The sequence below is a fragment of the Zingiber officinale genome, chromosome 3A (assembly GCF_018446385.1).
Source record: "Zingiber officinale cultivar Zhangliang chromosome 3A, Zo_v1.1, whole genome shotgun sequence".
Classification (NCBI taxonomy): Eukaryota; Viridiplantae; Streptophyta; class Magnoliopsida; order Zingiberales; family Zingiberaceae; genus Zingiber; species Zingiber officinale.
In genome coordinates this window covers 135845082-135917170 of record NC_055990.1, presented here as the reverse complement: position 1 = coordinate 135917170, position 72089 = coordinate 135845082, and the positions used below count along the sequence as shown (strand labels likewise).

At 37.7% G+C, this 72089-nt stretch overlaps 3 protein-coding genes across 5 annotated transcripts; 1 reads left to right on the top strand and 2 right to left on the bottom strand.

The window, feature by feature from the left end:
- The first annotated feature begins 25089 nt into the window (after nt 1–25089).
- Nucleotides 25090–30278, top strand: LOC122052512 (39S ribosomal protein L46, mitochondrial-like). Its single transcript, XM_042614059.1, has 7 exons — nt 25090–25185; nt 25300–25519; nt 25612–25677; nt 26442–26516; nt 29239–29368; nt 29467–29592; nt 29901–30278. The coding sequence occupies exons 2-7, from the start codon at nt 25344–25346 to the stop codon at nt 30042–30044; spliced, it is 717 nt and encodes a 238-aa protein (XP_042469993.1). The 5' UTR covers nt 25090–25185; nt 25300–25343; the 3' UTR covers nt 30045–30278.
- Nucleotides 30279–36572: 6294 nt separating this feature from the next.
- LOC122054056 (F-box/FBD/LRR-repeat protein At1g13570-like) lies at nt 36573–40385 on the bottom strand. 2 transcript variants are annotated; one of them, XM_042615898.1, is made up of 4 exons: nt 40251–40385; nt 37528–38477; nt 37286–37438; nt 36573–37150 (listed from the first exon to the last, which is right to left on the bottom strand). In XM_042615898.1, exons 2-4 carry the CDS (start codon nt 38353–38355, stop codon nt 36854–36856), a joined length of 1278 nt encoding a protein of 425 aa, XP_042471832.1. In that variant the 5' UTR covers nt 38356–38477; nt 40251–40385; the 3' UTR covers nt 36573–36853. The 2 variants fall into 2 exon arrangements, with proteins under 2 accessions (XP_042471832.1, XP_042471834.1); XM_042615900.1 differs by having other exon boundaries at nt 38133–38477.
- Nucleotides 40386–41558: 1173 nt separating this feature from the next.
- LOC122052511 (F-box/FBD/LRR-repeat protein At1g13570-like) lies at nt 41559–45015 on the bottom strand. 2 transcript variants are annotated; one of them, XR_006132041.1, is made up of 4 exons: nt 44852–45015; nt 42533–43483; nt 42293–42450; nt 41559–42116 (listed from the first exon to the last, which is right to left on the bottom strand). XR_006132041.1 is itself a non-coding variant. In XM_042614058.1 (4 exons), the coding sequence occupies exons 2-4, from the start codon at nt 43358–43360 to the stop codon at nt 41799–41801; spliced, it is 1299 nt and encodes a 432-aa protein (XP_042469992.1). In that variant the 5' UTR covers nt 43361–43483; nt 44852–45015; the 3' UTR covers nt 41559–41798. The 2 variants fall into 2 exon arrangements, 1 of the variants encoding a protein (XP_042469992.1); XM_042614058.1 differs by having other exon boundaries at nt 42293–42445.
- Nucleotides 45016–72089: the final 27074 nt, after the last annotated feature.

Below are 72089 nucleotides of genomic sequence, written 5' to 3'. Positions count from 1 at the left end.
GTCGGCCCCTACTTCAGAGCGAAGAGACAATGATATGTCTTCTGATACTTCTTGCTGCTAGCAAATCGACGCAGAAAAGCCGTTTTGAAGTCCAGAAAATAGGTAATGGACCCTTGAGGTAGCCCATCGAACCACTTTAAGGCTGAGCCAGCTAAAGTGTTCAAGAAAACTCTGCATTTGACAGCATCGCTATATTGGTGCAGCAGGGCTGCATTTTTGAATTTTCGCAAGTGCTCTTCCGGGTCCTTGCTCCCGTCATACTCTCCGATCGACGGGGCTCTGTAACCCTTAGGCAGTCTTTCATTTAGAATCCTGGCAGAGAAAGATATTTTCTTGTCCGGATCTTCGGGAAACACCTCAGATACAATAAGGGTCTTTCCCTTCTTCGAGTCTCGTGGCAAGGAACTTTCAGCCATGGAGGCTTGAGGTTGTTCCTTCTTGAGGCTTTGCCCTTGAGGCTCTGGCTGATAATATCCCACGCCAGGCTCACGATCTGAAACAGGGAGGGGCTTCTTGGAAGCGTCAGCAGGAGCTTGTCGTGGTCATGAAACGGTCGCCTCCTTTTCGGAGGCTGCTCGCCTCTTAGCCTCCTTGAAGAGCTCGTACTCTCCGGCAGACATAGTGACATTTATACGGCCAGACTCCTCCATCGTCACGCTCCGGAACAGGCTATTGTGTTCCCACAGACGGCGCCAAATTTGATCCCGTCCGAAAGTTGAGTCGGATGAAGGCAGGCCTTGTTGTGCGAAAGGTTGACGGAGAGTCGTTGAAGTGTTGAATCCGCCGGGTACCCCCCTGGAAAGGTTCACACGAGCGGCCTATGGATAGAGATGATCAGGACGATGATGCTAATGTTCTGCACACACTCAGACGAGTCCACCGGTCGTCAGAGACCAAGAACCAGGGGAAAAGTCCCCGGGTCAGGCCCTCCGACGCTCAAGTCAGGTACTTTTTCCCCAGAAATTACAGAGAAAGGACGAAAAGTAAATGACTAGTGAGAAATGATGAGTGAGCGTACCTGCATAAGGGACAAGGTATCCCTTTTTATACTGCAACGAAGATTCCTAGGTCTGACGGGTGTCAGGGAATGTCGGCTGTTAGGCTTTGTCTGGCGGTGGTTGACACGTGGCTCTTCCTAATAGGCTGGCGGCAAAACCAAAGGGGTATTAAGCCCCGACTATTGGCATATTCCCTGACACCTTGATTATTCCCTCTGACAGGCGGTTATGATTCCTTGGCTGATTTGTCCTGTAGCCCCTGACCGATCCGGGATCTGGACTTGCCCTATTTATATATATATACTGTTGTCTTCGACTTGTATGTCCCGATCTGTGTTAAACTCGTGTCCGAATCTGCCTTTGTCGGCTGCTATCTCGATCTGCCTTCCGGGTCTGTGTCCAGACCGGTGATCTTTGGCTTGGGTGTCCCGACCTGCACCCTGGGTCTGGTTCCCGACCCTCATCTATCTGATTATCCAAGGTATATACGTCCTGACCTGCACGCTAGGTCGGCTTCCCGACCCTCATCTGTCTGACTATCCAAGACATGTACATCCCGACCTGCACGCTGGGTCAGCTTCCCAACCCTCATCTGTCTGACTATCCAAGGCGTGAACATCCCGATCTGCACGCTGGGTCGGCTTCCCGACCCTCATCTGTCTAACTATCCCAGGCATGTACGTCCCGACCTGCACGCTGAGTTGGCTTCCCGACCCTCATCTGTCTGACTATCCAAGGCGTGTACGTCCCGACCTGCACGCTGGGTCGGCTTCCCGACCCTCATCTATCTGACTATCCAAAGCATGTACGTCCCGACCTGCACGCTGGGTCGACTTCCCGACCCTCATCTATATGACTATCCAAGGCGTGTACGTCTCGACCTACACATTGGGTCTGTAAGCAGACCTGCTAGTAGTTTCCATCTTTAGCTATACTTGGCCCATGAGCTCATTTACTACTTACTATCAGGGTTGGGTCTTATAATTCTCTCTTTTGACTTTGACCACGTAAGCTGAACTTTTGACCTCCCTGACCTCCCCGTCAGCTGGACTGTTGACCGACCACGTTGGCCTGACTTCTGACCTTCCTGACCTCCTCGTCAGCTGGAATGTTGACTGGCCATGGAGGCTTGACTTCTGACCTTCCTATCCTATAGGTCAGCTTGACTTATGACCCTCTTGCCGCCTTGACTCCGAGCCACATCATCCTATTAACCCCACAAAACACGCACCGTATCATATACGATGTAAGAAGAATGATCCAATGGCTCTCACTGATTGTTCATCCTTAAAATATGATATATTTGATATATGGTATTAGATATATGTATGCATATTATTTTATAACATAGTTGCTTGATTTTGACAAACGTACATAAAACATATTGATCCTGTCCGAGAGTCGGGTCGACAGAAGCTGGGGAGATGGCGCTCACGTTGACTGGATGTGGACCGAAGGTGACGTGCGCCTCCGACGAGCTAAGCCTGCAACCAAGGTTGTTAGTGCCGAGCTAGGGAGGGGTTCCTCGGCAATGGCCCTCCGACGCTCAAGTCAGTCACTAGCGGCAAGTGGATGAAGTAGAGAAGAGAAAAGAGCAGCAACGTAACTGTAGCTACAGTATCGAAGAATATACCTCCGTCGAAATCTGGGGGTCCTTATATAGGGCTCCCGAGATGTGCGTGCATGCTTCCCAAGGCATGCATGCTTCTCAGGGCATACTTGGAAAGGATGTGTCAGAAAAACGTGTTTGACATCATACCTCAACAACCCGAGCATATCCCTGACGTGACAGTGGAAGCTTTCACTGTACGCTTCTTTGTTTGACCATACCGCCGACCACGCCGTTTGCCAGTAGCACGAGTTCCCAGAAGGATATCACCAACTACTCCTTTTGTCTGTCACTGGACCGAGCGAGGGAGCCGCTCGACCAGCCTATCATCTGGTTGACATCGCAACTGGCCCGAGCGGGATGTCCACTCGGCCAATGGTATGTCATCTTGACTCCGTCCTGCTGAGTAAGGGAGCCATGCCTGCTTGGTCGAGGATGCGTCCACTGTTCGGTAGAGCGGGGCGGCCACTCGGCCCCGGTTCCTCCACTTGAGCGTCGGAAGCTTGGTATCTGGCCGAGCTGTCGTATTGTCGGGTCGGGTAATCCCCACGCTGATCTGCCAGATGGGTCATTCGATCAGATGGACTGCTGGGGCACTGACCACCTTGACCGTCTACTGAGCGGGCCCCACCTTACCACCGGATCACATATTAAATCTTTCGAGTGATGATATAAATATTTAAATTAAAATCCCTCATTTTGAATATGATTCAAAATTTAGATCAAGTCATAAAGGGAAAAATAGAATAATATATTTTTCATTGTCTCCCATCAACGGTGGTTGCATGATGAAAGATATCCACGGTCAATGTCTGCCTAATATCATTGTGTTATCTAGAGCCCTAGAGTCAATCATTTGATGATTGTATTTTGGACTTGTTGTATCATATTCTATATAAATAAAGGCATTTAGTTTTTGGTTATTATACTTACTTGTATTGGTGCCAATAAACTAAGTATAATAACGTCCATGAGTAGACGGTTCTCACCTATATCAATCGGTTAGTTGAATCGATAGTGAGATGATATAGGGAACACTACTCTTAATCATTCCTAGTAAAGTATTAACATTCAGGGATAATGTTAATGCAATAAGACTAGCATGTAGGTCAACTCGATGACTTGATCTCACAAGTCATGGATATAGAGATATCAAGTTGACACATGGGTATGCATTGGAGAATGTATACTGAATGACCCGCCATGAGAAAGTATCATGGATCGTTATATGAGTGTCATATACTTTCTCATGTGGCTATTAGTATGACTACTAGTCCTTAGACCTGAAGTCACCATGGTTCCCTACATAAGGAGTTATGTACTTTGGTTTCGTCAAACGTCACCCGTAACTGGGTGGACTATAAAGGCGATTACTGGGTATATAACGAATTATGCAGAGGGATGTGAGTGATGTAGATGGGATCTATCCCTCCCATATGACGGGAGTGACATCGGTATTCTTGATAGAGTTAGACCACGAAGTGCATGGTCATGCCCAAATGAGTCAACATGAGATGTTGAGCTCATTTGATCGAGTGAGTCTACTTGGAGTTCAAGATTTAGATTGATTAGAGGATGACACTGTCTATGCCTCACATTGATCAATCTAGATGTCTAGGATAGAAGGACACATGTCATATCTTGTGAGGAGTCACAATTAATAGTCACAAGGTGATGTTGGATCTCAACATTCTTGTAACTTGGGTAGTAATGATGTATTGCTAGATACCGCTCATTACTTATGGCCCTAAATGGGTTTAGGGGCATTGCCAACGTTACAAGAACCTATTGGGTCACACACAAAGAACAAGTGGATGGAGATTAGGTTCATAGGATGAACCAATTGGATTAGGTTCATATGATGCACCAAAGATTGGATTCGGATTAATTCAAATTAGACTTATTGAGTTAGACTCAATTGATTCAATTGTAGGGGATATAGTTGTCTTCCTCATATTATATGTGGATGACAGACTACTCATTGGGAAGGACATCCCTATGCTTCAGTCTGTTAAGACTTGGCTAGAGAGTTGCTTCTCAATGAAGGACTTAGGTGAGGCATCCCGCATTCTAGGGATTCAGATCTATAGAGATAGATCTAAGAGATTACTTGACCTAAGTCAGAGTACATACATTGACAAGGTACTCCTTCGGTTTGCCATGCAGAACTCCAAGAAGGGATTTCTGCCGAAGTCACATGGCGTGAGTCTTTCAAAGACTCAAGGTCCCTCTTCTAGAGAGGAGAGAGACTGCATGGATCAGATCCCTTATGCTTCAGCCATAGGATCTATCATGTACGTCATGCTATGTACTCGACCTGATGTCTCGTATGCTTTGAGCATGACGAGCAGATACCAGTAAGATCTAGGTGAAAGTCATTGGATAGCGGTCAAGAATATTCTTAAGTACTTGAGAAGGACTAAAGAATATTTCTTGATATATGGAGGCAATGATGAGCTAGCTGTAAAGGGTTACAGTGATGCTAGCTTCCAGACCGACCAGGATGACTATAGATCGCAGTCGGGGTTCATGTTTTGCATTAATGGTGGTGCTGTGAGCTGGAAGAGTTCGAAGCAGGACACAGTAGCTGATTCTGTAGGACCGTTAGATTCGATAGAGGGGGGGTGAATATCGATTCGAAAACTTAGAGTATAAACGCAGCGGAAAAGTAAAATAGACACAAATGTTTTTTACTTCGTTCGGAGCCTGTGACGACTCCTACTCGAAGGCCCGTGGTCCTTGACCACTTTCGTTGGGCAATCACTAACAAATCGAAATATGATTACAGAATGAATACAGGAAATGCTAGTGAAAATAAAGCAATACCGACAAGGAAATTAAATAAAAACTGAAGAAGCACTTTGTCGGAGTGTTTTTGGCGTTGCACTGAACGTCGAGCAGCAAGACCAGCAGTAGAAGAGTTCTCAGATGAATTGTTGATGAAGCTCCTGCCTAGGGCTTCTTTTATATGTTGTTCCGGGCGCCTGGAATGCGACGTAGCTGCATAAACCGTGATGCTCCACGTGGCGACGACTCGGCTGGATATAATTTGCCTTCCGGGCGCCTGGATCCCTTCCGGGCGCCCGGACCACCTTGTTCCAGAAATCTCCTTTTTCCTGCAAAACAAAGTTAGTCCGAGGCAATATATATCCTGCAAAACAGATTATTAGCACATTTATAATAGTATGAATTAGCATAAGTTAGTATGACTTAGATTCCATCTTTCCGAGACCGGAATCTAGTCACGATCTCGACTTAGACATCCGAAATGGATCTAAGCCGGATCGACGTCTAATGTTCCCTTCCCGGGAACGCGTCCTCTCAGTCACTCCCCTCCAGTGACTTACCTCACTTACCTGCCAGACGACCCGTCTGGACTTCTTGCCAGCTATCCGATCAGCCCGTCGACCTAGCTGGACTTCTTGCTAGCTATCCGGTCAGCCCGTCGACCTAGCTAGACTTCTCGCTAGCTATCCGGTCAGCCCGTCGACCTAGCTAGACTTCTCGCCAAGCGTCCGGTCAGCCCGTCGACCCGCTTGGACTTCTCGCCAGCTATCCGGTCAGCCCGTCGACCTAGCTGGACTTATCCTGCACACTCGATCAGAGTGTTAGATAACGACGAACCTAACTTAACCTGATTTGTCATTCATCAAAACCTGAGTTAGACCGTTAGTGCTAATCGCACCAACAATCTCCCCCTTTTTGATGGAATGACAACCTGGTTAAGTTAGTGATAAATATATGCAAAAATCAAGCATGATTTTCGAGGTTTTTAAGTTGGTTTTTCAAGTTTGCATTTAGTTGCTCTAACTTAACCACCTAACCCTCCCCCTTTGGCATTCATCAAAAAAAAGGGTACACATAGTGTAGAGTTACTGTAAAACAACTGATCTTGAAAAATATCTGAGTTTGGTTCAAAAATTCAAGAAAAAATCCAAGTAAAAAAAATTTTTAAATCAGGTTTTTCAACTTTTCAACAAAAATTTTTTGGTTTAAGTAACATTTACTTTTACTTTTCACTTTTTCAAAACAAAGCAAAAATTAAGTGAGATTAAATTTTGCCAAAATAAATTTTTAAGGCTAATTTGATAAAAGCTAAATTTGTAAAGTTTAATGGTCAACTCTTTAAATCAGGTTTGAAAATTAGGTGGAATTAATCTTCCAAGTTTTTCAAACACTTAGTTAAGTTTAACTTTTTGTAAACATAAAACATTTTTCAAACACACAAATTTTAGTTAACTCTCCCCCTGAACTTGATACTTAAATTTAACCAGCTGTCTAACCAGTTAGGTACTAACTGACTATCAGAAGATAGTAGCTTTCACTTGGTTAGTCAGATTAAGTTGACTTGACTGATCAACTTAATCTGATTAATATCTGAGTTGTATTTAACGTCCAGACTTATGCTGATGCACTGAAATAAGCATCTTAAGTCCAGATAATTGGCCTATGCATCTCACCCCTTTATATGTTTGTCAAACACAAGCAAGGTAAACCTAAGGTGTTGGTGAGATGCTCAAAAACTAGACCTATGGGTACATGCTTTCTATGGATTCGAAACTAGTCTAAGGCCAAAGCTGTTTTTGAAAATCTAAAAATGAAAAGTTTTGAAAACATACAGTTTTAACTTATAAGTTAAAAAAAATTATTTTAAAAGTAGTTTTAAAAAAAATCCTAGTCTATTAGTGCACATAATAATGCAAGTCTGCTAAATTCACTTTCAGGGAGTGGTTTTGTAAAAATGTCAGCTAAATTTGATTTGGACTCAATGTACTTGAGTTCAATATCACCTTTAGTAACATGATCCCTGATGAAGTGGTGCCTAATTTCAATATGTTTGGTTCTTGAATGATGCACAGGATTCTTGGTTAAGTTAATTGAACTTATATTGTCAATTAATACTTTTACATTTGTGATATTTAAGTTGAAATCTTTTAGAGTATGCATCATCCATAATAATTGTGCAACACATTCGCCTATAGCTATGTATTCTGACTCAGTTGTAGATAGAGCAACACAATGTTGCTTTCTACTAAACCAGCTAACAAGTGATGAACCTAATAATTGGCATCCACCACTTGTGCTTTTGTGGTCTAATTTGCATCCAGCATAATCTGAGTCAGAATACCCTATTAGTTCAAAATTATTTGTCCTAGGATACCAGATTCCTACATTTGTTGTTCCTTTAAGATATCTAAAAATTCTTTTGACTTGTGTCAAATGGGATTCCTTAGCACAGGTTTGGTATCTAGCACACATACTAACTGCAAATAAAATATCAGGTCGGCTTGTAGTTAAGTACCTATTGCACTTCTATAATGTTTTAAATCAATTGGTTTTCCATTTGGGTCACTGTCTAAGATTGTGTTTACTGCCATAGGTGTCTTTATTTCTTTTGTATTTTCCATTCCGAATTTTTTAAGTAATTCTTTGGTGTATTTATGTTGATAAATATAATTTCCTTCATTTGTTTGTTTGATTTGTAATCCTAAGAAATAGGTTAATTTTCCCACTAAGCTCATTTCAAATTCTTTTTCCATTAGATTAATAAATTCTTCTAAAAATTCTGAATTTGTTGAGCCAAATATTATATCATCTACATATATTTGTGCAATAAATATGTCTGTATTTAATGATTTAACAAACAAGGTTGGGTCAATTTGACCTTGTTTGAATCCTTTAGATGTTAAGTAAGATGTTAGCCTCTCATACCATGCCCTGGGTGCTTGTTTAAGTCCATATAGTGCTTTCTTTAATTTAAAAACATAATCAGGATGTTCTAGACTTTCAAACCCAGGAGGCTGACCTACATAAACTTCTTCTTTAATTAGTCCATTAAGAAAGGCAGACTTAACATCCATTTGGTATAGTTTGAATCCCTTATGGGCTGCATAACTTAGTAACATTCTAATGGATCATCATAGTCAAGTCCTTCAACTTGACTAAATCCTTTGACAACCAACCTAGCCTTATTTCTAGTAATTTCCCCAGTTTCACTTAGTTTGTTTCTGAATACCCATTTTGTTTCTATTATTTTCTTATTCTTAGGTGGTGGGACTAGGTCCCAAACCTCATTACGCTCAAATTGGGCTAGTTCTTCTTGCATAGCTATAATCCAATCTGGGTCTAGTAAGGATTCATCCACAGTTTTGGGTTCAATTTTTGAAATTAATGAAATTTGACTTAGGTTTCGAAAAGATGATCTGGTTTGAACTCTTAAGTCTGGGTCACCGATTATTTGATCAATTGGATGATTTGGGTTGACCCTTATTGTTCTAGGGGGTTGACTCTCTTGATGTTGTTCCTCTTCTTCATGACTTAGAGTTTAGTTGGTTTCTGGAACAAACTTAGGTATTTGTGTAGGTTCTATGTCTTGTTTAGTTTCTTCAAATTTTACATTAGTAGTTTCTTCAATTTTTAAGGTAACCTTATTGTAAATTCTGTAGCCTCTACTATTTAGGGAATATCCTATAAAAATTCCATTTTTAATTTTAGAGGTGAATTTTCCTAAGTGTTCTCTTGTATTTAAGATAAAGACTGGGCACCCAAATACTTTAAAATATTTTATATTAGGTTGTTTATTATAAAACATTTCGAAGAATGTTTTGTTATGAGTTTTATTTATTGTTGTTCTATTCTGTACATAGCAGGTTGTACTAACGGCTTCTGCCCAAAAGTATTTAGGTAGGTTATACTCATTTAACATTGTTCTAGAAGCTTCAAGTAAGATTCTATTTTTTCTTTCTACAATTCCATTTTGTTGGGGGGTTTTAGGGCATGAGAACTCATGATGGTAACCGTTTTCTAGACAAAAACTATTAAAGTTGTGATTTTTAAATTCTCCCCCGTTGTCACTCCTAATTCTTTTAATTTTAATATCTTTTTCGTTTTCAATCTGTTTACAAAAATTTGTAAAAATTTCAAAAGTTTCATCTTTATGTTTTAAGAATTTTACCCAAGTAAACCTAGAATAATCGTCTATAATTACTAAGCAATATAAGTTTCCATTTATAGATTTGACTCCATGGGAGTCAAAAAGGTCTAAATGTAGGAGTTCTAAGATTGAGTTAGTTTGTGGTTGATTTGTTTGTTTGTGGGTTGATTTAGTTTGTTTGCCTTGTTGACAAGCATTACATATAGTTGAATCTAAGTTAGGTAACTTTGGTAAGCCTTTTACAAGTCCATTTAGTTTACTTATATTTCTAAAGTTGGTGTGAGACATCCTCCTATGCCATAACCAAGTTTCTTCTTTTTGTGTTAAATAACACTTAATGGAAGAAATGGTTAGGTTGATGGCATAGATGTTGTCTTTTCTAAAACCTTTTAGGCTTATGGTAGGATTATCTAGATGTTTGATTAAACACTCTGTAGATAGAAATTTGACCTTATACCTAGTATCACACAATTGACTTATACTTAGAAGATTATATTTAAAATTTTCAACAAGTAAAACATTTGTAATTATAAAGTCTAATTTTAATTCAATATTACCTATACCAATTACCTTGAGTTTGCCGTTGTTTCCAAAGGCAACTGTTCCTAGGCTTTTGTAAGTGAGTTGAGTGAACTTGGTGTGATCTCCAGTCATATGTTTGGAGCAACCACTGTCCAAAATCCACTTGGTTTTCTACAGTAAGTAGGATTTAAAGTTAGTCTTTTGAGCATGCATTACTTAAGTGTAAAATTAATTTAAGTTTGAAATTAATTAAAAATAAATTTTTAAGTTTTTAAGATTAAAATTTTTAAAAATTAATTTTTTTTTTAATTTTAAAATTAAAATTTTGAAAGTAATTTTAAGTTTAAAATTAAAATTTTGAAATTAATTTTTAAGTTTAAAATTTTGAAAATAATTTTGAAGTTTAAAAATTAGAATTTTGAAAATTAATTTTTAAGTTTAAAAATTTTGAAAATAATTTTTAAGTTTAAAATTTGAATTTTGAAAATTAATTTTTAAGTTTAAAAATTTGAAAATAATTTTTAAGTTTAAAAATTTGAAAATAATTTTTAAGTTTAAAATTTTGAAAATAATTTTGAAGTTTTAAAAATTAAGATTTTGAAAATTAATTTTTAAGTTTAAAATAAAAAAAAAATTAAAAATAAAATTTTGAAATTAATTTTTTTTAAAATTTAAGATTAAAATTTTGAGATTAATTTTTAAGTTTAAAATTAAAATTTTGAAGCCTTATTCATCTCACCCGATCTATATTTTCAATCAGGGAATCCTATGATTTCGTGAGATGAAATTGGATTTTTAATTGTGGAGTTTTGGTTTAACGTGTGTTAGATTCAGATTTAGTTTTGGTTTCCACAAATAGGCATTCTTCGGATAAACTTCTAAGCTTGGTGAGTCACATGGACATCATTAGAAGTAACCAACCTTTCGAGGTTTTCCGAATAGTCCTATCCACGGAACTTAGTACTAAATCTTGGTCTAACTGGTTAGGATTCATTTAAGGGTAGCTTCGGTCAGTTCCACTTAGCCAAATGCACCAGATCGAAGCCATATCTTTCTAGACATGCGATGCCCAAGCTTCCCTAACGTACTATCATCCAAAAATTTCACCAGTACCATGATTTAAGTTAAACTTGGTCTCTTTTTAACTAATCCTAATTACCCTGCCGGGTTGGTAAATTTTGGAGGTGCCAGCTATTCTGGAGCCTCCCCTGAATTATTGGCCTTTAATAAATTTTGATTTTAGGCTTGTGTCGATTCTTTTTATAGTCATGGTTAACTTGGTGATAATTTTGTTGATTTTTAAACTGTTTAGATTTTGAATTTGATTTAGGTTTGTATTTTGAATTTTGGTTTGGTTTATTTGATTTTATATAATGTATTTTTTCTTTAGGTATATAATATTGATTGAGTCCTACTTGCGTGGTTAAGCACGCTTCCGGAACCCACACTTGATTAGTTGATTTGTATTGAGTTATTAACGACTTAAAAGTTTTATTTGAGTTTGACTTGTATCCGAGTCCGGTTTTATTATAACATGCTTTTTGATTGTTCAGGATTAAGTCAAGATTTTTTGATCTTGTTGTGAATTTTTCTAACATTCCTTTTAAACTGTTGATCTCATTTTTTAGTGATAAATTCTCCTCCTCAAGTGTTAGATCTTGAGTTGGATTTGAATTTTTGATTTGTTCCTTGAGGTTTTAATTTTCCTCAAGAAGTGATTTGTTTTCATTTTCTATTTTGGTTAATTTACTATTTAAACAGGAAATAATTCTAAAAAAAAATTGTTTAAATTAAAATATACCTCATTCGGGCCTTCGGAAACAAGTATGGACTCGTGGCTTGTTTGTTCGCACTCTTCATCTTCCGACTCGCTTCTTTCGCTTGGCGCCATCGATGCGAGGTGGCTCGATGTTTGCTCTTCTTCCTCGATTCGTCCGAGGATCTGTCCCACGTTGCTTTGAGTGCCTTCTTCGGTTGACTTTGGTTTGTCGAACTTCATTTTGGGCATTCGTTCTTGTAGTGTCCCTTTTATTGCAGCCTAAGCAAGTCACGTCTTTTGTTCAAGGAGAACTGATCTTTTGAAGATCCTTTTGCTGAAGCTCCTCTTTCTCTGGTGAACATTTTTCTTACCAAGTTCACCGTGTTCTTCGGAGTCTTGGTCGGAGTCTTCTTCAAATTCAGGCTTGCTTTTCTTTTCTTTGGAGGAACCTACAAATAAAACTACACATTTCTCGGCTCCAGCATTAGTTTGTTCGTGTAATTCAAATTCACAGAAAAGCTCATCTAATTTTAATTTAGAAAGATTCTTAGAAATTTTGTAGGCATCCACTATTGATGCCCACAAACTATTACGTGGAAAGGCGTTTAATGCGTACCTTATTAAGTCTCTATTATCCATCTGGTGGCCTATCGCATGAAGCCCGTTGAGGATATCCTTGATCCTCGCGTGGAGCTGATTCGCCGTTTCACCTTCCTGTATTTTTATATTAAAAATTTTATTCAAGAGCAAGTCTCGTTTGGTTACCTTGGCGTCTCTCGTTCCTCGATCAATTTGTCCCACAGCTCTTTAGCGTTTTTGTTTGGACCGACTCTCTTTAGTTCTTCTCTTGTTAATCCGCACTGTAGAGTGTTGATTGCTTTATTTTCTGTTGATGCTTTCTTCTTCAAATCAGCTGTCCAGTCTTCAGGATCCAGTATATTCCCGGAAGTGTCTGCTGGAATTTTGTAGGGCCTCGTAACGCTCATCCACTGGTCGAAGTCTGTTTTGAGGTAGACCTCCATGCGCTTCTTCCAGTACGGAAAATCGTTCCCGTTAAAAAGTGGAGGTCGTACTGTGCTGAAGCCTTCTTGGGGACCGGTAAATAACTAAAAAAAATCCCAAGACTTGGTCTTGGATTAGTAGTCGGGAAGAGAAAATAAAAATCTAGATTGGTGTTGCACCAATTTAGCAAAAAATTATAGAAAATTATAAACCAGTTTGGAGTTTTGAGTGTAAAACGAAGATCGGAAAAAGAAAGAATTTCACCCCATCTGATTGGTGGTTGCACCAAATCAGAGCGATACCCTCGATACCACTTGTAGGACCGTTAGATTCGATAGAGGGGGGGTGAATATCGATTCGAAAACTTAGAGTATAAACGCAGCGAAAAAGTAAAATAGACACAAATGTTTTTTACTTCGTTCGGAGCCTGTGACGACTCCTACTCGAAGGCCCGTGGTCCTTGACCACTTTCGTTGGGCAATCGCTAACAAATCGAAATATGATTACAGAATGAATACAGGAAATGCTAGTGAAAATAAAGCAATACCGACAAGGAAATTAAATAAAAACTGAAGAAGCACTTTGTCGGAGCGTTGTTGGCGTCGCACTAAACGTCGAGCAGCAAGACCAGCAGTAGAAGAGTTCTCAGATGAATTGTTGATGAAGCTTCAGCTTCTTTTATATGCTGTTCCGGGCGCCTGGAATGCCACGTAGCTGCACAAACCGTGATGCTCCACGTGGCGATGACTCGGCTGGATATAATTTGCCTTCCGGGCGCCCGGTTCCGCAAATCTCCTTTTTCCTGCAAAACAAAGTTAGTCCGAGGCAATATATATCCTGCAAAACAGATTATTAGCACATTTATAATAGTATGAATTAGCATAAGTTAGTATGACTTAGATTCCGTCTTTCCGAGACCGGAATCTAGTCACGATCTCGACTTAGACATCCGAAATGGATCTAAGCCGGATCGACGCCTAATGTTCCCTTCCCGGGAACGCGTCCTCGCAGTCACTCCCCTCCAGTGACTTACCTCACTTACCTGCCAGCTATCCGGTCAGCCCGTCGACCTAGCTGGACTTCTTGCTAGCTATCCGGTCAGCCCGTCGACCTAGCTAGACTTCTCGCTAGCTATCCGGTCAGCCCGTCGACCTAGCTAGACTTCTCGCCAAGCGTCCGGTCAGCCCGTCGACCCGCTTGGACTTCTCGCCAGCTATCCGGTCAGCCCGTCGACCTAGCTGGACTTATCCTGCACACTCGATCAGAGTGTTAGATAACGACGAACCTAACTTAACCTGATTTGTCATTCATCAAAACCTGAGTTAGACCGTTAGTGCTAACCGCACCAACAGATTCTACGACAAAGGCCGAGTATATTGCTGCATCAGAGGCAGCAAAGGAGGCAGTTTGGATTCGCAAGTTCATCACTGAACTTGGGGTGGTTCCGAGCATTGCTGACCCTATTGAGCTCTATTGTGACAACAATGGAGCAATAGCACAGGCGAAGGAACCTCGCTCACACCAGCGGACCAAACACATACTACGGTGCTTCCATCTCATTCGAGAGATCATCGAGAGAGGAGATGTGAAGATTTGCAGAGTACCTACAGAGGCTAACATCGCAGATCCCTTGACCAAGGCTTTGGCACAAAGGAAGCATGATGGTCACACTAGGTCATTGGGGCTTAGAGCCTACACTGATTGGCACTAGTGCTAGTGGGAGATTGTTAGCTAGAGCCCTAGAGCCAATCATTTGATGATTGTATTTTGGACTTGTTGTATCATATTCTATATAAATAAAGACATTTGGTTTTTGTTTATTATACTTACTTGTATTGGTGCCAATAAACTAAGTATAATAACGTCCTTGAGTAGACGGTTCTCACCTATATCAATCGGTTAGTTGAACCGATAGTGAGATGATATAGGGAACACTACTCTTAATCATTCCTAGTCGAGTATTAACATTCAGGGACAATGTTAATGCAATAAGACTAGCATGTAGGTCAACTCGATGACTTGATCTCACAAGTCATGGATATAGAGATATCAAGTTGACACATGGGGTATGCATTGGAGAATGTATACTGAATGACCCGCCATAAGAAAGTATCATGGATCGTTATATGAGTGTCATATACTTTCTCATGTGGCTATTAGTATGACTACTAGTCCTTAGACCTGAAGTCACCATTGTTCCCTACATAAGGAGTTATGTACTTTGGTTTTGTCAAACGTCACCCGTAACTGGGTGGACTATAAAGGCGATTACTGGGTATATAACGAATTATGCAGAGGGATGTGAGTGATGTAGATGGGATCTATCCCTCCCATATGACGGGAGCGACATCGGTATTCTTGATAGAGTTAGACCACGAAGTGCATGGCCATGCCCAAATGAGTCAACATGAGATGTTGAGCTCATTTGATCGAGTGAGTCTACTTGGAGTTCAAGATTTAGATTGATTAGAGGATGACACGGTCTATGCCTCACATTGATCAATCTAGATGTCTAGGATAGAAGGACACTTGTCATATATTGTGAGGAGTCACAAGGTGATGTTGGATCTCAACATTCTTGTAACTTGGGTAGTAATGATGTATTGCTAGATACCGCTCATTACTTATGGCCCTAAATGGGTTTAGGGGCATTGCCAACGTTACAAGAACCTATTGGGTCACACACAAAGAACAAGTGGATGGAGATTAGGTTCATAGGATGAACCAATTGGATTAGGTTCATATGATGCACCAAAGATTGGATTCGGATTAATTCAAATTAGACTTATTGAGTTAGACTCAATTGATTCAATTGTTGAATGAGTCTAATTTAAATTTGATTCATTGAGTCAATTTATATTAATGAATTGAGATTCATTAAATTAAAATTGACTTGAATCAAAGGTTGGATTTAACTCAACAAGGAAGATAATTGGTCAATTTTGACTTGACTAAATGGAAGTTGAAACATCAAGTTTGACTTGATGTATTGCCACATCATGAAGGTTGACTCATCCTACATGGCATGACTAACCTTGCCACATCATTTCCACCTCATAATGGTGTGCCACCTCATGGAGGTTACACATCTTATACCACTTAATGTGGCCGGCCACATTAAATGAGGAGGTTACATTGTGTGGCCGGCCACACTAATGTGAGGAGGGGTTTTTCATTTGGTGGGATTCATGTGTGGTAATTGCTTCTTCTTCTTCCTTGCTTCTTCCTCCTCTTTGCTTGCTGTTGCCGTGGGTTTCAAAGGAGGAGAAGGTGGTTGAGTGAATTCCAAGAGCATAAGGAAGAGTGAAGGTCACAAAGGAGGATACTACTTCTTGAGTGTATGAGATTCTTTTTGCATCCTCTCTTTTTCTTCCTTTCAAATCCTACCCGAGAGCCCTAGAAAGTGCTAGCACACTTGGGGTGCTCTCTTCTCCATCCTTGAGTGTTAGAGAACACTTCTTGTTCATGTGGATATCACTAGAGAGTTGTCTACGTTGACAACTTCGAGATCCGGTGTACCTTGGACTTGCGGGATTGCGAAGGGCACGCATCGAAAGTATAAAATGTTTTTCCTTTGTAGATATACTGTAGATCAAAGTTTAAAACTCGTACTCGTATTTTCGAAAGTTTTTCTTCGCACGAGATCCAGTGGCATGGGTGATTCGGGGTTTCCGCGACGCAAAAAGCGATTTTCGCGGCCCGAAAAACCCAACACTTTGGAGAGGCTGGGATGCTGAAAAGTTGTGTCTTCCACTGACATAAATGATGTGGATTGGGTGAAACCCTCATGACTTTAGCTCATACATTGAGGGAGCGCATGGTGATCGTCCATGACAATCTAACATTGATGGGTCGACTTAACACTCAAAGATAATCAGCATCATATTATTGAGCCCTTATCAAACATGAGGTGAATTACATAGAGGTTGCAAATGATTTAATTGAGCACTACCTTTTGGGAATTATGATCGGCTAATATCATTTAGGGATCATAATTGGCTAATTGTGCTCTATGTACTCACTAAGGAAATATAATTTTCCGTTTCTATTAGAGGGTGATGGAAATGTCAAAAATAATGGGAGGTAATTCAAAATATAAAAATCCACATATTTTATCTTATGAATTATTTAAAATAATCAGTAATGTTAATTATTTATTTTTATTTTAGTATATTTTTGATACGGCATCTCAGAATCCACTATCTGTGATACTTGATGATAATAAATTAACTGAACCTAACTATTCTAACTGGCTAAGAAATTTAAAGATTATTCTAGTATCTGAAAAGATTGCGTACACACTAGATAAGGCACCTCCAAAAGAGGCTCCTGTTAATGCCACTCCTGATGAGTTGGCAAAGCTTAAAAAATGGTTGGACCATAATCTTCAAGCAAGATGTTATATGATAGCTTCAATGTCAAATGAACTGCAAAGGCGATTCGAGGAGGCTGTGGATGCTAAAGATATTCACATACACCTACAAGAGTTGTATGGTACATAGACTTGTTCAATCAGGCACGCAATTGTCAAGGAGCTCATGATGGCTAGTATGCGAGATGGGGCTTCGGTCCATGATCATGGGGTTAAGATGATTGGGCTTCTTGAAAAGTTATTGAACCTTGACTTGGTTATTCCACATGAGCTATCGACAGATATCATATTATTGTCTCTCCCCTCCTCATTTGACAATTTTGTGGTCAGCTCCAATATGAATAAGCTAGAGGCTACTTTTGAAGAGGTAGTCAATATGTTTGCAAATTATGAAGCAACTATGAAAAAGGAAAAATCTATTTTCCTTGTGGGTTTATCTTCTGGATCTACGAAAGGACCCAAGAAAAAGGGAAAGAAGCATTTTGCCCCTATAAAGAAGATCAAACCTAATAAAAAGACAAGGCCCACAAAGACTAATCAGTCAAAACATGTTTGTTTCCACTGCAACAAGCCTGGACATGAGAGGTGCAATTACAAGGAGTATCTTGCTCAGAAGTATTCTAGCAAAGGTATGCTCTATATAGAAGTTAGTGTCTCTATTAACTCTACTTCTTGGGTATTGGATACTTGCTATGGTTCTCATCTTTGCAATGATTTATAGATGATAACAAGAAGTAAAAGATTTAGAGAGGGTGAGACCTTCTTGAGTCTTGGGAACGGAGTAGGAGTTGTTGTGAAAGCTATAGGAGATATTACTTTGACCTTGAGTGATGATTTTAAGTTGTATTTAAGAGATGTTTTATTTGTTCCAGATTTATTTAAAAATATTATTTCTATTTTCATGCTTGATGGATGAGGTTATTCTTATCTTTTTACAAAAAGTGTTTGCAATGTTTACAAGGATGAATGTTTGATTGGGATTAGTGAATTAGAAAATGATCTTTATAATTTAAAATTAAAAAATATTCTAGTAAACAATATATAGGTGCAATCAACAACAAAGAAAAGAAAAGAAGATAGTATAAATCAGACACACCTATGACCCTTGTCCTTACTGTCTTGTCCACGGTCCCTCGGATGCGCCATCCGTCACTGGACCCTAAGTCATCAAGCTGAGTCATATGTGTATCCTACAATCCTGCACAACTCAAATACATATATCAAATACAAGGGTGAACATAACTTAAACCCTTTACCCAAACATCAAAATACATGGTCGCACAGACCATTGGAATTGCTCCAACACCCCACTCCTCGGCTCTGCCGAACACTCATGGGGTTCTGCTCCCCATTTTCTCCCGACAAGCTAATGCTAATCGGGCAGGCTCTCAAGAGGCCCCACTCCCCAACTTTATTGGATACTCATGGGGCTCTAGTCCCTATTCTCTCCGAATAGGTTAAGCCAATCGAACAGACTCTCTAAGGGCCCCATTCTCTAGATCTACTCATGGGGTTATGTTCCTTGTTCTCTCTCAATCAGTTAACACTGATCAAACAGACTCTCAATGAGCCCAATTTTCAAGCTTTGTCGAACATTCACAGGGCTCTACTCCCCATTCTCTCCCGACCGGCTAATGCCGATAGAACAAACTCTCAAGAGGCCCCGCTCCCTAGCTCCGTCAGACACTCATAAGGCTCTGTTCCCCATTCTCTTCCGTCTAACTAACACTGATCGAATAGGATCTCAAGAGACCCCACTCCCCGGCTCTATCGAACACTCACAAGGCTTTGTTCCCCATTCTCTCTAGATCGGCTAAGGTGGATCGAGCAGACGCTTAAGGGGTTGGTATTGTAGTTTGCTAGTTTCCCATAAAGCTTCATTCTCTCTTGGGATACTATCACAGTCCATTTAGGCATCATGAGAAAGTGGGCTTCCTATGTTGTGTCCATCTTCTAACTAGAAACCCAATAAGCCTCCTAGCCTATGAGCCCATTTGGCCATTAATACAACATGCGGATTTATCAGCAAGTTAGAAAATCATATCTATATATAGATACTCATGATGTGACTACTGGATATGGTGGAAGCATGACGATGGGATAGGTTATCTGGCAGTGAGATGATGTCTTATTAAATGTGGGGATTGTGAGGGATATTATAAAAGGGGGTTCTTCACCACTGGTACAGTTACACATGTGCGCATAGTGTCATACTTTCTTCCATTTTTGCTACTACTTTCTCTCTTAGTTTCTGACTTGATCGTCAGAGTAGTTGTGTCCCTGGCCCGCAGAAGTCTTACTTCACTGATATTTATAGGTGATTCCCTGAGTTCTTTAGCGAAAGTCTTATTCCCAGTCAACTTCCATGCCAATTCACCTGTGGTCCACATTTCATCGTGTCCATATGACATCAGTGTGATATTCCTTTCACAACTGTTGAATCCTCTTTAGCTAAGGAAGATATCACTATCTTTGTGGGGTGAACCCTTGATGGCTCAACCATGTCTACAATAGATTCTCTAGAAGTGTATGGTCATTCTAAGGATGAATCTGGTTGGTAAGAGAAAATGGATGTTGTGCTATATATAGAATCCAATGTTCATGGTGATGGAGAAATTTTGGATCGTGTCTACAAATGATTGAAAGCTCTTGATGCATCGACGGTTGAGAAACAACTACTAGTAGATTTTATAAATTTAGTGTCAAATAATTTTCCTTTTGGACTACCATCTGACACTACTCTAAACTCAAGAACGAGTTCTTTCAACTTGAGATGACTGGTGCAAGAGTATCCACATATTTTTATTATTAGTTTTGATAATTTTTATTTTTTAGTATTTAATATATTTTTAGTAATTTCTATCTTTTGTAATTTTTTAGATTTAAGTCCGTTTAGAAATTTTAAGATTGTTTGTCTATTAATAATTTTTTTTAAATTATTTTTTCTTTTTATAAAATAGGAATTGTAGTTTGTATATTATGATTTCTTTTCTTTTTTATGTGAATCTATAAAATAGGAATTGTAGTTTATATATGGGTAATTTTGCATGCAGTCCCTATTGGCAAACAAATCTTTGCATGCAGTCCCCATCCATGAAAATCTTTGTTTTCACTCCCCAGTCAAACATCTTTATCTAATTGTCCATGATATTTTTAGGTACAAAAAGTCTAAAAATCAGTATAAATCCTCTTAAATTGAGTATATTAACTTAGAATCTAGTATATTTTCTATCAAATTGAGTACGATTCTTTTTTCACCTCAAAATATACTCGATTTTAGTTTAATGTGCTGAATTTAATAGGAATTATACTCATTTTTAGACTATTTGTACCGAAAAATATGATGGTTAATTTCGATAGAAAATATATTCGATTATAGTATAGAGTACTAGATTATATGTAAAGTGTTGAATTTAACATGAATTATACTTATTTTTAGACTTTTTATACCTAAAAAATAAGAGGGACAATTTTGATAGAAAATATACTCGATTTTTAATATAAAGTACTGACTTTAAGAAAATTATACTCATTTTTAGACTTTTTGTACTCAATTTTGGAATTTTTGTATCTAAAAAATTTGAGGGGTAATTTAGGTATCAATATTTGCATGAGGGAGTTAAAACAAGTAATACTTTGCATGCAGGGAGTGGAAACAAAGTTTTTAATTTTAGACATGAGGATTGCATGTAAAGTTAACATTATGATTGAGGATTTTTCTCTAATTTACCGTTTATATTATATATTATAATTTTTTTTCTTTTTTATGTCTATATAAACCGTGTTTAAGAATAATCTTTGAATATTAATAAAATTTTATTTTATAAAAAAAAATCTAGAGGACATAAATTATTTTTACGTACCTTTTAAACCCTTATTCCTCTGTCAGCTTATAGAACATTAGAACCATGCTATCACGTCAAATCTAAATCAGAAAACACCCTTCCTATTCTTTTGAAAAACTTTTTAGATGAAATAAAAACTTCTAAAACCACTTTTTATTAACAGTATATATACAAATTTTTTAGAAGCATGCTTCTTGATAAAAAAACAGGGATCGAGCACCTTTTTAATTTCCGCTCTTTAATATTTTTAGTAATTCAGAGTTTTCTCTTTAATTTTATGAAAAATATTTTCGAAGCATTAATTAAAGTTGTCTGATTTTTCAATTTTTTTAGTTTTTGATTTTTAAAAATCTTGACCAAATGTTGGATGTTTCTCCATAAGCGCCCATAAAATTAAATCATTGTTAATAATATTATATGGGTATTTCAAATCTTTGTCCAATTACTTTACTTTGTTAAAGAATTCTCCAAATCTAACTCACGAATAACTGTTTGTAATATTTTTATTAACATTTTAATTTCTCATCAAATACCTTATGACATTCAATACTGTTTATAATTTTTATTATTGGAAATAATCTAGAAGAAAACGTAATTATTCAATATTATATTAATTACAATGACTAATTGTAGGTCCATGACCATGAACATTTTATAGTTTACCATGTACAATTACTAGATATCATATTTAATATTTATTTACGATAATTTATCAAAAAAAAAATATTTAGATTTTTGAATTTACCAAAAGATGCATACTGCTTTAGCATTTATCAAATGAAGCATCTTTTTACAGTGGTCTTTCTATTCTACCCTCCTGACAAATTTAACTGATTTTCTTTTCTTTATCATTTCTCTCTCTTCTCTTTCCTACTATACATGTAACGTATCTTCTCTTTCTTCTTCTTTTTTATCTTCTCTTTGTTTTTCTTTTTTTTCAATTTTTTTCTCAAACATGTTATAAGAGCTCAAATCCACGTTGGGTCTGACATCTCTCCATATCAGGCCTAACAACATGAAAAAAAAAACAAAAAAGAAAAAAAAAGATTTAGATTTTTCAACACCTCTGGTTCGTTACTAGAAATGTCGAAAATAACAATGGAGAGTATATTTAGACTCCTTGCAATTTTAGAAATCTACAGGACGGCAGGACCTGAAATGATTGCAATCTGAGGTCTCTAAGTCGATCAGTGGGTTTTGACCGAAACTCACTCATGGACCTAGAGAGCTCCGGTTGCACCCATTTCAGTTCCTGTGGATTTCTAAAATTGCAAGGAGTCCAAATATGCTCTCCATTATTATTTTTGGCATTCCTAATGGTGGATCAGAGGTTTTGAAAAACCTAAATCTCTCTCTCTTTCTTTTTTTTTTCTTTTTCTTTTTTTTGTTATTAGGCCTGATATGAAGAGATATCAGGACCACATTGGGCTTGATATCTCTTTATATCAGGCCCAATGTGGGCCTAATATCTCCCCATATCGGGCCCAACATGGACCTGATATGGGAGATATCAAGCCTAATAACAAAAAAAAGAAAAAAATAAAGAAAGAAAGAAAGAGAGATTTAGATTTTTCCAAACCTCTGGTACACCACTAGGAATGCCGAAAATAATAATGACGAGCATATTTGGACTCCTTGCAATTTTAGAAATTCACAGGAACTGAAATGGGTGCAATCGGAACTCTCTAGGTCCATTAGTGAGTTTCGGTCAAAATCCACAAATGGACCTAGAGAGCTCCGATTACACTCATTTCAGTTTCTGTGGATTTCTAATATTGCAAGGAGTTAAAATATGCCATCTATTATTTATTTCAGCTTTTAAAAGATGTTAAAATATAATAAGAAAGAATCAGCAAAACAATCCCTATACATTTTAGGTTTTTCAAAACCTCTGGTCCACCACTAGGAATGCCAAAAATAACAATGGAGAGCATATTTGAATTCCTTGCAATATTAGAAATCCACAAAAATTGAAATAGGTGCAATCAGGGCTCTCTAGGTCTAAATCTCTCTTTTTTTTTTCCCTTTTTTTTTTTCTTTTTTTTGTTATTAGGCCTGATACGAAGAGATATCAGGCCCAACGTGGACCTGATATGGGAGATATTATGCCTAATAACAAAAAAAATAAAAATAAAAAAGAAAGAAAGAGAGATTTAGTTTTTTCAAAACCAATTTGGACTCCTTTCAATTTTAGAAATCCATATGACCTGAAATGACTGCAATCTGAGGTCTCTAGGTAGATCAATGAGTTTCGATCAAAACCCACTGATGGACCTAGAGTGCTCCGATTACACACATTTCAGTTTCTGTGGAATTCTAATGTTGCAAGGAGTTAAAATATTCTATCTATTATTTATTTTAACTTCTAAAAGATGTTAAAATATAATAAGAAAGAATCAGTAAAACATTCCCTATACGTTTTAGGTTTTTCAAAACCTCTAGTTCACCACTAAGAATGCCAAAAATAATAATGGAGAGCATATTTGAACTCCTTGCAATATTAGAAATCCATAGAAATTAAAATGGGTGCAATCGGAGCTCTCTAGGTCCATCAGTAGATTTTGACCGAAACCCACTGATGGACCTAGAGAGTTCCGATTGCACCCATTTCAGTTCCTGTGGATTCTTGATGTTGCAAGGAGTTTAAATATGTTATCCATTGTTTATTTTTACTTTTAGAATGTGTTAAAATATAAGAAAAAAGAATCAATATAAAACCTCTACGTTAGGCCTGATATGAATCATATCAGGTCTATGTTAGGTCTGATATGATTTCATATCAGACTCAATATGAGTCTCACTCTATTAGGAATGCTCAACTATTTTAGGAACTCTTCATTTCATAATGGATGTGTCTATGATTGCTCTAATACTATGTGGACAGCAAAAATTAGAGAACAAGAAGCAGAATAGGCTGAGAAAATGAAAAACAAAATTGCTATGATTCACAAAGAAGCCAAAGAGAAGAGAGCAACGACTGAGGCTATGTGCCATGAAGAGCTATTGAAGTGAGAAGAAAGTGCGGCTAAATATCATGCCACAGGGCAGATGCCAAAGCAAGGTTGTAGCTATTTCAGTTCATGAGAAATTTAGATAGTAACAAGATGTTATCTCATGCATGCTTTCTAGCTTATGGTGTGTTACTGAGGACTTTAGCTTGTTTCATTGTAAGAAAATAAGATGTATTTAATTTACAAGTTCAATTCTTCTTGTCTTTGTAATTCTTCATAAATACTATATTTTGTCTCTGTAGTTCATTATGATTTTTATGTTTGGGTCAGTAGTATATTCTTTCACTTGTACAATTATTGCAAGCTAAACATAAGAATGCACTACAAAAAAATTATATTATACCCATGTTAGGTCTGATATGATTCCATATCAGGCCTAACATGTAGATTTTTTGCTGATTATTTCTTCTTATATTTTAACACATTTTAAAAGCCAAAATAAACAATTGATAGCATATTTGAACTCCTTGCAACATCAGGAATCCACAGGAACTGAAATGAATGCAATCAGAACTCTCTAGGTCCATCAATGGGTTTTAATCGAAACCCATTGATAGACCTAAAAAAACTCTGATTGCACTTATTTCAATTTCTGTAGATTTATGAGATTACAAGTAGTTTAAATTTGCTATTCATGATTTATTTTAGCTCCACTAAATGTATTAAAATGTTATCAAAAAATTAACTAAATCTTAAATGTCGTTGGACTGATATACTATGCATGCATGCAAATAAAAAAGAGAAAAGAAAGGAAAAGAAAAATAAAAGAAGTAACATGCATAGGAGATATGAGAGAGGAGATAGGAAATATAGAGGGAGAAAAGAAAAACGATAAAAGAAATTAGATTTGTTAGAAGGATTAAAAGGAAAGTGTACTTGAAAAAATACTTCCTTTGATAAATACCAAAATAATATAGGTCTTTTGGCCAATTAAAATTTCTAGGTGGGCAGATAAATTGCCTTATTTAATAAGAGTGGATTTTGATTTAAAAAATTATTAAAAGTATTGGTGTAAGATGAAAAATTCTCTAAAAAGTGTACACCTGTGCAACGTCATAACAAAACCTAATTTCATCGTCCTTGCGCAGTCACTCTAGCAGTCTCGCGCGGTCTCGCCCCAAGTTCCATGTCTGGTAAGCTTCTAGCTCTTCTCCGCTGGTTTTCTTCTCCTTCACAAGATTTCTGTTTATGATCATTGCTCAGTTAGGCGATATCTTGGGGTTTATCTCTTCTCTGCTTAATCTCAGGGTTTTAACGAGGAGTTTGCAAGGAAGAATTAGACCGCAGTGAGATGCAGAGATCCGTCGTTCCGCTACTCCGACGATCCAGATGGTTCTCATCCTCCGCAACTGGTGGCGTGGTCGGGAGCACTAGCTCGGAGAAGATTGTCGCCTCCGTCCTCTTTGAACGCCTTCCGGTTGTCATTCCCAAAATCGAACCCATTGTCTACGCCTTCCAGGAATTCTCGTAAGTCTAGATCTTTGTTACTTTCTTGATTGATGAATATCGTAAACTCGATGGAAATAGCTGGAGTGGGTTGAATGTGATACGTTTTTTAGGTTCCGATGGACGCAGCAATATCGTCGGAAATACCCAGACGAGTTCTTGTCGAGGGGGGAGACAAGGTAGAACGTATTTCAGTTTGGCGATCTGATTTCTCCGATTGAATTCAAGTTATTTCGTTCTCTTAAGCTTGTTTTCACTTTGGCAATGCTTGTCCTGAATTCTAATAATTTGAAAGTTTGAGTAGTTATGCAGTATAATTATCAATAATACGTGATTTAGAATTCTTTGGTACTATATTTTCTTTTCATATGTTTTCCCAACTGGCTTGTTAGCAGGTTAGACTTCAAATTGTCTTATTTGAAAGGATCTTAGAACTGGACTCTCTTTCTTAAACTGTTGAGTAGATTTTGTTCGATCTTTTTTTTAATCTTATTATTATTTTTCTAAGTAGGAATGGAAACAGCTGTGATCTGTGTGTTCTTAGCTTATGATGTTATTAGTCTCCATGCTACATGCCTAGATTTCTAGAGTCTAGACAACCAATCTTCAGCAAAGAAATAACTACAGCAATACTTTACAGATTAGCAATAGATAAATGAGTATCACATCGGCTCAGAAGTCAATTTATTGTATTTCCTTGCAACATTAGCTACATAGGAAATTTAGTAAGAATAAAAATTCGTCTTCCTAATGTACTTATATATATGTATATTGAGAAACCATAAAAATAGTCATATTCAGAATGGCTTTGGCATTGAAGTTAACTGAATATCATTTGAAATGAATAAAAAATAATAATATATTATAGATGGGCATTCAAGGCTTTCTATTGTTTTCTGATGAATTTAATTATGTTCCATGGTAATTGTTATTGCCTTAATAGGGGCAAAGGTGATTATAAGATTGACTATGTACCTGCACCAAGGATCACAGAAGCTGACAAGAATAATGACAAGAGGTAAACATGGACTTGGTTTCTCCTCACTTTGCTTGACATGATACTTAATTTGCAATGGTGTGGTTGTTTGATTGTCTTGCTCTCATCATGTTCCCATTTTTGTTGGCTATAGCATTTGCATTCCATAGTTAGAGCCACCTTAAGGAAGGGGGAGGAAAGCATTTTTCATGTATAGTTATCATAGTTTGACAATTAAGAGAAATAGCATACCCTGCATTTTCATGTATTTTCGTAGTTCTTTCACTATGAAGTCTATGTTGATTTCATTTGTAATCTGTCAAGCTTTATACATTTGTTCTCATCTCATTAATAAGATCATAGACATTTTTTTCTCTCATCACCATTCATGATAAGTTGGGTGCATGCTTCATGTTCTTTTAACTTCTTTGCCCTTAATATACTGCATTGATTTATTTCAATTTTTTGCATCTTTGGTATCTAGTGTTGAAATCAATTCAGAAGTTTGTGATCAAATTTTTATATTTATCATTACATTGTAGTAGTTCCTACTCTTGACACTCAAAATGTGATTTTGATGCTTGTTCCTTGAACGCCAACTATTTGGACTAATAAAATGGTGATAAAGTGACCCTGATGCTTTATTTTTAACATTTTATAAGTTCAATTTATTAAGTTTCTTCTTTATATTCCACTTCACTATCTTGATCAAGCTTAGCTTGAGAATTGGTTTGTGTGACTTATCTTGTTCCATCTCCCTTCAAGTGGCCTTTTGCTCCAATCTGTTTTACCTATTCCATTAGATTACTTGTTGCTCCTCACTCCTGATGTTGTGTGGCTTCTTGCTCACTATGTTTTCTTCTCTAAGAAACTTATAGTAATGTCACACCCTTCTTGTAATATCTAGTTCATTTCTTAGATGTCTTCTTGACAACTTTTGGATATTTCTCTCCCTTGTTTCATCCCCTGAGTAGGTATCTCGTCTTGATGATCGTTATTTTTCTTCTTAATGCCTTTGTTCATATCCTATTGGTAATTATCCAGGAATAAGTGCTTTTGTTCCATATTCATTGCCTATATCCCAACCATAGAATCTATGGCCCCAACATATCTTTGTTTTGTAGCTCCTCCATCAACAAGATGACTCAAACTCAATGATAGATCTCCTTGTCTGCAAGCCCTCTACCATTTGTGTACTAATAGTTTTTGCCTTCCTTCAATTCTAGGCATCTCAGAAAAGAATTTTCAAAGTCCATGGCATCAGCCATTTCTGATGCTTATATGATATATGCTTTTGGCTCAAAATTTGGGTTGTAGATTCTGGTCTTCTAAGCATATGTTTGGTAATCTTTTTGACTTTACACTATTATCTCATCCTACTTGTTCCACTGTGGTAGCTAAGCCACCAGATCAACAAAGAGCATTGGTTAGGCCACTTCTATTCCATCTTTACCATTTTCATAAGTCCTCTACTGCTTGAGTTTTGTCACACCCTGAGCGGTCTTTTCTGAAGGAAAATACACCCATGTGCCAAATAACAATTTTAATTCCTTTATTTCATAACAAATTTTCGACCCCACCTAGTGGGATAGGGTTTGGTTGTTGTTGTTGTTGTATTTGATAACAAATTTTCTTTGGATCTAGTGCATGACCAAACTCATTAATTCGCTGAATTACTCAATACCTCTACTATAGTCTCAAAGATTGTGTCAGTTTACAGCGGCTACATATTCATTTACTCTTGTGACTCTCCAGATACATGGTTGCCTAAGGTATTATAACTTGTAGAATTTACAAAAGATAGTTCCTAATTGTTGAGCTCTATAGTTTTATGCATGAATCGTTTCAGTTAGGTAACACTTTTGATCCTTGTTCCTTATTTGAGTCTCAAGACATGCTTCTTCACCTTTTTCATTTGCCCATTATGAATTTTGGGATCCTTGTCATCTCTTTGAGGTTCGATTTTAGGTATTTTGTTACCTTCATCGTCAGTTACTCAGCATGATTTAGCCTTTTGAATGAAAGAATGGTCAATTTTGCTCTATGCACCTCAATAAAACAGAAATAAAAACTACCTATTTAGTTGAGATCTTATTTATTGCTTCATATGAGGGTTCCCTTGCAATTTTTAGATGACAAAATTTTCACATCATATTATCATAGAAATGGCATGCTTCTTCTATTCTTCATGGTCAAGTTTCATTCTATATTCTCGTTATTTATGATGTACAATGCAGTTGTCCTACTTAAATGCACTTGCTTTATTCTTCTTTTTGTCCTTGGGCAACGATAATCAAGTAAGTATATCAAGTATGTCAAGTGCATCTTTCTTGGGTATTCTAAGTTGTCAAAGGAATATTTTTGCCATTCTCCTAAGTAACAATGAGCTTTTGTTTAAGTTGACATGACGTGTTAGGTCTACTTTTTTTCATCATGTTGTCTACCGCTAAAAGCAATTGCTAATATCCTTTCTATGCCTACTTGATTGCCTGTCTCACTATCTTTTTTCTATCAACACTCGATACTTGAGACTCGACCACTGCATATGTATTATTGGTGAACTTAATCAACCACTTCTCGAGACCTCTGCCCTACCAAATCCTTCTTGCTTCTTTGTTTGTTTTCTACCTGCAAGTTCATTACACTGTCAGGTGCAGATTGTGAGACTGTCCTCTTTGGATGATGACCCCACTGTATTATGGCTTGTTTTTTATCTTTTCACTTAATCATCACATATTTTTTATCCTGGTGTTTCTTCGTTTAGGTCACTGCAAAGAGCACTTGACAGAAGACTTTATCTTCTCTTATATGGTAGCCCATATGGAGCCCCTGATGAGACACCTGTTTGGCATTTTCCAGAGAAAGTTTATGAAAACGAAGAAACTCTGCGTTTGGTATACCTTTGTTGGCAACAATGATACTACATGTATCCCTATCATTTGTTTTCTTTCTGAACAATGTCACTTTGAAGTTCTACGTAATTGGTTTGCAGTGTGCAGAAGCAGCATTAAAATCTGTACTTGGAGGGCTTAGTCATACATATTTTGTGGGCAATGCTCCCATGGCACATATGGCTGTGGAACTAAAAGATGACGAACCCAAAATTCCATCCTTCAAGGTAGACGTCAGTATTTGTGATAAATATTTTGGAGTTTAGTATCCATATCGCAACTCCTTGAAACGAATAATTAACCTTTATCAATTTTCCCGAAGTAGGAATGCATTAGTTGGAAGTATTTTGCTTTAGCTAATTATGAATTGCTAATTTGAGGTATAATTTATTATTTATCTCATTGGTTTAATATTTTTATGAAGGTTTTTTTTTGGTTTTTGGTTATCTTTCTCTGTATATCATGCAATGTCGTACGGCATATAATCCTCTTCTCTTGTTTATTTTACCAAGCTTTCTTTTTCTTCTTGACGCAGAGGTTCTTTTTTAAATCTCAAGTCATCGGCACAAGTAAACTTCATATTGGGAACTGCAAAGATTTCGTCTGGGTGACTAAGGATGAATTAATCGAGCACTTTCCCGAGCATTCCTCCTTTTTTAACAAGATGATTATCAGCTGAACCTGTCTTCATATATGGATATTAGACATGCAATTGACTTCATAGTTCCTCATATTTCATATGACCTATTGTCGTCATTGGTTTACTATGAGACGATAAATGGAAGTTGAAGTTATATATAAGCTGAGGATCCTCTTAATGAAACCAAACTGATGCATTTTTGGGCTTTAGATGTATGCATACTATTTTTCATTTTTATGAAGGTTGCTCTACTTTATTGGGGTTGACTGATTATTATCGCCTTGTATTGCAGTTGTACACAAGTTAGAACAATAAAACCGCTGTGTTTGTTTTATTCCTTAAGAATGAATTGTTTTCTTTACGTAGTAACTTTTTCTTAAAAATTTTATATTTGTCTTGATTTAAAATATAATAGGATAAAGTTTTAAAATATCAATTCAAAAGTAACATTAGATGAGTCAACATTTACCTTAACGCTGGCTGTCAACTAATGTAATTTTATTTTTTCAGGATTGGAATTGGTTATGACAGTAATTCGGAGTGTTAAGTAATAATACACGAATAATAAAGAAAATTGATATTAAAAGATTTCAACAACTTTATATATAATGTTTATGGTAATTTATCAAATGATGTATTCAGATTTATAGATTGATCAAGATATATTATATTTTGATATTTAATTAAAGAATACATTCAATTTACTATTCTTTTTATTTTAACCCTCAATCATTGTTCAATCATGCCTCTCTTAATGAAATATCTCCTGTTTTTCTCTCATCTGGATGGATGGATGGATGGATGGATGCATACATATTAGGCCTAATATTTTTTTTTTTCATATTAGACTCAATGTGGACCTGGACCTGATATTTCATATCAAGTCCATAGGAGCTAGGATAAAAAAAAAATATTAGGCCTTGGATAGTATATTTGAACTCCTTGCAATCTTAAAAATATACAGAAATTGAAATGGGTGCAATCGGAGCTCTCTAGGTTCATTAGTGGATTTTGGTCAAAATTCACTGATGGACCTAGAGATAGGAATGACAATGGGACGGGTTGAAACCTGGACCCGTAGCAAACTCGTCCCAGCGGAGCATGTTTAAATCCGCCTAAACGGGTATCAGGCGGGTCCCGGGTTTAACTGGACCTCCTCGTATATTTTTTTTAATTAATTATTAATTAAATAAAAATTAATAATTATTTTTTTATTGAATCAAAATTGATAGATTTTAATTTGTGATAATATTTTTTTGTTACAAAATATTATTAATATAAATGTTGAAAATAAATTTAATGTTTAATTATTTTGTAATTTTTTAATTTTGTATTTCAAAAATAAATAAATAAATAAATATGACAGGTCTAGCGGGTCTAACCCGGACCCACCCCGCCGGGTTCGCGGGACAGGGCAGGGTGAGTCCAAAGGGAGGCGAGGTGGGTCACGAGTTTGGCAAAACCCGTCCCAACCTGGACTCGTTGTCATCCCTATCTAAAGAGCTCTAAATGTACCCAATTTACTTCTTGCAAATTTATGGGATTACAAGAAATTCAAATATACTATCCATTATTTATTTCGACTTTTAGAATGTGTCAAAATATAATAAAAAAGTATTATAAAAAATCTCCATGTTGGACTTGATATAATACATTAAGTATGATTAAAAAATATCATTTTAGTGATGGATTGATCATTTATCTATTAACTATGATTAATGTCACTAGAGTGTTGTAGCTTGAGGGCTTACAGGATTTTATAGAACCTTTATTTCTCCCATAAATCTACCTTTTCATTGTTTCACATAACTGACACCTTTGAATGTTTTTTTTTCAAGATTTAGGAGTTACTTTGTTACTTTTGTATAATCGGGAAGGAAATGCATTTGTTTAAGAAATCAAATTCTTAAACATTAATACATTATATTAGTGTCTCTCTTGATATTACAATTTGACGGTGATTGTAGTCACACCATATAATATGTTTTTATGTAGGAACTAAATTATCTTACACAATTACTAGGAAATCAACCTAATTTTCTTTCTAACACAGCTAGTTTTTCTCACTTCGAATATACCATGTCTAAACTCATCAATTGAAATCTTTGTTGATTATATGCTATCCGGAAGAGTTGTTATAATTCAATAACTTTCTACGCTTTATCATGTACTTAATTGTCTGTTTTCTATTAAATTTTTACCTTTCAACAATGATATCTCATTTAAGATCTATATAAGCTTGTCTCTTTCTCTTTTGGACTTTATGATTGCAAATGACGAATTTTTACATGTTGCTTGTGATGGTGGGCTGTCATTTGTTGGATTGCTTGAAAAAGTAGAACAGGAGCTTGTCTGGAAGGTTTAAATGTTTAAATCCATTCATATCAAGTCCACGTTGGGACTGATATTTTTCCATATTAGGTTTACGTTGAGTTGTTTTAGTTGATTTTTTATATAGCATTTTAACACCTCCAGACAAGCCAAAAATGCAATGGGCGACATCGTTGGACTCCTCGCAGCCTCAGAAATCCACAAAATTTGAAATGAGTCTAATATGAGGTCTTTAGGTCCATCAGTAGATTTCGTGCATCCATTTTAGTTTCTGTGGATTTATGAGTTTGCAATGAGTTCAAATATGCTATCCATTATTTATTTTGGTTTCTCGAATGTGCTAAAATATAATAAGGATGAATCAACAAAAATCTCCATGTTGGGCCCAATATGGAGATTTTTGTCGATTCTTCCTTATTATATTTTAACACCTTGATAGCATATTTGAACTCCTTACAACCTCATAAATCCATAGAACTTAAATGGATGCAATCTGAGGTCTCTAGGTCCATCAGTGGATTTCGATCAAAATCCAGTGATGGACCTAGAGATCTCAGATTGGACTCATTTCAAGTTATGTGAAATTCTGAGGCTATAAGGAGTTCAACGGTACCATCATTACATATTTTAGCTTGTCCAGAGGTGTTTAAATATTATAAGAAAAATCAGCTAAAACGCTAATATGGAAGGTATGCAACGACTTCACCTTCTTCTAACCGGAGGTTGCTAATATGGTTCCGGAGCAGGTATCGTCTCGCTAGTTTTGCCTCAGAGGTCCCTTCGTGTAGTTCCAGGAATTTCTCTCAAAACTCCTTGGCTGACTCATAGGCTCCGTCGCTCTGATACGGTTGACTTGTTGAGGTGGTAAAACGCTAAGAAGATGAAACTCTACTTTACCATTTGCCACAAAGTTGGCTTACTCATTCTTCGTCCACTGATACTCTTCTTTGTCTTTCGGGACTACAAAATCATATTTCATAATTATTAATAATTCAAAATTTGTTTTAAAAAATACTTCCATCTTTCTCTTCCAGCTCGTGAGTTCCCCCTCGAATTTCAGTGAGTTGATACTTGGTTCAGTCATCTCATGTGCTTCATTCGACAATTAGTTCTCCTGAAGCGAACCTGCTCTGATACCAATTGTGGGACCCTTGGTGGCCGGCTAGAGGGGGTGAATAGCTCTGCAAAAATAACATGAACTTCCTCGAATATTATAACTTAATTAAACTAACACTTGCATAAATTAAATAAAAAACTAGAAAGAAGAGGCACAACGAGGTTTACTTAGTTACAACCGGGGAGGTTGTTAATCCAAGGAAGTTGAAGCCCACTATCAAAGTCTCCTTTAGGCAGAGAATCCTCTTACAACAGTTACAACACTCAAAATGTAAAGCTAGATAAAAAAAAAATTGTTTATAAGTGCTCTGTCTAAGCTTCTGGGACCAAGATTATATTTATAGCCCTAGTCAGGCACCTGGAAGGATTCCACGTGCCTGGAGGGGGATAAAATTTTATTCCTGTCGCAACGGATCGCGTTTGATGCGATCTGGATAATTTTCATGGTCTGAGCGCCCAGACCAAAGTTAACCTTGTGTTAACTTGTTTTGTCCGGGTTCTTGCCCCAGCTCCGCTCACTTGGGTGATTTCGGCCATCTGGAATAGGGCTCACCCAAACCCATTTTCTGACCTTTGAGCAGTTTTCCACTCCGGCTTCTCGTTCCTGCCGCGAGCCTCCTTTTCATCCATAGTGTACTCTTCTGTAGCATCTCGTCCTTCGGACGCACTGAGCCCGTCGGCTCTCTCTCGTGTCGTCCTTCTCATTAGCTGCATCTTTTGCTCGACTTCCTGTGTTCCTAAGTTCCTGCACACTTAGACACAGGGGTTAAAAATCAACACGACCTAACTTGACTTGGTTGACCACATCAAAAACTATCTTGGGGTACTAACAACAAGATCCTCACAGTCAGTTGACCCTGGATATGCCCCTATGGCCAAGTTCTAATAATGCTTCGATAACTTATCTTCTAGCACCCTTTGAGCGAAGGAGGTACAAATTTTTTTAGGGGAGCTATAGCGTCCCAGAGCCTTTCCTCTTTGCCTTTCAGGTACTTCTCCAGAAGACTCCCGATGCGGTTCTTCTTGATCCATATGCTCAAGTGGTGTGCGGAGAAGAACTCAGTGGTGTGGAGCTGGTGAACGAGATGCCCTAGGAAAATGGGTCAAGCCTTCCTCTTGTACTCCTCTTTCCCGATGGTAAACCATCGTTGAAGCAATAGGAATATATCACAACAAAACACCGCCGGGAGCTTCTTGCTGTTGTTGTTGCTATTGCAACGCCCTTTGGACTCGAGCGTTGATGAGTAGATCTAGGTCCTCTTGCATCAAAGTAACAGTGGTAAGTTTTCCAGCCTCCTCCATCTCCGATTCTCATATTCAGGCGAAGATTCCCACAAACAACGCCAAATTTGATCCTGTCTGAGACATGCGGAGATGATGTGCTGGACACGGTGGATGAAAGATTGACCGTCAGAAGATTTTTCTCTTCAAAAGAAACTTCTCCGATCCTGCACACATGGAGACAATCCAACAAAACGTCAACACCCTGAAACTAGAGGAGAGTCCTTGGCAAAGGCCCTCCGACACTCAAGTCAGTCCTAGTCTGAGCAAATGAAGAACAATAAGAACGCACATGCGAGAGTAGAGTTGCAAATGTCTGTGAGCGTACCTTCGTCACGGAAAAGACTCCCCTTTTATATCCTACCTCACATAACATCCGCAATCATGAGGTGGCGAAGTATGTTAGAGATTGTTAGGTAAAGAAGAGGGTACGAACGCAGTGATCCAAGGAATCTTCTGCTGACCCAGGTGTATACCTCTTTTGTCGGTTATAGTTTCTGTTATCACTGGAGTGACCTAAGGAATATGCTATTATAGTTGATCTGCTGATGGAGGACACGATGGTCCCTAAAGAATGTTGCAGAAGAATATTCTCTGACAAATAATTATTATTATACCAGGTTGTTAGGATGTTGTCTTCTGAACATACCTCGACCGGTCTTTAAGCAGACCGCTTTGTTGAGATGCTATTATTGATTGAATATAATCCGACCAATCCTTAAGCTGGCCACCCCATTAGGATGATGTTGTTGACTGACTAGGTCTCAGCCGGTCTTTAAGCCAGCTACCCTATTGGGTTGATGTTATTTAATAAGTAAATCTCGATCAGTCCAAAAGTCAAGCGCTTGATTAGAATATTTGTTAAATATATCTCGGTCAATCCTTAAGCCGACCACTTAATTAGAATATCTACTGAATATAATCCAGTCAGTCCTTAAGCCAGCCGCCCTGTTGAGACGTTCAGTTGCATTCTGTATAAGTGACTTCATCATGTGTTATACTGCATGTATCTTGGTCGTTCTTTAATCCGACCTTCACATTATGTTGTTGTTCGCTGAGTACATTTTGGTCGGTCATTGAGCCGGTCACCTTATTAGAATACTGTCTGCTGAGTATATCCCGGTCGATCTTTAAGCTAGTCACTTTGTTAGACTATTCAGTTGAGCTCTCAATCATTAAGCCACTCTATTATATTTTGCATAATTCTGAAACATTTGTTCAAAAAATGATATAGTGTTTTAGTCATGTTGGAAATCTACTTGAGAAATAATAAATAACCTGTACTTTACTGGGATCCCGTCCTAGTGAAAATATAAGGATAAGTACTTTAGACCAGATTGTCCTTCTATCCGCCCGAGCCTATAAAGGGTTACTAAGAGGGATGTAGTCATACTGTGTCATTTCCCGGCCGGATATTTGTATGGTCAGATATTTATACGATCAGAGCATACTGCTACCCTTTATAGTTGGTCTGTTATAGAGCGAGTCAATCATTCCGGCCAATGCGTAAAGCTAGCCGACCTTATTCTTAGTCGCCCCAAGGTCTGACCACCCTTATGATAATAAATTTCCTGATTCACTCGGCCTAAGGGATGACCATATTTCCCCAATCGACTTAAACCCCGATCTGGTCAACCTAAGAATTTAACACTAGGGATCCAAGCCAAAGGAGGAGATATTATTTCTTTGGGAGTAGGGCTGCCATGTCATTTTGATTTTGATCGCTCCATCACCTTCTTGATCCATCCGTCATAACCCGTATAAGAGACAATGCAATTCAAGCCAGAAGTTTAATTCATACGAGTTCAAACAATAACAAAACTCAGAATAAGCCCAGGCTGAGACCTGAAGAATATATCACATTACATTACAGACATCTAGTAGTGATAAAACTGCAACATTTTTATCACAGAAATGGAAGACAGAAAACAACTTTACTCTCATGAGTATGCAAATTGACCGTAGTTGCAAACTAAACAAGTTTCAGTATCATGCAAAGATAATGCAAAATGTTATATCAAGGCAATTCTTTTCCAGATTCAAAGAAGTGCTTTGATCCAAACAGAATAAAGAAAAAACACTATCATGAACCATATTTGCCTTGGCCCAAGAAACCAAGATCAGAAAAAACTCCTATTCAAAATTTTTATTTCAACTGCAGCAGATAATCTCCTGAATTTGAACATCTCCTTTAAGATATTGAGCTCAATAGGCGTTCCGCAGTTGAATCCAATGTAAGCAGTTTCGAGAGCGGGTGCATTGGCAAGAACAAATTTTATAAATGGCAGTTCAGATATGCAGCTAACGTAAGTAATTTCCACACTTCTGAGGTGGCTAAATTGGCTACCAAAACTTTGCTGTGCATCCAAAAATTTCTCAGCGGGTGTTCCATCATCTAAATTGCTGCCGATATATGCCTACTTATCATTCAGAAATTAATGACAAGACAAAAAGAGAGTAGATTAATAAAATGACCATATAATTGTTCACAACAATGAACCATATAATTTCAGTTGCGAATTACACGATGCATTAAAAAAAAAACAAATTACCTTTAACTCAAGAGTGACTAATAAAGGGCAGCTTCTGCACAGGAAAACTATGGCTTGTATTTCTTTTATGTCCTTCAAGTTTACACATGCATGAAAACGCTTTAGCTGATATGTGAAAGGAAGCTGAATGGGTAACTGACCGTATGCCCAGACCTAGAATTTGAGAAAACGTAGTTATTAAAAGCTGCTAGCAGATGCACACAATAGGGGGAATTCAAAGAAAATAAAGAAAACCTAAATACCTTGAATGCCTGATTATACAGTACGATCTTCTTAATACTGGAAAGATGGTAAAGGTTTCTAAATAATTTACAAATTACTCCAGGGGATGCATAATACTTGTCATTCTTCCCAACGAAGGAGACATACAATGTAGATAATAATGGAACATTTTCAAAAGAAAAATCTATGTGTTGTCCAAAAAATGAGAAGACAACCAGACTTGGGGAACAAACCTTAAGACCACTAAGACCAAATATGTCTATCAGGTATAGAATATTTAGAAGAGGGCAATTAGTGATTAAAGTCTCAAGCTCATTCTGTGAAATGGCAACATTGTTAAGACTCAGAGATCTAAGATGTGGAAAGCCTTGGAAATGAACAGGTCTGAACATGCACCTAAACAGACATAGATGCTCAAGCCTTTTACATGCGGAAAGACATGAAGGCAACTTATACACCTCTCCTTCCCATCTATGTAGAACTATTTCTTTAATATCATTTCTTGAAAGAAAAAGAAGCCACCCATCTATACATTTGGAGCTTTTCAAGTCAATGGAAAGTTTAAACATGTGAATTGGTCCTTGGTGGAATAGGAGAACTTGATGAATAATGTCTACAAGCTTACGGTCAAAAATAACTTGTGAATTGCTGCATTTAGATAGAGGGAATTCTTGCCGACTGAAAGCAAGGTGTGGAATACTACTCCATGCGTATCTCCAATCACGCGATAAGATGCTTGTCCGGATTGCATCTTTCAATGGTAAGTGCAGGAGTATTTCTTCAATAATATTTCGTGGCAAATGGCTGATTCTGTCGACAGTACTGTCACCATTGACCATGTTTGACATGGCTGATTTTTTTTACTTTACCAATCCAATTCAATAACAAGCTATAGATATAATCTCAGCTCAATTAGGAGACTGTGATAAGGTAGACTAAGTACTCCAATTCTCCTGTGTTAGCTGTAGCCCTGTAGAATTTGGAAAGAATTGAATAACGTGATTAAGCACCATTTGATAACAAATTAGAGATGGTTAAATTCTACACTAGATAAAAGAAACTTCAATTAAAAAAACTATGAGAAAAAGGGTGGTATCATTGCCAAGACGACTCCTAAATTGAGACTTCTAAGGGGTTTACATCCAAGAAAACTACAAGTCAATGCTAGGTTGCACAGAGGCAAGTGCCAAAGTCAAAAACAATTGAAAGATTTGGTAGAAGGCTGTTGGACACCATAAAGGGTTCCCATATGTTGAAGCAGATCATATACACTACCATTATGTTAATAGAGTTTTTGGCCTTAGAAGATTGCCAAGAAAAATTAAACCAAGAAATTGAAGAAACGCCATTGCAATACAAATATTAACTTGAAAAGCATGTAAGGCATCTTGATCATAGGAATTGTTAAGGTCCCTGGGAAAAAAAAGTTTCATTTACATGGAAAGTAAAAAATACATTGATGTCACAAGTCTCGTGAGCCAAATAGGCTCATTTTAGGGATAGAAAAGGCACCCCTCATAGACATAACAATTTCTACCTAGGATCTCAACTGAAGAGATAACAATAGGATGCATGCATATGCTCCAAATAATAATAGGTAAACTAGCTACAAAAGCTAGGACTACTATGAGTCCAACAAACTTTCCATCATCAAAGTGGCCCAAATACCAAGACAAATTCAGTATCATCATAACAAGACAAATGGGAGTTCTTCATGCAGTCTTGTCTCTAATTAAAAGGGAGTTGTGAAGTGGTAAAACACTCATAGGAACAAATAAGAGGATTAAAGTTTCAATGCCAATAAGAATGAATATTCTAGAGGTTGGCTTCTGAGTGTGCATAAGTTGTGCTCCAAATTTATCTGGTAGACCAAGGGAGAAGGTCATCTACCTCCAAGATTAGTCGAGTAAAACCTAGATACTTGGATTATCAAAATAAAAAATAAAACGGAGTTGCCCTAATGCACTTCCATCTCCAATCAAGAAAGTTGTCCCTACACACTCCCACCTCTGATCAAAGAGGTTTACCCATGCACTGACACATCCAACCATGGGAGCTGAAAGACTAGAAACGACTATGTAGGCCAAACAATATTTCAAGATCTTGAACCCTAACATCTGTCATGTACCTCATGTTGTAAGTTGACTAAGCTAACATTATCATATGCACAAGCCTCCTGACAATATGGTCTATAGAGTTATCTCATGCTTAGCAACTAGAATCATGCACAGGAACAGAATGAAACATAATAAAGATACTGCATTGGTTTAGAATTAGTGAACAAGTCAAAATCAATATTATAAGAGCAACGAGTTGCTGCATCATAAAACTATAAAGAACCAATAAGCTATTTACAATGTAGGACCATCCCACCCACTAGCCCAACATTGTTGATTACATCTCAATTATTAACGTTCTGCCATACATGAAAGCCCTACCTTATGAGACTTAGACTTATGAAACCAAAACGAGTACCTCTCAACGTAGGCCCCATACGATGAGCACTGACAAATCCTAAGGATTTATTGAATCAACTCACCCAACCCTCATCCTTTATTATTAACTTCCACAACAAATCCAAGTATTGATTAGCATCCCAGTGCCACATCAATTCCTCATCTTGCAGTCTTCATTACCATTTTCTACAGTTATCACTGCTATTCGTGAACCACATCGATCCAAGAAGGATTTGGACATATATCATAATTTCCAAAATTGAAGGGCAGCAAGGAGGAAAACGTACCCAATCGATCGTCTGGCTCGACGTCAGTCAGCGGACGGCGGTGGGGGAATGGAAGGCAGGAAAGGGCGTTGGCGTGCAACGGGGAAAATGCGAGGGAAAGGGAAGCGTCAAGCGAGAAGGGTTTGTCTAATGCGGTGCGGCGAAGAACAATACAAAAGGTAGTTTAAATATTATTTAACTCTAAAAAATATCCAGTTCCTAAATAAACTGAAATAGTTGGAAAACTATTTAACTAAGGAAAGAAATGATTTAAAAGGAAATCAATTGAAAATTGTCCTTTTTTATAAAAGGAAAGAAATTAAAAAAATCTTGATGATTGAAAAATAAATAGAAAATTATTCAAAATTGATGCATTTATAATAAATTAGAGATTTAATTTTTATCATATAATAATTAATATTTTTATTTTAATAATAAATAAAAATAATTATAAAATTATTTTAATTTTGTATTAAAATATTTAATTCTATATTTGTTGTTAGTCAAATACATTTAAAACATATATTTTAATTATCTTTAAATTAATATAAATTTTAATTTGATTATAGTGGGATCATTTTCTTCTCCAATTTTATTTTAAATTTTTGAATAGTTTGGCAATTCAATTTTGATGCAACGTCACTTTAATGGTAGTAAAAATACAAAATATAGATGGTTCAAATCCGGTTCAAATTCCCCTCAATTGAGCTCTGAATTAAAAGAATTATCCCTAAATAAAAAATTAATTTTTCAAAAAAAAAAGCCACTCTCCAAAGACAAGAAAGTACTCTTATGAGTCTGCAAATTGACAGTAGTAGCTTTGCAACATAAACAAGTTTCAGTATAATGCAGGGATAACACAAAATGTTATACCAAGTCAATTATTTTCCAGATTTAAAGAAAAGAATTTTGATTCAAATATAAAAGAGTGGTAAGGATCACTTTTTGTGGTCTAGAAAATGTGTCATTCATATTTACGGTCGGATCACGATCACGATCCGTCAACAAATGATTGTGATCCCTTCCTGGGTTCACCGTCCTTATCAGGTTATAATTTTTATTCGGAACAGACAACCGAAGGCCGTCCGGAAACATTCTCATTCAGCGCCCAATAACCTGACCACTTATCCACCACCGGAGACTTCGGATGGCCTCCAACCGTCCGCTCCGAATAAAAATTATAACCTGATGGGGATGGTGAACCGAAAAAGAGATCGCAACCATTTGCGATCGGATCACGACCATGATCCGACCACAAATACAAATGGCACATCTCTTGGATCACAAAAAATGATCCAAGAAATCTACGCTCATAAAAGAGAAGCCCGGTAAAAGAAAACACTGTTAGGAACCATATTTACCTTGCACAAGAAACCAAGTTTAAAAAAAACTCCAAAAGAAGTTGTCCCTGTCTTTCTACTAAAAAAACATGAGTATGCTTGCTGTTGTTTACGACAATACCCACGCTGGCCGGTACTTACAGGAGACGTCATGCTATGGCAAAATTCAAAGATGAGAATTACTAGGCTTCAAAAGTCTTCATTTGAAATATAAGCATTCCAAGGGATCTCAAGCCCACATAGATGACGCATTCCGAAATTTTCTCTTTAAAATTTTTATTTCAGCTGCAGGTGATAATCTCCTGAATTTGATCATCTCCCTTGTGATATCGAGCTCTGTCTTCAGTCTGTAGTCGAATCCAATGTATGCAGTCTCAAGAACTGGTGCATTGGCAAGAACAAACTTCAAAAATGGGAGTTCAAGTATGCTGCTCACGCCAGTAATTTCCAAATTTTTGAGCTGGCTAAATAGGCAATCGAAACTTTGCTGTGAATTCCAAAATTTCTCAACAGGTGTTTCATGATTTGCTTGCATGACAAAACGTGCCTACAATTCGTTTAGAAATGAGAATAACAAGAAAAAAAGAGGATTGCAACACACATTGAAGTAAAAGAGAGAAGATTACTAAAATGAGTATATTGTCGTTCACAACAATGAACCATATAATTTCAGTTATGAATACATGATGCATAAAAAAAAATATTATAAGAAGAACAAATTACCTCTAACTCAAGAGTCACTAACAACGGGCAGCTTCTGCACAGGGAGACTATGGCAAACATTTCTTGCATGTCCTTAAAATTTACAGTTGCATGAAAATGCTTCAGCTGATATGTGCAAGGAAGCTGGATGGGTAACTCACCATATGTCCAGACCTAGACTTTGAGATAATGTAGTTATAAAACTGTTAGAAGATGAACACAAAAGGTGGAATACTAAGAAAACAAAGAGAACCCAAATACCTTGAATGCTTGACCACCCAGTACAATCTTCTTAATACTGGGAAGATGGTATAGGATTCTAAATAATTTGCAAATTACTCCAGGGGCAGCATAATACTTGTCACTCTTCACAGTTAAGGAGACAGACAATGTAGCTAACAATGGAACATTTTCAAAAGCAAGATCTATGTGTTCTCCAACAAATGTCAAGTTAACCAGACTTGGGGAACAAACCTTAAGACCACCAAAATCAAACATGTCTATCAGGCATAGTTTATTTAGTAGAGGGCAAGCGGTGATTAAAGCCTCAAGCCCATCCTGAGAAATGGCAACACTTCTAAGAAACAGAGATGCAAGACGTGGAAAGCCTTGGAAATGAACAGGTCTGAACATGCATCTATGCAGAGATAGAGACCTGAGCCCTTTACATGAGAGAAGACAAGAAGGCAACTTATACACCTCTCCTTCCCATCTATGTAGAATTATTTCTCTAATATCATTTCTTGAAAGAAAGAGAAGCCACCCATCTATATCTTTGGAGTTTCTTAACTGAATGGAAAGTTCAAATCTGTGAATTGGTCCTTGGTGGAGTAGTAGGACTTGATGAATAATGTCTACAAGCTTACGGTCAAAATTAACTTGTGAATAGTTGCATATAGATAGGGGGAATTCTTGCCAACTGAAAGCAAGGTGTGGAATACTACTCCATGCATATCTCCAATCATGTGATAAGATGCTTGTCCGGATTGCATCTCTCAATGGTAAGCGCATGAGTATTTGTTCGATAATATTTGGTGGCAAATGACTGATTCTGTCTAGAGTATTGTTGCCAATGACTATGCTAGACATGGCTAATTTTTTTTACTTCACTGATTCAATTCAAGAACAAGGTGCAATTATAAGCTGCAGAATCAATTAGGAGACTGATAAGGTGGACCAAATACTCCAATTCACCTATGTTACAGCATAACCCTGCAGGATTTAAGAAGAACTGAATCAAGTGATCAAGCACCATTTGATAATAAATTAGAGATGATCATATATGCTAAATAAAAGAAACATCAATTTAAAAAGCTATTAGAAAAAGGGTGGTATCGTTGCCAAGACTCCTTGTAAATTGAGGCTAAAAAGGTGTTTACTTGCAAGCAAACTGCAAATTCAGTGCTAGTTTGCGGTGAGGGCTAAAGTCAAAAGCAATTCAAAGATTTGGCAGAAGGCTGTTGAACACCATAAATCCAAATTTCGTTGCCAAAGTTTTCAGCATTGGAAATTGCCAGGACAAATTAAACCAGGAAATCAAAGAAACAGCTTCAATACAAATATTAACTTGAAAAGCATGCAAGGTACCTTGATCATAGGAATTGTTAAGGTCCTTGGAAAAAAAAAAGTTTCCTTTACATGTAAAGTAAAAAAAAGACAATTAATGTCACAAATCTCATGAACCAAATAGGCTCATTTTCAGGGATAGAAAAGGCACCCTCATACACAACAATTTCTACCACTGAATCTCAACTGAAAAGATAACTGCAGGATGTATGCATATGCTCCAAATAATAATAGATAAACTAGCTACAGAAGCTAGAACTACTAGGAGTCCAACAAACTTTCCGTCATCAAGGTAGCCCTGAGACAAAGACAAATTCATTATTGGCATAACAGGACCAATGGTTATTCTTCATGCACTCTCGCCTTCAATCAAAAAGGAAGCTTTAGTCATGCATTTCTACCTCCAATCAAGAAAGTTATTCCTAGACACTCTCATGCACTTTACCGATGCACTATCACATTCAATCAAGGGACCTGAATGGCTACAAACAATTATGTAGATCGAACAATATTTCAAGATCATGAACCCTAACAGCCGTCATGTACTTCATAAGGCATAATTGACCTCCACAATTATTGATTTTACAACATGCAAGTTGACTAAGTTAACATTATCATAAGCACGAGAAATTAAATATCCAAATCATAACACAATGTGCTCCCAACAATATGGTCCACATAGTTATCTTGTGTTTAGCAACTAGAACCATGCGAACCTTAAATCCTAAAATCTCTAAAAAAACAAAACAAGTACCTTTCAACATGTGACCCATTCAACGAGTACTAACAAATCCTAAGGATTTACTGAATTAACTCGCCCAAACGTCATACATCTTTATTAATTTCAACAACAAATCCAAGTATTGCTTTGCATCCCATCAATGCCCACATCTAGCAGTCTCCATTACAATACTCAACAATTATCACTACTAGTCGTGAACCATATTGATCCGAGAAGGATTTGAACATATATCATAATTTCCAAAATTGAATGGAAACAAGGAGTAAACCTACCCAATCGATCGTATGGCTCAACGTCGGTCGACAGTCCGCGGACGTCGGCAGGCGGGAGGCGGTGGGGAAGAGGAAGGCAGGAGAGAGAGGGTGTGGAAAGTGAGGGAAAGGGAAGAGAAAGGAATTTACTTATTGCGGCGCGGTGAAGAACAATACAAAATAAGTGCGGTGAACGGGTGAAGGGTATCATTTAACCCTAAAAAACCGGGATCCGGTTCGGATTCAGTTGCATTTTGATGTTACTCAGATTCAAGTTCGATGTGGGTTTTTAAAACTCAGGTTTAATTCAAGTTTCGCCAGCTTATACTTGATTCCAATAAAAACTAAAGTTTGTTTACATCGTGCGTTATTGTTTATTTATTTATTTTTATTCCTTAGCTTTTTTTTTTTTTTTTTTCAAGATTCATTTGAAGCCAAAGGCAATCTTCCAGGGTGTTTCAACCATTATTCGATTATCAATTTCAATGTAAGTCTTAAGATAAGGTAATGTTCTTGCCCTCTATTATTTTTTTTAATAATGAAGATATCAAATTTTACATAATTAAAAAAATAAATTTAAAACATAATTTATACATGTCTAAATTTTCAAAGGGCCATTAGGCTGTTATTCTGAAAACACAAAAATGTTATTAATTTTTTTTTGGTATTCAAAATATTTAAATTTTATGGTTTAATTAATTTTAGAGATAACTAATTCAATCATATGAAAAAATTTTCATAGCCATAAAAATAAATCCAGAAAACAAGGCTCCAAAAATATTATTATGGCAAAAAGACGAATGCGCTCGTCCCCAGCGTCCCCATCAGTCCGTCTCAGGGCCAATACGGAGGAGGTAAATCACGGACGGCTACTAACCTTTGGAATAGTGACTAACATATAAGAAAGATATTTATCTTGATTATATTGAAATTCAAATTTCATATCTCATTATGATAATATTCTATGTGCTAATTATTAGACTCATATGAGTAGACACATGACTGAAGTTAGATGTGCTCTGATAAGCAAATGACATTATTATTCAATCACATGCAAACATCTGTTTTTGTGGTCATGAGCATGCGGCTTGGTCACAATTCGTCACGGACCACAACACAAGCAATTTGTGAACCAAGCTTGCAGCTCAGCCATAACTCGCTGCCGTCAGCTTGCGGTCCGCCCATGATTCGTGGCGGTGAAATGCTGGTGCAAGTTTGCAACTTAGCCATGACTAATTCATAGGCGCCACAAGCTCATTGTGACCATGATTTACACGTGGTAAATCTTTAACTATTACTTAGGTTGCTGTCCTCGTTATTTATCATTAATCAAATTAGTTGTGTCCTTGAGATTACTGTGTCAATAAAATATTCACGAGTTCATCACCAACTATAATATATTTGAGTAATGATGCATGCAGCGACTTCTCTCAGCGAATTCGCAGCGCGACTTAGGTGGCAGCTGATGTGGCCAAGTCCAACTCAGAGTAAAAATCGCAGACTTGGCTCTACTCCTCCTCCTCCGTTTTTTCGTGACCTCTCCTCCGTGCCCTAACGAGTCCTCCTCCGTTTTTTCTCCTCCATCAGCGAAAAAGCTCTAACTCTACTCTTCCTCCTCCTCCATTTTTTCGCCTCCATCAGAGATCGTGCCCTAACTCTACTCTTCCTCCTTCTCCTCCGTTTTTTCTCCTCCTCCTCCGTTTTTTTCCTCCTCCTCCTCCGTTTTTTCTCCTCCTCCTCAGTTTTTTCTTCTCCATTAGCGATCATGCCCTAACTCTACTCTTCCTCCCGTGCCCTAACTATACTCCTCAACATCCTCCTCCTCCTGTGCTTTAACGCGACCCCTTCTCCCGTGACCTAACTCTACTCCTCAACATCCTCCTCCTCCTGTGCTTTAACGTGGCCCCTCCTCCCCTCCTCCTCCGTTTTTTCTCCTCCTCCTCAGTTTTTTCTTCTCCATTAGCGATCATGCCCTAACTCTACTCTTCCTCCCGCGCCCTAACTATACTCCTCAACATCCTCCTCCTCCTGTGCTTTAACGCGACCCCTCCTCCCGTGCCCTAACTCTACTCCTCAACATCCTCCTCCTCCTGTGCTTTAACGCGACCCCTCCTCCCGTGCCCTAACTCAGTTTTGTGGTGGTGTGTGAAATCAGGTGTTCAAGAAGGATTGTGCTTGAGACCTGGTGATGGATTAAAGTAGCTCATGAATTTATCTATTATCTTCATTTATTGGGTGTATACTTAAGCATCTTGATAGTTTCATTTATGTATACTACTGATAGGTTATATATCGAACATAACCAGTAGCTAATCTTGTGATTTGTTTTCTTTCACAGGGTGCCAACTATCAGAGGCAAGGAGCTTGACCTTCATTGTCTTTTTGTTAAGGTAACATCCGGAGGAGGAGACAACATTAGGTAAAGCGATATTGAAATTTTTGCTCAAGAATTTAAAACTTTATACTGCGTTCTGGTTAACTTATTATTGTTTGCTTGGCACTAACAAGCACCATATCATTTTTGTGATGTTCTCTGGAAACTCATAAGAATAGTTGGTAAATTGCCTGAAGGATATATAGAATTGAAATCCTTGTTTAATATATTATGATTAAATTAGACATTAAAAGGGTATATTGAGAGTGAATGATCACTTTCTAGTGTTTGACTAGAATGTATCCACAAGTGTAGGTAAGGCTTGGCCTGCAAATAGAAATGTTGTTTCCATGATTAAATATTTTTTAACATGTAAGTACTCTAGAATTTCATGTCAAGGACCATGAGCTCAGTTTTGATTTAAACTGTATTATCCTTAATAAGGATGTTATCCCAACTTGCCATTCAACCAATGGGAATAATATAGAATGAGAGGTTGAAAAACTTTGCAGTTTGTTGCTTGTGAACAATTGCAGTAATAAAATACCTCCAACTAGATATTTAAGTTGGGTCTTAGTTTTCGATATGATAGTTCTGTTGGCTTCATGAGCCTGTTTTTGCTCTTAGTTTTCGACATGATAGTTCTGTTGGCTTCATGAGCCTATTTAAAATTGATGTTAATGAAAATATTTCTTCTCTTTATTGAGAGTTTTTTTTTGTTAAATTTATTTATTTTTAATCTAAGGGAAGGAAATTTGATTATTAGGTTGTTATTCCATGGCATCCTCAAGTTATAACAGCATCGACAATACAAGATTTGAACCTGTACCATGTAGGGACTGCGGGCGAAGAACATTCGTGTGTATTTCTAGATCAACCAAGAATCCTAGAAGATACTATTACAAATGTGGCCAACATGGATGACAAAAGTGGGTGACGGCTGATACTAGTTCATCAGGCAAAATTGAGTTAGAGCACAATGCTTCTCATGGACATAATTCAGGAATAATAAATGTACCGAAATTTATTTGGATATTAGTGATAGTGAACTTGATTCTCTTAGCCGTAATCCTGATTGAGTTGTTAGTTCATCTAGCAAGTTAGTATTAAGTAGTGTTGGTGTTGTAATGTAATTAGCTTAATATTTGCAATTCTAGACATGTTTGTTAGTTTATATCGTTAACTACTTTTGAATCTTGAATCATGTTGGTGTTGTAATTGTGTTAGGATAATTAGTGTTGAGTACTGTTGGATGATGAGAAGCATTTTGTTATAGAGTATATATATTATTTTGTTAATTAATTCATCTTGTTAATTAGTATGTTTAACAGCAGATTTAATTGTTGCTGCGTTAACATTGCGACAGCAGATGTTGGTGTGTTACTCATGTAGCTATAGAAATGATTAGTTGAAACTGCTTATGGTCCAAAACTGGGCCCTGAATACCAGTGGACAAGATCCCACAAGTTTGTCCTTGAAAACCCCCTGGAACCTTTCTCTTCAGTATTTTTTTTTCTTTTTTCAAAAGCTACAGAAAGGTCCAAAATGATTGTGTTGTGAATGCAAAACCATCAAGAAGTCTGGATTGTTGCTATCAAAGGAATGTGTGGATTCAAAATTATACGCTGAAACCAAGCTGCTTATGAACTCATCCCTTAGCGAGTGAGACAGGTAGACTACGAGAGGGTGGTACAAGAGTATTACGTGGTTAAGAGTTGATGAAGTCTAAGATATGCAAGTAGGTTGTGTCTGAACTGCACAAATAATGGCAGAGTAGAAGATGAGTTCCGAGTTGATGGCATCCCTGAAGTAATCGTCAGTGATATCACAAGCCAAATCCATCTCTTTAGTTCCACCGTGTAGTTATTGACAATTTTTTAATGATAATATAACTGGTATCTTGAGAATAAGTAAATCTTTCTATTTTAACAAGGGATCAAAAACAAATTCATTAGTTGATATCAAAAAGTCAAGAGAGTTTCTTTAATCTTTCTACCATTTGAATTTCGAACAATGAATGCACAATGTTTCTAGAAACAATGATTTAAGCCATTAAGTCAAATAGTTTAAGAACCATCATGCAGAACAGAAAGGTCTTATCATCAAAGATTAACTAACATTGATCATAAGCGCAAGAAGCTAACCAGTACTTTTTCCCATTTAAACCATGAACGTAATGAACTAAGGCAACAGTAGAATTTCAACGAAATAATCATGCAAAAGCATTGCCTTAACAGAAGTTGCTTGATGAGAATCCTACAATTGCCAATAAATATTAATTTTATCGTTATCCACTTTCATCTGATACTCCAGGATCACTATCTTGCACGCCGTTTGAGGTTGCATCTGTATCCATTGAGCTTGAGGCCTCAGGATGACTAAATATCCAATCTGTAGCTTTCTCTATGTTCCCTCCCTATGGGAATGGGCAAAGTTAGAGCTTGTAAAACAACTATATAAGCAAGCATAACAGTACATTTGGAAATTGTAAATCAAATTACAGTCAATTAAGAACAGAATCAGAAAAGAGTATCAACTCTAAAAAGATTTCAAGTTTAAAATCTTACAGATGCCTTTAATGTCTTTCTAGCAACCTCTTCATGGAAGCCAAATGAAATTAAAGTTTCAACACTTGTCTCATCAAGAGATTGAAGTTCCATTGCATGAGAGTTATGTGAAATAGTCTCATCTATATCTGCATTGAAATGTTGAAAATCATACCAATTGAATTATCTTTCCAAATATCTTGTAGATCCTCTATAGATCAAAAGATGAACTTCAATACATATGCTTAGACAAGATGACTGCTTAAAAAAAAAGTTCAAAGAGTAGACATAAACTTGGATCATCCATGTGAGAAAGTAACCATGTCATTGCTTCCTCAACTCCAGCATTAGCAGTGTTTATGGCAACCTTTTGACAATGGAGGTAATTGAAGCCCATAGCAGCAAGTTTGGAAACTATGTCCTCGCTAGCAACTAGTTGGGTGGATTCAACTTCCCCAGTGGGACCTGCAAAACAGAATGCATCAAACAAGAAAGTACAGGAAAAAACTATAAGAAACACTGCACATTTAGTAGCCACTTTGTTTACTGAATTTGTAGGAAACAGACTATGATTATAAACCTGTTTCTGGAAGTAATTCTTCTCCCGGCTGCTACTATTCCAAAATATTCTACTATTCCAAAACATCTACATAAATATGCTACTAATCCAAAACATCTACATAACATGCTAATATTCGAAAACATCTACATAACTCTCTTCTAGAACAACTCGATGAGAGAATATTTTCTCCATGAATTGACATGACACAAATTTTGTAAACATCCACAAGCATCATAAGATCAAACAAATTTGAGAAGACATTATCCAACACCATGCCGGTGATAGGGGGATCTTCTGCTCCAAAAAGAAGTCTGTTATACCAGAAACAAAACTAAGGATAAGTGAATGGCATATAACAATAATAACTATGCAGCAAAAAATGATACCTTGTAATAGCACCTAATATTGATCGCCTCCAAAGTCCAATACAAAAAATTTGTTTATTATAAGTGACCACAGTTTTGAGAACATCTTTCTGATATATAAGTCAAAGAAGCCAATAGTCAGTTATTTTAAGAATTGTTTTTATAATTAGGATCCAAAACACTTGAAACATAAATACATTTTTGTACAGATAAGCTAAAGGATAGTATGCTCATTCACCTACTAGTCCTTGCCTGCACTTTTCCATGAGTCTTCCACCATCGACTTTCCAATCTTTATTGCTGCAAGATAGATTAGAAAAAATATTTAAACTGTTAGCTTTCACATGAATCTACTTGAACAAAACAATAATACTGGACAATTATTTTAGATATCTATTATATGTATCACTTACCTTCTTTTCGGGCCTTTGCAACTGATTTCTTCATAATTTGTTCAATCTTAGATTGTTTCCTCTTTGTGGGTGGACAACCTCGAGATCTTACTTTTAATGGAGAGTGTATTGCTTTTGAACCAGATGTAGATACTCCTTTCAGTTGTTCAACCCTTGAATGCTCAAGACCATTAATAATTAGTTTTTCCTTCGTGTCTTTCAAGATTTCCACCAACATAGAACAATTGTCATCATTTTTTGCACCAAGTTGTTGAATCTCTTGTATCAATGGAGTGAGAATATTATATCGATGTCTTTCTCCATCACAAACAAAATCATCATAGATGTTACTGATACTTTAATACCCACGCTTAATATCTTTGCGCCATCGGTCCATAATATAATTTATAGGAACCTCAATTACCTTCATTCTTATCAACACTTTGATCACATGCCTACATAAAATTCCCCGAAACTCAAATAGACCGCACATACATTTCAATTTTCAATCTAACTCCGTATAATGTACCCTAAAGGAAACTTCCCTTATGGGTTCTCCATTTTTTCCCAAAATAGTTTCTACTACTTCAAATATTAAAGTTGTCCCTTCTTCCTTCAATAATGAGGCATCGCAAAACATCAATCCTCTTATTTCATCTTGGAACAACTTAAATAAGTTGTTAGTGTATGCATTTTGAAATTGTCTTTCAATAGGATGACCAAGAATAAGTGGCATGGTAGAATTAAAAGAAACAAAATCCAAATGTTTTTCATTCTCAATCTTCTTCTTCAAAGCATTATCATATTGCTCAACAAATTGCTTCAAAGATGTTTTAGAATGGACATAGTCATCAAAAAATGCATTCATACTTTCACTTCTTTGAGATGTGGACATACCTGCCCAAAATTTATCTTTAACGTATACAGGTATCCATCTATGTCATTCTTCATGCAAAGATTTCAACCAATCATTGTTTTCCAAATTAAACTCCTTAATCATTTTCAACCAATTATCATCACACTCAGCAACTGTAAGTGAGTTATAAACAATGTTCTTCAATTGTTTCTTTATCATTTTGTATTGAGCATGACCACCAAATTTTGCTGGAATTTTTTTCATGATATGCCAAAGACACAGACGATGATGCGAATTCGGAAATACCTCTTCAATTGCAATTGTCATGGCACGACATTGGTCTGTGATTATAGCCTTTGGAGCATATCCGAGCATACATGTCAACCAAGATTTGAACAACCATATGAAAGTTGCTAAGTCTTCGCTTGATAATAATCCACATCCCAGCAAAATAGGTTGACCATGATGATTCACCCCAACAAATGGAGCAAATGGCATGTCATAACTATTAGTCAAATAGGTTGTATCAAAAGTCACAACATCAGAAAAATACTCATACGTAGCTCTACATCTTGCATCTGCCAAAAAAATATTTCTTATTCGAGATTCCCCATCTAAATCAAGCACATAAAAAAAGTTTGAGTTCCTACTTTGCATGCGACAAAAATAATTACTCAAAGCTTCAGTATCTCCATCCTCAAACCTCAACCTTCTAGCTTCTGAAATATAATTCCTACACTTTCTCTCATCAAATGTCAAATTCTCATAGCCTCCAGCCTCAACTACAAATGATTGAAAACTTTTGCTTAAAGTTATTCCAGCTTGATCATTTAGCTCTAATTTTCTTTTTATAGCTGAATCCAATACTTTATTACATCTGTGTCGTGACTTTCCAGGGCTCAAGATATGATTATGTTCAAGACATAGACTAGTTATTACAAAGTTTCCATCATTTCGAATAGCAACATTAATCTTAGCTTTGCAATTCGTCTTAGTAGAAGGTCGAGGGTATAAGATATTTTTTGCTTGAGATACTTTCCCACCATTTTTGGCACATCCAATAGAGAAATATTTTTGCTTTCCATCATCTCCATTTCTACCACCTGAGCAAATACCGAAACCAACATTCTGAGCATAAGAATTATAAAAAGTACGAACTTCTTCTTCACATGAAAATGTCATTCCAATCTCAGGAATCTTGACTTCATTTACATTAGATGGAGATGGGTCTTGGTCCGTAGGGTCATTGTTATCCTTTATCTCAATTAAATCAATTTTTTCTGCTTCCATGACACTTTCTTCACCTACATTTATTTTTAAAAAAATTACAGGACCAAAATTAAATAGAAAACAGAGACATAATAAAAAAACATGAAACAAAGTCCCTCTAAGACAAAACAAAGTTAAAAAAAGTATACAGACCTAAATGACCATACCATTCTTCACCCGATTCATATAATTTGCAAATAATAGACTAATTGCATGCATACAACTAATTTACAAACAACAATAAGTCAAGGGCTTTCACACAAACATTCTACATTAGATAAACTGAGCAATGAAAAAGTTATAAGGCGAAGAAAGAAATACTTGCCAGAAAGTAATAATAGCAACATGCCTTGATTGATTAGAATCAGAAACATAATTCAACAAAAAAAATCCACATATGAGCATGAACATTGAGGTTGTTTCATTTCCTATCTACATGAGGATCGCTGAAGTGCAGAGATGAAAAGAAAAAAGTGGGTTACCGAAATTGCGACCGTCAATGTAGTGCCAAGTTTGTCCGTACTCGATATCGACCTCCTCCCTAGTGTACTCTCTGCACAATCCTTCTCGAACGCCTGATTTCACACACCACCACAAAACTGAGTTAGGGCACGGGAGGAGGGGTTGCGTTAAAGCACAGGAGGAGGAGGATGTTAAGGAGTAGAGTTAGGGCACGGGAGGAGGGGTCGCGTTAAAGCACAGGAGGAGGAGGATGTTGAGGAGTAGAGTTAGGGCATGGGAGGAGGGGTCACGTTAAAGCACAGGAGGAGGAGGATGTTGAGGAGTATAGTTAGGGCACGGGAGGAAGAGAAGAGTTAGGGCATGATCGCTAATGGAGAAGAAAAAACTGAGGAGGAGGAGAAAAAACGGAGGAGGAGGAGGAGGAGAAAAAACTGAGGAGGAGGAGAAAAAACGGAGGAGAAGGAGGAAGAGTAGAGTTAGGGCACGATCGCTGATGGAGGCGAAAAAACGGAGGAGGAGGAAGAGTAGAGTTAGAGCTTTTTCGCTGATGGAGGAGAAAAAACGGAGGATGAGGAGGAGGAGGACTCGTTAGGGCACGGAGGAGAGGTCGCGAAAAAACGGAGGAGGAGGAGGAGTAGAGCCAAGTCTGCGATTTTTACTCTGAGTTGGACTTGGCCACATCAGCTGCCACCTAAGTCGCGCTGCGAATTCGCTGAGAGAAGTCGCTGCATATGTCACCGGCGGCATATGCTCCAGTTTATACAGCAGCATCGGGAGTACCTCCCCCGGTCTATTCAGCGGTACCACTTGTAGCACCAGCTCCAGTGGTTCCGCCAGTTCCTGCAGCCGTTCCGACACCTCACTAACATTGTCGCGGCACGAGTCAGGATTCCAGCGTTGGCTGAGTCGATGAAGAGTCGATTTACACTCTTCCGAGGAGACCTTGATCCGAGTGTGGCCCTGTCATAGATAGAGACTATGGAGTGGACCTTCTTCTATATGGCTTGCTCCGAGTGGGAGAAAGCAAAGTTGGCTACTTTTCTCTTACGGGATGAGGCCGACACGGGTTACTCGGCGTTCCATCATCGGCGAGTAAAACATTACTTGGGTCAGGTTCAGAGAGTCTTTTAAGAGCCGCTTCTTTCCACGAGCTTATCAGATGGCTCGCCGGCAGGATTTCCTGAGTCTGCGACAGAACAACCGGTCGGTGACAGAGTATAATGCAAAGTTTGACAGATTGGCCAGATTTTGTCCAGAGCTGGTTGCTGAGGATAGTTCACGTATGCAGCAGTTCATTCAGGGGCTGGATGGACATTTGCAAGTAAGGCTTGCCAGTTTTGGGAATGCTTCTTACCTGGAGACTTTGGACAGAGCCCTTATGATTGAGTCAGCTCAGTAGAGAGCATTTCTGGATAGAAAAAGGAAACAGCCAGGTCAGACATCTGGATAGATCCAGCAGCCACAGGCTACACAGCAGCAGAGAGGGCGTAGTCGGTTAGATCAGGGTACTTCTGGGGTTTTTCGTAGACCTCAGAAGTCAGGGCAGTCTTCCTCAGGACGTTTCCGATCTCCACAGCAGAACCGGAAACAACCCTCCAACGACATTCGCTGTTTCAGATGTGGGTCCAGAGATCACATCACCCCAGCTTGCTCTCTGGGACAACCAGTTTGCTTTTATTGCAAACTGCCTGGGCACTAGAGTCGAGATTGCCCGCTGAAGGCTCAGCATACTCCTCCCGGAGTTACTGCTCAGGGAGGACAGCACAGTCAGTCAGGGTCTCAACGAGGAGGGTGGAGATTTCCACCCTCACATCGCCAGCAGGGAACAACTTACCCTACAGCAGCTGCATATGGCATGTTCGGACAGGAGTACCCCAGTACCCCAGAGCTCTGTTCTGGGACCTCATTATCTGACTCAGGGGCAGTATCAGCTGCAGCACCAACCACAGACTCAGTATCAGACGCAGTCCCAACCATCGGTACAGTATCAGTCGCCACCCTCTCAGACTTCTCTGGCACAATATCCAGCACCACCTCAGTGGCAGGCTCCTGCCCAGACGCAGCAGTCGCAGGCAGCGTTACCACCTCTTCCTCCGCCAGAGACTGGGCGTATTCATGCGGTCACCAGAGAGGATGTGCAGCGAGCCGACGGATCCGTGTTCCGCGGTACGATTTCTATTTATGCATTATTTGCTGATATGCTAATAGATACTGGTAGCTCGCATTCTTTTATATCCTGTACTTTTATGCGGGAGATTGGTAGACTACCCACTTTCAGACTGTAGTGATTGACCGTCTCCCTACCATCCGGTGATTCATTGGACGTCACTCAGGAGGTCAGAGGTTGCCTGTTAGATTTTCGCAACCTGATACTTACGGTAGATCTTTTAGTATTGGAAATGGTCGATTTTGATATTATTCTTGGCATGGACTGTTTATCAGCATATCATGCCACAGTTGATTGCCAGACGAGGGTGGTCACATTCTGGCTTCCAAACCAACCCTCATGGGATTTCACTAGCATCAGAGACGACGACATATCGATCATTTCGGTGATTCAAGCTTAGAAGCTGCTGTCACATGGTTGTCAGGATTTTCTGTCATCTTTGATTAGTACTGAGGATAGCAGTAGTTCGCAGCTCTTCGACGTTCCGGTGGTCCGAGAGTATCCAGATGTATTCCAAGAGGAGCTACCAGGTCTGCCTCCCAGAAGGCAAGTGGAGTTCGCTATTGAGCTGATTTCGGGGACTGCGCCGACATCGAAAGTTCCTTATCATATGTCACCAAAAGAGTTGAATGAGCTGAAGGTTCAACTCCAGGAGCTTTTAGACAGGGGATTTATTCGCCCTAGTGTTTCTCCATGGGGTTCTCCGGTGTTATTTGTCAAGAAGAAGGATGGTACACTGAGATTATGCATTGACTATAGACAGCTGAATGCAGTGACTGTCAGAAATAAGTACCTCTTACCACGGATCGAGGATTTGTTTGATCAGCTCAGAGGTACATCAGTGTATTATAAGATTGATCTGCGATCCGGGTATCATCAGCTGAGAGTCAGAGAATCTGATATTTAGAAGACAGCTTTCCGTACCAGGTACAGTCATTATGAGTTTTTGGTAATGCCATTTGGGCTTACCAACGCTCCAGCGGTATTTATGGATCTGATGAACCTCATCTTTTTGGAGTATCTTGATCAGTTTGTTATCGTTTTCATCGATGACGTATTGGTTTACTCGCGTTCCGAAGAGGAACATGCGCAACATCTTCGGATAGTTTTGGAGACTCTTCGACGACATCAGCTGTACGCGAAGTTCAGCAAGTGTGCATTCTGGCTATCCTCAGTCGGTTTTCTAGCACACGTGGTCTCTAGCAGAGGTATTTCAGTAGACCCTCAGAAGATCGAGGTTGTCACCAGCTGGGAGTAGCCGAAGTCAGTGCAGGAGATCCGCAGTTTTCTGGGACTGGCCGGATATTACTGACGTTTTGTCGAGGGTTTCTCACGTATTGCTATGCCGCTAACACGCCTTACCAGAAAAGGCGTGAAGTTCACATGGTCCGAGGATTGCGAGACCAGCTTTCAGGAGCTGAAGCAGAGATTAGTGTCGGCTTCAGTTTTGGTTTTACCTTTTGGAGAGGATGGATTTGTACTCTACACCGACGCGTCTCTTCAGGGTTTGAGTGCTGTTCTGATGTAGCACGGCAGGGTAGTCTCCTATGCTTCTCGACAGTTGAAGGAGCATGAGAAGAACTACCCAGTTCATGATCTGGAGTTAGCTGCCATCATCTTTGTTCTGAAGCTTTGGCGACATCATTTGTACGACATAACATTTGAGATTCTCACTGATCATAAGAGTCTTAAATATATTTTCACCCAGAAGGAACTTAATCTCCGACAGAGGAGATGGATGGAGTTCCTGAAGGATTATGATTGTACCATTAGCTATCACCCAGGGAAAGCTAATATGGTTGCCGATGCACTTAGTAGGAAGTCTAAAGGGACTTTGGCTTGCCACAGAGTTTTAGTTACAGACTTGGTTCAGGGTTTCTCCGAGTTAGACCTTGAGGAGCAGGGACATACAGAGCAGGGTATTCTTGTTACTATGGTTGCTTAGTCGTCGATCAGGACGAGGATCCGAGAGGCCCAGGCTGGTGATCAGTATTTCCAGTTCATTGGTAGTCAGATAGCTTCCGGGTAGCATACCGAGTTCACACGAGACGAGGAGGGTATTATATACTTCCGAGGCAGATTATGCGTACCTCAGTCTCATCCAGTCTTACAGGAGCTATTTCAGGAGGCTCATCGCTCTCGATTTACGATCCACCCAGGCGGGACCCGCATGTATCGAGATTTGAGGCGTTCTTACTGGTGGAACGGTATGAAGAAAGACATCACAGAATTTGTAGCGAGATGTCTTATCTGTCAGCAGGTGAAGGCCGAGCACCAAAGACCTGCCGGCTTACTTCAGCAGATTCCTATTCCCGAGTGGAAATGGGAACATATTGTAACACCCACTAAGCTTTTAAGATAAATATGAGAATGGTAAATTTGCCTTAGAAAAAAATATTAGTAGAATGTTGAACCAAAAAGAAATAAAAAGAAATAAAAATAGGGAGTGGTCAAGGATTGAACCTTGAACCTCTCATGATGTAAATGATAGGATTAATGGGTAATAACCAGTTGGGATAGGAATGATATATTGATAGCAAAGGAGGGAAACTCATGATAAGGATGAGAGTAAAAGCTAGCCAAAAGAAAGCAAGAAAAGAGCAAGAGAAAGGCAACTTGCCTTCCTTCTTTTCTCTCCCTCTTCCTCTCCCTTTGCCGTGACTTAAAGAGGACAATTAAGGGGATTCATTCCCCCTTGTTTCATCATGAATGATGAGAACAAATAAATAAATAAAATAAAATAAAAAATAAAAAAAAGAAGGGGGCTAAGGGAGAAGGAAAGCAAAAAACCAATTTTGCTACCTCTTCCCCCTTAACATAAAAGGGAACATGTAAAGAGAAGATTTTATTTTTCTCTCATTTCTCTCATTCTCTCCTCTCCACCACCGAGAGCCTCAGCCCCCTCTCCTCCATTTTCGGCCCCCAAAACAAGGTTCCTCCTAGGATACAAGGAAGGCTACCAAGGGAAATCAAAGGAGGAGAACAAGAAGAAGAGACCTTTCTTCCATCACCACACTTTAGAACCACAAGCGAAAAGGAAGTAAGTATCCCCTCACCTGTGGTACAAGTGGTTTTAATGTGTTTTTGGATTTTATGAGGATTTTAAAACCTAGAAACAAAGTTGTGAAAATTCGGCCAAAGAAAGGACTTGTTGATCCTAGGAATGTTTAATATAAGCCTTGATTCATGATAATCTTTCTATGCTTTGTAAGAAGGTTTTCTCTCATATTTTTATATATATGTGATGCTGGATTAGAGATGTACCTAACCCTAGAGTTTTGGCCAAAAAGGTTTTATAAGGGCTAGGGAATTTATTTGTTTACCTAACTTGCACAAAACCCTCTAAATAAATGGTTAAGGCTCCATTATTGTTTTCATACTTGAAGGTTACTTGGAACCAAAAGTACCCCACTCACAAGTTTCGGCCAAGGAAGGGTTTAGGGTTAGGAAGACTTTGAATTTAGACTCACCATGTTTATATGATAGAATATAGAGTTTCTTAAAGAGTTGCATGCTTGTATGTTGATAGAAACTCAGGAACATCACTTTTAATGTTTCGGCCATGGTAAGGTGGATGGTTTAGAATAGCTTAAACAGATTCTTTTTAACATGCTCAAAACCTTCATGACAATAAGATATGAAAGTTGTTTGATGCTCCCATGCTTAATTAGAGTATAGGAAAATTGGTTGCATGATATATGATAATTATGACCACAAGGGTCCTAGCTTGTATGTGAACCAAACTTATATGTATAGTTCCTTTGATGTTTTTGCCATAAAAACTTGTTTAGGTTTTCCATACTTTAGGCCACCTAAAACCTAGTTTAAAGACTTGGAAGGTTTCGGCCAAACATATGCTATGAGATAAAGAAAGGAAAAACCTAGGAAACCTAAGACACAATTTAAATGTATGCTTATAGTGCTTGACTTTTATACATGTTATGAAATGTGTTATGACTTTCTATGCTTTTATGCCATTTGAACAAATTCCATGCTTGATGAGGTTCGGCCATGTAGGGTTTAAAGACCTAGAAACCTTAAAATTTAGACCTCATGTGTTAAAGATGCTTCTTATGAAATTGAGATAACATGTTGATTGTGTTCACATGCTTATATATTTAACTATGATTCAAATGGACACCTTAAAGTCTCGGCCATGAAGGGATACATGCCTTAGAAACCCTAGAACTTACATTGAACATGCTCATGTCACTCTCCATGAAATATGAAATGTAGAAAACTAAAAATTCACATGCTATATGTTGTTAGTGACCTAAATTGATGCTAAGGGAAGTTTCGGCCATGACCACTTGTATGATGCCATTTATAAATTTATACATGATGTTAGAGTAAGTTCACATGCTTATATGCTTGCTTGAAAACCTAAATGAGTACTTGTAAGTTTCGGCCATGACATAATTTTAAGGGCTTAAAGGATTTAGGAACTAACTCAATTGTGCTTACCATATTCCTTGAAACAAATGCTATAAATATAGTTAAGGTTTCCATGCTTTATGTCATTTAGAACCTTGTTTCACACTTGTTAAGGTTCGGCCAAATGAGGTTTAAGGACTTGGAGAACTTAGAGTTCAAGTAAATCTTGTTTATAATACTTCCTATGAAAATGATATGTGGATGAATTAGGTTCTACATGCTTGGATGTTGTTTAAAACCTGAATTGGCACCTAAGAGGGTTTCGGCCAACATAAGAACCCAAAGGACTAGGAAGCTTAGTACCCAAATTAATCATGTTACATTGTTCCTTATGATTGGATGAGCACATGATACACTTTTATGCTTAGACATGTATGCTTGTGAGCTATACAAGATGAGAATTTCTACGATATGTTATGAGTTCAAAATATGCATGCTTTATGTTATGATAAGTGGGTAAATTTTACATGCTTTGATGATATGATATGAGCTGAAAATATGCATGCTTATGTTATGATATGTGGTTAAATTATGCATGCTTTGATGCTATGTTTAGTGCTTAAAATATGCATGCTTTCATGATATGCTATGTGGTTAAATTATGCATGCTTGATGATATGCTTTATGCTTAAGATATGCATGTTTTTATGATCTATGCCTAAGTGATGCATATTGTTATGATATGATGTATGCTTAAGTGATGCATACTTTTATGGTATGATGTATGCCTAAGTGATGCATACCTTTATGACATGATGTATGCCTAAGTGATGCATACCTTTATGATATGATGTATGCCTAAGTGATGCATACTTTTATGACATGATGTATGCCTAAGTGATGCATACTTTTATGATATGATGTGTGCCTAAGTGATGCATGCTTTTATGATGTACGATATGTATAAGTATGACATGTACTTTACTTTATATGGCTTGTACCAAGAGTGGGCTCCATAAGTGCCCTCGGGGTCGATGGAATAAGACTCGGGCCTCGTTAGGGATGGGCTCCTAAGTGCCCCTAGGTCGATGGAGTAAGACTTGGGCCTAGTATGTTGCGTTGTAGGGTTCAAGACTTGCTACCTTGGACCTACATAGGTTGCGCGCAATATGTAAGTGGTACATAGCCGGGATCCCCTTTAAGTTGAGATTATGTTCAAGTATATATGTAAGAAGAAATGGTTTTAAAGATCATGAGACATACACATGTTTTTCGGATACATGTTTTTCAAAATCATATTGCATATACCTTATGATGATTTATGATATGTCATGGTTAGATATGATTATGTTATGTTCCATGATATGTCCATGTGTAGGATATGTCATGACTCCTTATGACGATATGCCATGATTAGATACGATTATGTTATGCTTCATGCTATGCTTTATGCTATGATATGCCATGACTAGTTATGATTTCTTCATGTTGCATGATATGCTTAAAAGAGTATGTTACATTATGTCATTACTAGTTGAAATGATGCCATGTTGAGACATTCTTTGATTATACTATGATTTTCGGTTTTAGTGAGTAGGAAAGGAACTTACTGAGCCATGAGTGCTCACAGCTTACTGTCCTTGTACCACAGATAAAGGAAAAAGCTGGATGAGCTAGAGGAGCAGCAGGAGAGGCAAGGAGATGTATGTGGCAGTGGCTAGGCAACCAAATAAGAATCTGCTTTAAAAAAAAAGAACTTTTAAAGAACTATGCTTTGGTATCATGAATTGTAGTACCGTATGTGTGACTTGATGTTATGTTTCTACTAATTTTGATATCATGTTATTGAGGCCATGATAGTGTAGTTCGGATTTGATGAAAGGGAAAACAAAAGAAAAGTTTTTATTAAACTAAGAGAATTATTTTAAGTCTTCCGCTGTTTTAAAAAAAAAGAAAAATTTGTACATAGAGTATCGTAGTCCCGTCCCTTTGGGTTAGCAGGGAGGGCGGGCATTACAGGTTGGTATCAGAGCCAGGTTTTTGCCAGCTCACTACACACACATCAAGCCTCCGACCTGCCGCTCCAAGTAAGAATGTTTATGCTTAATTTTCTTGTTATATGCTTATGCTTAGTTTCATGTTATATGACTTATGCTTTATTTTCTTCCTTGTTATATTGCCTATGCTTTATTTTCTTTGCTATATTGCTTATGCTTTATTTCCTTATGTTATATTGTTTGTCACTCTATTCTTTATTTTTCCTTATGTTGCTTATGCTTTAGTTTCATGTTTTGCTTGCTTATGTTTGATGCTTTATTCTATGCTTTTAGTTATAATTTAGATTAGGATTACATATTAGTAGGTTAGGAATAATACCAGAACAAATAGATAGAAACAAAACAGTACGTTAGATTGGCTAAAAACGATAACCACTTACACTAGTCTATTTGTCATTATTTAGATAAACATGGTTAGGACACGCAATGGCCGAATCGAGGGGACAGTGACTCCACCAGACCTGACACAGGTAGTCGCAGATCTCCAGCATCAGATCGCAGAACAACAACCTTAATGGGTCAGCAAGGCAACCCAGTTACCCCGCCGGTGAATACACTACCGGTTATACCTACAGCAGCGCCAGTGCCCCCGGCAGCCCCTACTCCGATGGTCCGACAAGAGGCCTATCTGATTCAGTGGCAAAGGCTTAAGCCGGAAGCCTTCTCGGGAAACTGCGAACCATGGGATGCACAAGCCTGGCTCAAGACTGTGGAGAGCAAAATGGAACTACTAGACTGGCCTGAACACGAGAAGGTCAAATGCGCGTCGTTCTGCCTTACCAGAGATGCCCGGATGTGGTGGGACAGAGTAAAGGCGAAAAGACAAATAAACCAGATGCAATGGACGGATTTTGAGACAGAGTTCTTAGAAGAATTCTTCCATATGCAAGTGACCAACAAGCACTATGACGAGTTCACTGAGTTCCGGCAAGGTGATCTGTCAGTTAACGAAGCCGTCAAGAAGTTCAACCGCCTAGCACGCTTATGCCCAGAGTCGATCAGCACTGAAAAAGAAAGGGTCCGTTAATGTTAAAGATGCTCAGACCCGAGATAGCTCGAATGTGGCCGGAGTTAATAGACCGCAGACTGCAGAGGAGCTAGTCAGCAGTGCCCTGATTACCGAGCACTACCAGAAAGCAATGAACGAGGGCAAGAACCAAGCACTGACCGGAGGACAAAAATCGCACAATACCAGAACCGGCTAGAAAGGAAACTCAGGTGGAAAGAGGAAACAATGGAACAACACAAAAGGTGGTTCGACCAATAAGCAAACCAAGTACCCTCAGTGTGCCACATGTGGAAAGATGCATTCTGGAGTATGTCTCCTAAGCACCAGAAAGTGCTACAACTGCGGAAAGGAAGGACATTTGGCAAGAAATTGCCCTACTCAGTCTCAGGGAGTACCTACACAGAATAACCAGAATAGGAGTACCCCCGCACAGCTTCATCAGATGCAAACTGCCATAGAAGGGACTTCGATCAGCCAAGGAAGATTGGAAGCCCCTCCCATTATGACGAACGCCAGAGTCTACTCTCTTACCAAGGAAGAGGTGGTGAATGCCTCTACTGTTGTCACAGGTCAGCTACTTATTTACAATCAATATGCTGTAGTATTATTTGATACTGGGGCAACACACTCGTTCGTCTCAATATCTTTTATGAAGAAGCTAGATATACCACCCCGAACTCTAGAGGACACATTCTTAACAACCTTACCATCCGGGGAGATTATGCCATCGGACCATATGCTGCAAGCAGTACTCATTCGGATCGCAAACAGAGAACTCTACTGCGATCTGATAGTACTTGATATGCAGGATTATGACATAATACTGGGTATGGATTTCCTGAGCAAGTACGGCGCTTCAATCGAGTGCCGCAAAAGGAAAGTGGTTTTCCGACTCGAAACTGAACCAGAGTTTGAGTTTTACGGGGAACCGAAAGGAACGGAGAAGTTATTGTCATCTATTAAAGCATAAAGGATGTTAGATAAAGGATGTATGGGGTTTCTAGCACACGTGGTTGATACCAATCAAGTCAAAGACCCGAAGCTAGAAGATGTCAGGGTAGTATGCAACTATCCAAAAGTATTTCTGATGAACTACCGTGGTTGACCGACAGAGAGATAGAATTCGAGATCGAATTGATTCCTGGTACTCAGCCGATCTCAAAAGCACCTTATTGTATGGCTCCGGCTGAATTAAAGGAGCTTCAGGAACAGTTATCCGAATTACTCGACAAGGGACTTATTCATCCTAGTCACTCTCCATGGGGAGCTCCAGTGCTGTTCGTAAAGAAGAAGGATGGGTCTATGCGAATGTGTATAGACTACCGAGCGCTGAATAATGTGACAATCAAGAACCGGTACCCACTCCCACGAATCGATGACCTGTTCGACCAACTGAAGGGTGCGACCGTTTTCTCAAAGATAGACCTACGATCCGGTTATCATCAAGTGAAGGTGAAACCAGATGATATACCAAAAACAGCATTTCGAACCCGATATGGACACTATGAGTTCATAGTTATGCCTTTCGGAGTAACCAACGCTCCTGCAGTATTTATGGACCTGATGAATCGGGTATTTACGGCATATTGATAACCATGATTTTTCTATATTATTTTGAATCACAATGCATGTTTTTAGTGATCCTTTTCATAGATTAAATCCATATTTACATCATAATTCATAATTACATGTGATTTTGGACTTTAATGCAAATTAGTAAATTTTCATGGTATTTGATGCTAATATTTGCTTATTATTTTGTAGGCATCAAATGGGTCATGGACCCGATCAGATCAGGCTGCACTTGGGCTCAAATCAAGGGCTAATCAAGTCGATCAAGCCTCGGAGCATTATAGGCCGTTCATCCAAGATTGAGCAGATCTGAGTCATCCGTTGAAGATCTGGCCCAACCAACCTAATGAGGAGCAGATCTCATCCGTAGATGAAGATCCAGGAAGTTTGATCCAGATCAGAGACAATCCAACCGTTGATCAAGCCCCGAGAAATCTGGACCGTCCGATCAGATTAGGAGAGGTTTAAAAGCTTTGAGAAGCTACAGTGTCTTGCGGGCTCGGCGTTTCCTCGCGATTTTGCTACAGTGTTCCTCCTTCTTCTTCCTTGCGGCGCCGTTGCTCCCATTCCTCGATCCAGATCCGTGAGCTAGATTTCTTCGACGACGACGATCATCAGCTGCCGGCGTTCATCTTCCGGTGATCAGAGAGTGTTGAGAGAGGTTTCTCGGACGCGACTCAGGTTCTGCTCACTGCCGCGATTCCGATTGTGGAGGTCTCCCAATCGGCGATCTTCGCATCCACCAGAGCTTAGAGGGAGGTCTCCTGAGAGCTACTGGACCTTTTTCGATCTTCATTATGCAGCAAAGCTGGGTCGATTTGGCCGATCGATCTGATTTGCGACTCAACAGAACTTGAGCTCTGTTTCTTCGGCCGATGAGGTTTCCAGATGGATGGAGCTTGAACGGAGGTTTCCGTGAGCTGTGAGTGCCCTATGGAAATAGCTAAAAGCTCAGAGATTATTGTTGAATGCTTAAGGGGTTCCGAGAGCATTTCTGTTGGTTTCACAGCAGATTGGAGAAGTTGAGTTCGGGATTTTGGTTTGTGGAATGCTAGGGTTTAGATTTCTTTGTTCTTGTCCTTGAATTGTTCATCAATTTGCTCAGATCTTCAGATCTGATACTTTCTCTTGCAATTTCAATTTCGTTTGAGTTTTTATATTACAGATTTTGATTTTGTGCTTACAAATCCAGATTTTACTAACCCATTAGAATTGATTTAGGTTCTATTATGTTTCTGAAAATCTATTACTGCTTGTTTATAGGTTAGGTAAATTTGTTAGCGATTCCTTGCTCTATACAATCAATCTTGTTACTGTGATCTTGTTTTCATGTTAAATGCTACTTGAGTTTCTGATTATTACCTCTATTTCGCATTATGTTGTTGAAGATGGAATGTTTAAGTTGATTGAAATTGTGAATTGATTGTTGATTTTGTCCAATAACATTGTGTTTGAACTCTTGAGATTAATTGTTGATTGTGATTGAGAATTGAAGATTTGGAAAGTGAGATGAGTATAGAATTGGATTATAATGGTGAATGCAATGTTGATTTCGGTTCACAATTGTCTTTAGTTCTTGAGTTTAATGGCTACTGAGAATTTGAATGCTTTGTTATTGTGAATTGAAAGGGTATGCGTATTAATTAACTCATTGATGAGATGATACTTAAGAATCTGAATTCAATTGCGTTTATCTGAAGAGAAGGAAATGGATCATGTTTAGATGAGAGTTATCTTTCTTTGATACTATTCTTGATCAAGTTGAGATTAGATTTTGATTGGAACCAATAATATGATTCATACACACCTACTAGTTATCCTTGGAAAAATACGACTTGGGACTCCTTACTACACGTATTTTCTTTAGCTTAAATGGGTTCCAATCTTTATTAATTTGGAGCACCTTGTGACATGCAAAAAGGCCGACACCAAATTTTGGCGCCATTGCCGGGGAGCAACTAACTAGTAGTGTGTTTATTTTAGATTGAGCATTGATTGATTTTATTTGTTAGCATGTTGATTGATTTGATTGCTTATTTCTCTTTTGTATTTTCATGTTGGGTTGTTCTTGAATTATTAATTGCTTTTACTGTTCATGTTTTCATGAGATTGAAACTTTATGCTCTAGAATCTTCTAACATTGATTTGTAGTGTTGTTTTGAAAGAACAGGAGATTTCTTTAGTATGGATCCATATTTTCAGAAATTTGGAGGTGGAATGGAGAGTTATCAGTGTTTTCAACCTGAGTATCAAATTTACCCAAATATGGATCAACAAAATAGGTATGAGTCATTTTCAAATGGTTTTAATTCTAATTGGGTGGATAATTCATGTTTCAGGTATGAAAGTGCACAAGGACCATTTATTGAGCCATATCCTACCTACCAGAGTTCATATGGATTTCAAGAGATTTCAACAAATTTTATGCCACAACCTTTTCAACAAAACGATCCTCAGATGGATGAGTCAACATGGAAACTCAAGGAGATGATGCAACTAATGATCGAACATCAAGAGCAACAATTTTCAAGGATACAGAACATACAGATTCAATTAGATCAAATTACATCATCTATTAATCAGCCGCAAGCACAAAACTCCAGTGGAGAGATGGAAAGTAGCGATTCTGTCAGGCCTGGCCCTACTTCCATTAATTCACATGATTTTTCTAATACTTTTTGTGATGATTATGTGATTATGCAAATTTCTGATCCTAATGATTTTGTTGTTGAAGATGTTGTTAGTGATTCAGGTTCTGAACATGTTTTTGAAGATGATTTAAGTGTAGGGGAATGCTTACTGGAAGCATTACCTCAAGAATCACCAAGAATTGAAGATGTAAGTGTAGGGACTTGGGCTATGGAGCCAAGCACCCAAGAATCACTACATGAGGATGAACCATCACCAGAACTAGAGCTTGTGCCATATCTTGATGAAAAGGAGGTAACAATCATCACTCCAGGTACCTATCAACATGACAAGGTGAGTATTTTTTGTGATTTATCAGAAAATTTAATTGAGGTACCAATTGTTGATTTCATTAGTTGTGATTCAATTCTTGATAAATTTTATAACCACACTAATATTCTCCTATCTTCTTTTTACCTCACATGCGTGTGGGAGATGCTTTCTTTGATTGATGTTGTAGGAGAACACAAGCTTCCGGAGTGGATGCTTGAACTGAACCGCCTCAGACCTCCGGAAAAAGCCTTGAAAGGAAAATTGATTAATAAAAAGAAATTGATTGCAACCACGATTACTACATGTCCGGTGTGGATTTTGTTGCTAAATCTTCTTCGACCACCGGAATGAAAGGGGAGTTGGTTCTAATTTCGTTTTCTTTTGCATTTTAATTCATGTTTTGTTAATAAATTCTTTTTATGCATTTCTTTAGTTTCATACTTTGCATTTTGCATTTTGTTTCTACATTTGCTTCCATACTTTGCATTTTGTTTAATACATAGCATTTCATTTGAATAAAATTCTCCATGAGAATTTTCTAAGTAATACTTTTAAGATGGTAAAAGTTTTTAAATTTGATCATCAATTTTAGGTCATTTAACATGATTGGATGCTTTTTTTACATGATATTGGTTAAATTGGTAGTGGATTCCATTTTAATTAATTGACCTTGATTGCAATAAATACCTAGTGAGGACCATCACAAGCCTAAACTCTATTATATTTTTTGTGTGGCATGCACTCATAGCAATTGAAACTCTAGAACTTGCTTAGTTTCTTTTCAAAGTCACAATAGCATTTGTGTGCATGGAAATTGAGGATTTTGTCAATTTTGTTCCCCTTCATACTTTCTAATTCCTTTCCTCACAATTTTCTTTATACATTCTCATCTAGAATTCGAATTCTTGAGTATCCTTGCTTGTCATTATTTCATTGGGAGTATTGGCTGAATTCTTGATGAGTTGTATTGACTAGATGGATAAAGGATTAAGTGTGGGGGAAGGATTGTTTATCATTGAAGTTATGGAGGTTTTCTAATACAAGTTGACTGGAAATTAAGGAATTGTGAAATCATTTATTGCTTATTTTTTGAACTGTCTAATTTCATTATGTGGATTGCTGAGTAAATCAGAGAAGAAAAATCAGCAGAGAAAAGCATGTTCTGATTTATAGCTAGAGTTGGTATCGTTGTGAGTTTCAATTCTGGATTTTACTATGAGTAAATCATTGAACCTTCAATTCTGAAACTGCAGTGCAGAATTCAGCAAATATCCAGCAGAAGTAGGGAAGAAGTTTGCTATTAACATGAAACAGAATTTGAATGTGTAGAAATAGAAGAAGAAAAAATAAAATAAACCTGCAGAATTAAGGAAGGGAATTGAGTTGCTAGTCATCAGGGTATATGCAGCACAAATATGACAAGATGTATTTGTAAACATTCTTTAATCATTGAACTTGATTTGTGTCAAGTTCTCTTATGAACTTTTTGGACAGAAACAATAAGTTTGGAATTCTGGAATTAGATCCTGACTAGCTGGAAACTGCAATTCTGAATTGCCATACTTGGATTAATAATTCTGTTATTGAATTCTGAATTCTTGATGATTTGAGCCAGAATTTCCTTGCTTTCCAATTTTGAAACTGAAGATTGAAGTAACAAAGATTGGGGGTTAGTTTAAGCTCTGAAAATTTCAGAAAAGCTAATCAAATTGCTGGAGCATTATCAGGTGTTCAAATTTCTTAAGGGAGTGTGGTATATTGGTGGGCACATTTCAATGAATGTGTGTAGCTGTTGGGAGACAATTTTGAAGTGATTAACTGTATATTAAAGAATAGTGATACATAGTTCTTCACGTTTCTAATTCTGTTGTGTGTCTACCTAATTCAAATCTGTTGTGTGCAAAACTACATCCTGCTGTAGTATATTTCTGAAATTTTTCAGAAATTGAACCTAAAATCCTATTTCAATTCTGAAGTGAAGTGGAAGGAGTGTAAACAACCTGTTGGATTGCTGGAATTCATAGTCATTAGTGAAGATCAGTGAAACTGAATTTAATTCCATGGATTTTAAAGTGCAGAAGGTTTCAGCTGGTTCTGCAGTAGGCAAACTTTGAAATATAGTGGTGGCAGAACTTCAGATGGTTGCTTTGGAAACTTAACTGAGTTGTTTTTGTGGAGCTTCACTGCAGTAAAATTAGCTGGATTTAAGTCTTTGTAAAATTGCAGTATTAATATTGTGAGTTGCAGATATAGATTTGAATTGTTGGTTATGGATTATTGCTGAATTTTGCGATCAAAGCTTCTATTGGTGATTATTGGAATTTGATTTGGCTTTCCAACAATGCAAGAGAAATACACATCTTTATTAAATCTGCCAAAGACAGAACAGAGAAAAAAAATGAAGAAATTCTGTAGAAGAAAATGAAAAACAGTGAAGATATGGTATTTCAGTAACATATGGTTTCATTCCATGTTTTTCCAGGAATTAGATTGGATAGAATTCTAATTGCTTAAACAGAATTCATTTGGTGTTGATTACTCTTCACAACTGTTTTGATTCAAAGCACGAAATTTCAATGACTGTGATTCCTGGAATGGCACAATTAGATTGGAGTGAAGATGTAAACCAAAATTCTAAACTGTTTGTGTCGTAAACTGAAGCTGTTATGACCTGAATGATCCTTACTTTCCAGTTGAAGTTGTAATGAATTTGCAGTGATCCTTGAAAGAAATCTGCAGGGACACAGAATGAAGGAACTGGGAGCTTTTAGTAGCTACTGAAAATTGATTTAATGGACAAAAGGATGGTGTTGAGCTTTTAAATTTCTTGTATCATATGGAGTATCAAAATCTGTGGGAAGCCTCAAATCAGTTATGAATTTTACTAGAACTTTGTTAATTTCAGTAACCAATGGTATTTTGGTATTTCTATGTCTTTTACAAACCTACTGGACAGAATTCTACTAGTCTGAAACGTATTAAGGCTGTTTGTAGAATTTTAATCAGAAATCAAGCTCAAGAGAACTTATTGAACTCTAGTTACTATTTGTTGTACTGCCTCTATCCACCAAAGCAACAGAGCTGTACATCTATGGCCGAGTGGGTTTGAATGCTTGTTGGAAAAGCAAGGGAAGAAAAGGAAATCAGATTGATGCAGAAACAGAGGAAGAAGAAAAAAAAATCGTTATGAAACTGAAGATAGTATGGTTATCAGAAATGGAAACTGAAGGAATGAAGCTAGCAGTGCAGTGCTGATGAATTGCTGTCAGAAATGGTTATGGAATTTCAAGTATGTTTGAAGCTAAGATGATCCTAGCAGTGGAGACACAGGAATTAATGTAACACAAGGATTCGAATTAAGCTTCAAGAAGCTGGAAACTATGTATCACTGCCAATAAATTGAAGGGGATGGTTTCATTACTGATTTCTCAACATGTTGCATGCCAAGTTTCCTTTTCAACCTTCTAAATATTGGTAGTTTCAAGCTAAGCTTTTGCCTCTCACTCAGAAGATGTATCTTCGTAACTGAAATTGGCAACATTATTGAAGAGGTGTTAAGTTGTTTCAGATTTTGGCAACATCAAAGTTTGAATTCTAATTTTGATTACTTGAATGGTGGTGCACATTAAGAGCTATATCTGACTTTGAAATCAAAAATGGCACATTCTGGAGTCTGTCTAAACAACTGAATTCTGCTCTTGCTGAATCAGAAATCTGATTGTGCCAAAAATTATGAAGTTTTGTAGCTAAATGTATCAGCCATCTGATTGTGCCAAACTTTCTGTATAGTTTCTTGTTTATTGATTAACTCAAGTAAACTTCTTGTTTTCTCATTGACATATGTTATTCTTCTTCTTCCAAAATCTGATCAGTGCTGGAAAAGTCAGAGGAGCTGGAAATTTTGTGTATTGTAAGAGAAGAGGTTAAGTGTGAATGGAAGTTGAGCCATGTTGATGCAGTGTCAAATAAGCTATCTTTTAAGGCTTCCTAGCTAGAGAATTTTGGCTGAAATGTCATTGAAGTAAAACCCATCTGCTGAAATGCAAGAAGTAGAATGTTGCTGTATTGGCACTTCATGGATTATGTGGCAATGTGAATTTCAAATGCTGCACTGATACATTACCTTGACAGTGACGATACTGCACAGATTTGTGTTCTGAACTGAGTTTCAGAAAAGCTGATAGATGTGCAAATTGTAACAAGCTCCAGTGATTGTTTTTTCAGTATGGACAGAGAATGGAAGAAAAATCAATTTTGCTGAAAGGGAAACAGTGGCTTCTAGAGGTGTATCAT

What these genes read in the sequence shown, in the direction of transcription:
- LOC122054056 (XM_042615898.1), bottom strand. Translation starts at nt 38,355, where the DNA reads ATGTCAAACATGGTCAATGGTGACAGTACTGTCGACAGAATCAGCCAT. An exon ending in TGTATAATCAGGCATTCAAG is followed by an intron (nt 37,439 to 37,527) that starts GTATTTAGGTTT and finishes CTCAAATTCTAG; the next exon opens with GTCTGGGCATACGGTCAGTT. An exon ending in TAGTCACTCTTGAGTTAAAG is followed by an intron (nt 37,151 to 37,285) that starts GTAATTTGTTTT and finishes AATGATAAGTAG; the next exon opens with GCATATATCGGCAGCAATTT.
- LOC122052512 (XM_042614059.1), top strand. Translation starts at nt 25,344, where the DNA reads ATGCAGAGATCCGTCGTTCCGCTACTCCGACGATCCAGATGGTTCTCA. An exon ending in TACGCCTTCCAGGAATTCTC is followed by an intron (nt 25,520 to 25,611) that starts GTAAGTCTAGAT and finishes TACGTTTTTTAG; the next exon opens with GTTCCGATGGACGCAGCAAT. An exon ending in TTGTCGAGGGGGGAGACAAG is followed by an intron (nt 25,678 to 26,441) that starts GTAGAACGTATT and finishes TTGCCTTAATAG; the next exon opens with GGGCAAAGGTGATTATAAGA.
- LOC122052511 (XM_042614058.1), bottom strand. Translation starts at nt 43,360, where the DNA reads ATGTCTAGCATAGTCATTGGCAACAATACTCTAGACAGAATCAGTCAT. An exon ending in TGGGTGGTCAAGCATTCAAG is followed by an intron (nt 42,446 to 42,532) that starts GTATTTGGGTTC and finishes CTCAAAGTCTAG; the next exon opens with GTCTGGACATATGGTGAGTT. An exon ending in TAGTGACTCTTGAGTTAGAG is followed by an intron (nt 42,117 to 42,292) that starts GTAATTTGTTCT and finishes AACGAATTGTAG; the next exon opens with GCACGTTTTGTCATGCAAGC.